We start from the raw sequence: 72089 nt of genomic DNA on the forward strand, positions 1-72089 counted from the left end.
CCTTAAATGCCATCACGTTCAGGAGGCTCCAAGTCAAGGAATGCCATTTGGATACCACACACTGCAGCTCGAGGCCGGACTGGGGAATGAAGCCTTCACGTAGCTATTGCAGGAAGTTTCAAATGAGAGGAACACATACACTTTGTTTTTTCCTTCTTCTTTTTTGGAAAAGAAGTGATAAAAGTTAGTGAAAATCTCCCTGTCTGGAGATCTTCGAAACCCGCTTGGACGCAGTCCTGTGCCACGTGCTCTAGGTGACCCTGCGTGTGCAGGGGGATTGGACGAGATGATCTCTAAAGGTCCCTTCCAACCTTAACGATTCTGTGATTCTATGAAATATAACAGATTGGAAGAGTAAACCAGGGGAAAATGCTATCCTGTGGTACGGAGCAGGGAGTGCTCCGGTGCCAAGGCTGTGCAGCGCTGGGCGCTCGCACCATTCCTGTCTGCAGGCCATGTCCTGCCTGGGCTGCCCAACGTCCTCCTTTGCCTGCAGAAGACATCATGCTCTGCCAGAGAAGTCCCTGAAAGACCCTGGTGTTGTCAGTGCAGCCTGAAGCTACCGCGAGGGCAAGAACATCGCTGGAGGCTGCAGAGCACAGGTGGGAAGCAGGGATTTAGTTTGGTTTGCTCATGGTTTCCTCAGCTCTGTCTCTGAGAGTGTCTCTGGGACATGGTGGAGGGCTCATAGTGTCATTGAGCAGCTGCTGTGGCCTCCAGGCTGCGTGGCAGCTGCGTGGCACCGGGCAGTCCTGTGCTCACCGAATCTGCTGCCGCGGTGCTGAACAAACTACCGGACCTTGTGCCTCGGTTCTCCAAGTGTAGAGGTGTTCTCCACAAAACCAAGGAGTGTTAAAATAAATAGCTCCCGTGACTGTGTGGTACTTGGATGCCATGGTAATGTAATTAGCTGCATAGTGATCTTACTAAAAATGTCTTTGGTGGAGGAGAGGAAGGGGTGGAGGACTTGTTTAGAGAATGGGTGTTAAAGGGGAACAAGTTTCCAGATCTTAAACTTCACCGCTGCTTGACTCAGGAGGCAGGGCCTGTGACAGCAGTGGCTGGCAACGAGATTTGGAGCACGTTTACGTGGTCATTCATGATACAACACAGCACAACATCTGCAGTGTTGAAAGCTTATGTAACAACTTTCCACCCCCAGCAAAGCTTTCTGAAAAATGTACATGGTGTCTTGGGCTAAAAGTCTTGGCTGATGCGTAACTTGCAGGAAACTTCCAAAAATTGTAGCCGTTACCATTAAATTCTCCTTCTTTCCCTCCTTCCCTTGAAAGTTATATACAGGCTCACGAACTTCTGGGCTATTTAATCCAAAGGAGAGAGGCAGAGGATTCCGCACGGGAAGCTGGAAGCCTTGGTGTAGGAAGGCTGTGCTGATGACTAGTTTATTACTCTGCCAAACCCCCAGACTTCTTTGGCAGCATTGCTCTTTTTGCTTTTTAATATCTGTTAGGTCTTTTTACTCCCTACCCTCGGAATGACCCCTGTAGCTGTGGCTGCCAAATGTTACCCGTATTAAATATGAGTATGTGCATCAGCATCCACAAGGCGCACGCGCTTCCAGGTTGTAAAAGCCCTTATATCGTCGCAGCAGCCTGTAAATTGTCCGGAGCTTTTGAAGTTAACAGGATTGCTCTAGTTAGCTGCAAGTTATTGTAGCATCATTTCATCAGATCTTCTCTTAGCTGCTCCACTGAGGAAGAAATTTGTTGTCTGTCATTTATGTTTAACCTTATTATACATTTATACAACAAATGATAAGCTTTTTTTCTTGTTAAATGAAGACTAATAAAAAGTAAGGCTTCACGGCAATATTCAGAGCATTTCTTTTTAAAAAAGAACAGGCAAGAATCTAACAACACAATGAGGGGCTGGCTTGGACTAGGTGGTGTTTTGGCGGATGTTGTTTTCTATATATTTTTGCAAATGTTGTGCCCTTTTATTCAGATTTTCTTGCATGTTAGGACAGGGCACACTCAGCCATATTTTCCATGCTGATGAATGAACAGAGCTCAAGGAGTTTAGCTGAGATTGGCTCCCCCTGCAAGAAAGATTGCTCTTTGCTGCCTGAATCATAATTTTAAAGCATGGAAACTATTCATCAGGAAAGCAGCATTTTAACTCCCTACATCTTGCAGCCTGGTCTTTGCAGAGTAAAAATTCTCATCCTCTGAAGTTGATGGGAGTTTACTATGGGCTGTAATAAGTCTCTAAGGTCACCTTGATTGTTGTGCATCAGTGTGGTACCCTCACTGTATTCTTGATAAGCCAGCCCATTCCATGATTTAATCCAAATCTGTTTAATCATATATAATCCACATAATTCAAATATACTCACCAAGGATCTAGTTTTATAGCAGTACTGAGGGGAGGGAAGTCTTGTGTTGTCACTAGTCATGCTGACATCAGTGGGGTTTCTTATTGATGTAGGACTTAGTGCTGGCACGTGCAATTGCAGCAAAATTTGGGTTTTAACATATTTGCAATCTGATGTATGTTTAGAAGGCAATTGCTTTGAGGTAAGTAAGCAAATGACCTCTGGTCCATGTGTAATAAAATCCCTGATTAAGAGTTGTACCCAGTGCATTATCTGTAATTATTTATTGTGCATTTAAAAAAAAAAATCAGAAACTCTATGTTTCTTGTTTAGGAATTTCACTTTATGCTACATATATCAAAAAGAGCCTGTGCTCCTTCCAGGGCATTCTTTATTCGTTTAGAAATGTTCAACAGAAAATAGGCATTTTTCAGGCTAAGTAATATGCAGACATTTTTGCAACATTATTGGCTACAATCTTCTTGTCCAAGGTATCAGTATCAGATCACAGTCCATTTGTGTAGCCATTTATTAATATGTTGCACATGCAGCTCTGTGGCCTAATGCTTTGCAGCCTCGAATCTAACAGAAGTGCTCAAATTCACAAGTAACTGTAAACATCTGAGTAATCCCATTGAATTCAATCCATGCATCCGTTGACAATACAAAAATACAAACTAATCCTTAAAAAAAATGAAAAGGACAAAAAGAAAATATCATGCTTTTCAAGCCAATAAAACTATGCTTATGCTCCGTGTTAAATACTGGCCTGCATAATAACTGCATGATCTGAAGGACTGAATTCATACCCTCACCATGGTTTATTAGTTATCCAGGGAAAACAGAACATAAGGTGAGCTATTTTTCAGCTTTCATACTATGTCACTTCTGATACGTTTTTGACTTAATGTTAAGTTTTCTTTCTTTTTTTTTTTTGTTCTTTGTGACCATTTTGTAATTTTCTATGGATTTATTTTGATTGTAAGTAGGCATACACATTAGCTAAAGCCACATAATTTCTTCTGGCCAGCTCTGCCAGTAAATCACTGAGCTATGTAATTGGGTTTGTATAAAATTATGCATCGTGATCTTGGGAATAAGTAAAACAGAAACAAAAAGTTCATTTTTAATAGTATTTTTTCTGCAAAGCTTTTGTTTTGAACCTGTTCTTCTACCCCCTAGCACAAATATTTTGATCATTCTTTCAAAGTTGAGCAGAACAGTGAACTACAGAATCGATCTGACTGAAACTGGAAATAATTTCTGATTTGGCTTGTAGGTGATGTTGAATACTATGCCTGCATTTGTGGTTAGCACGAGCAGTGCATTACGAATGATGATGGTATTCAGCCTCATATGCAATAATTTGATTCAGAGTGATTGGATACAAGATTTTGACCAGTGTCTGAAGAACAGGTGAGAACCCTTGAGAATGAAGCTGAACTAATAAGTGTTCTGGTGGTCAGGGAAAATATTTCTCTGTAACACAATAGATCTTCTATTAGAAACCCAAACTACTAATTACAGTCTGCCCAAAGACTTATTATAAATGAAGTGGAGATACAAACATGTTTATGTTATGGGGAGGTTTATTTGCAGATAAGCAGGAAACCAGTCACACATCTTCCCAAACACAATTTTAGCGGCTTTAATTAGCAGGTTTGCTTTGATTCAATCTAATTCAGTGATTCCTTCTATCTTTGCTGACACATGTGCAAATAAAATCTGCTGACCTGACTTTTGACATCCAGTTTCCTTTTCCATTTCTGTTGTTGTTGTTGTTGATTTCTGCACTGTTTACAGTGAAATGATGGGGTCAACACTTCCTAACAGCGTGGCCAACAGATGTAGCGTGGAGTTGACAACTGTACATTTTAGTCTGCTTTTCTTACCTCCACACTGACTGATTGCTGAGGTGCTGGAAGCCGGGATGTCAAAGGCCATCACAAGGCCCTAATAGCCTTTAGATCCCAATTCTATTAAGGGTCAGAATGGCAAAGATCTGCTTTTTTTTTTGTGTAGTTGCATGTAAAAGTGCAGTGAGTTTTTTGCTGGAGAATGAGACCCTAGGAAAAAAAAACCTTAGATGCCTGTAGGAACTTACTGTAGCTTGTGTGTCAACTTTGGGTTGAAAGGCAAGATTCAAAAGTCGTCAGAATTGATATATTTAAAGTTCGGAGATTTTGTGGTTTTATCTGAGAGTAAAACCAGAATAAAAACATTTAGTCTCAAATAAATATAGCACATTAATGTACTTAAAAAAAAGAACAGGCTGACTTTGTTAGAACTTTTTGTTGGGCTCAGTGTTTGCAAAATATTTTTTCTCTGTCAGAAAAGCAATTGCTGATACACCAGGTGTTGTTCTCTCTTCTCTCTCAAACCCTCCCTCTCTCACAGCTGCATGGTAGGTAATTAAAACAATCACTGCAATGTTTCAAAGCTGTTGTAGCCTTTAGTTGACTTTTAAAATCTGTAGTTGAAGAAGAATAGTAAAATTAATTTGTATCTGGTTCAGGAGAGTGCTCTTTACTTGAGCAATGGACTTTACAACGTTGCTAACAAAAAGAATTAAATTAATGTTATACTTGCCTTTATCTGGGGTTATTCTGTTAACTGTTTTATACTGGAAATTAATTTCAATATCATGCACATGTCTGCAAGTCATGAACGCAACAGTTCTAGCAGACAGTGAGATAGCTATTCTGCTTCATAATCTTAGTAAAAATAATAAGGAGTAAACTTGCCGGGACAATTAAATTATCCAGCCTCCTGATAATGGAAGGAGGAAACTCATATTCCTGGGCTATCAAATATGTAAAATTAAAAAGTGTCGTAACACTTATTTTGAAAAGAACCGAAATTTTGCAGGTTTATCTTTCTAGTGAGAAAAATTACTTCAGCAACTATGAGATACAGAGACTTCTGGCTAGGCATATTTTTATGTTGGAATGCTTTTCTGTTTGTCTTCCATGTCTTTCTTTTATGTGTTTCAGTTTCCTGCTTCAGGAGTAGACTTTATAAAACTTGCAATCCATTCATTATGAAAGGCTTAGTCTATGGGGCAATGGTTTATTCTTAAAATAAACTGCTTTGTAATATGTTATTTTTGCTCCTTCAAAAAATAACCATCTTTACAAACAATGTGTTATGTCAGAGCAAAGGGAATCGTGGAAACTAAACAGTGTTAAATGAAGAGCAAACCAAATGAACAGTATGTATAAAACATAAGCAAGGAAAAATACAGTATATAGCCCAGGTATTAGTAGACAAATATTTACAAAAACATGTTTTATTCTCTTAAAGCTTTGTGAGAGTCCCAGAAGTCAACATAATTATTGATAAAAATGTCTGTGTTTGCAGAAAAATAGAGTGTGCTTCAGATATAGAAAAAATATCCCAAGCGACGCAGTGGTGGTTTTAGGCTTCCTTTCTCCATGTGCTGAGTTTGTAGATGCAAATACACAGGCAGGTAGAAGTGTCCATGAGTACCTCACAAAAATCCCCTTTCTTCCTTTTTGCCTTCCCTCCTTCCCTTTTCTGATTTGTGCCACTTTGGAATTTTATACTCCAAATATTCATTTTAAATATTAGTCATGTAAAGAAGGGTATCTAGGATGGTAAATTTTGTGTGTTCTTCATTGCTTTGTGGAGAGCCCTGCCTGGTATGTATTACACGTATGTGGATAGAACAAGTGCTTAGACAAGTATCTCTTTGAAAACCTGAAACGTGCCAGCTAGCAAAGAGTGTAAAACAAAAATATCAGTAGTGACAAATCTAAGCAATGGCTTTTTTCCTATTAATTTTTGTGCTGTTCCTATTGCTGTGTGTACAAATATTTTCTATTGATTAAAGACAGTATAATCTCTTCCTCTTTCTTTGCCTCCCTGTGAATATTTCTGACTACACGCAGGTATTATACAGAAATTTACGAATGTGGATAAAAATAAAAGACTTAAATACTAATCCGCATCTTTGCTTCAACACAACTCAATTTGACAGTATATTTTTGCCAGGTGGAACAAAGAGCAATAAATTAGTTTTGAACATTTATGATCTTACATTATAAAGACTGCAACAGACTGTGTTCAAAATCAATTGTCAGAGTGATGGGGGATTAATAACTCTGGTACTGTAACCTTTTACATATCTGCAGACTGGGTAAGGGCACATTTCAAGATCTGCTGCCATATTTTATTATAGCAACTTATATTTGAAAGACCTTTTTGATGCTTAAAAAAAAAGAAAGATTAGTTTTTAACTAGAACTGGATGAATAACTTATAATTAATAATTCATTCAATGAATTTTGCCTTTTATTCTGTGAGAAGAATAAAAATTACTTGTCAAAATTTTCATGATACCTATTGCCTATTTGGCTTTCTAATCAAAATCAGAAGTCAGAATTCGAGGTTTGTTACTAATTTGTGATTGGTAAATCATGTGGCATTGGCTTAATTCCCCAATTAATTGAGGAAAAATGCTATAATAAATTACACAAATCTTTGAGGAGTTTGTGTTCAAAAATTCCTTTTTCCATGCATGCAACCTTAAAAAGAGTTTTAGCAAGCATTATTACAAATCCAAATATATGACAACGTTGGAAAGGAAATGCAAACAACTCAGTAATACGGCCAAAATGAAATTCATTACAAGACATAAAGGCATTTCTGTGGACTTCTTTTGCAGTATTTTCCAGCTGTAGTGTTTCCTCATTAGCTCAAGCACCCATTTGGAGAAGACCACTAAATAGTGGGAATGAATATGGGTGCAAGGTAAATGAGAGCTGAGGTAATAGGCTCTAATCATTAACAGCTTTATGGTGTTTCCCCAGCTCCCAGCTGGGGTGTGAGTTGTGTTGTGCCCCAGTGAAGTGTTCGTAATAGTGGTTGTCACCTTCTTGGGTTCTTCAGCTCTCCGCTGCTAAGTTTGAATCACACCAGTGAGAGCTTCACTGGGCTAGGAGCACACTTGGATTCTCCTGCACGCACTTTATTTTGGCTTCTTCCTAAAGAAAGAGCAAAACACGGTGAAGTATTTCCCAACAAAATACACATATGTAATCTCAAGGGCCGTGCATACCATCTAACTGTCATTTCCTTTGATTAACCTTCACCTGACCTCACTCCCTAAGGCAGTTTCCAGTCCTTTTGTTCCTCCGTTTCAGTATTGCGCTCTATCAGGTGAGTACATCTGTCATTAAAGAGCTGCCCATTTCACTAGAGCTCAGCACAGACAACGTGGTGAAAACTACAGGCTCTCACCAAAGAGACACCCTAGTCTGGTGCACAGAGCTTGTTTAAATGGCAAAGATAGCTGATATCTGCGGGAGAGGGGGATATTAAGTGTTTTATGAATACATTATTAATATCTAAGTTCAGAAAAGGAGTGGCATTGAGATAAACAGCACTTTCTTGTTGCAACTTCTTCATGTTGTTGGGAAATGCCAGTTTGCGGAGAGTAGAATTATTAACAAGAAAGCATCAGGATTAATGAATTGTGTCCTTCAGAACGGGAGAGTTCTAAAATTGCCAAACTAGGTTTTTGTAGTGTTTTGAAACCCAACAGGCTGGTATTTAATTTCAAATTTGCATCCGTAAGCACTCAAAAAATGAAAATTAAAAACCAGTCATTTCAGAATGTTCCCTATCTGTATATGTCAGATGCTCTAAACTGAACTTATTTGGATGATCAGTTTGCAGAAGACGTTGAAACAACGTAAGCAAAGCTTAGAGTGAATGCACAGTTTCTGTTTATGTTATTATGCTTTTTGTAATAATATCAACGACTTTGCAGTCTCTCTACATCCCAAACCAAGGTGTTCCAGGGGCTCATAGTTGTTCCTAACAGCTGAAACTGAACCTTGCTTCTAGGCTTTGACCTTTCAATCATATATCATTTTCTGCAAGATTAAAAATGTGTTACGAGAACTCAGCATCATATCAGTTCTCACAGATGATGATCAGCTTGTCCCTTACTCCATTTTTTGATGAACTAAATAGGTCAAACTTGCTTAATATTTCATAATCAAGCATATTTTACAGATCTTATATAATCTTTGTAGATACATTCTGCCTCTTTTCCACTTTGTCATTTTTTATTATACAATTTGAAGTTTGATGAACAAACTTGATTTAAGTATGAAAACATTTCATGATTTCTACTCAACCCCCAAGATAATGAGACTCTTCGAAAAAACTAGATTTAAAATGGCACTAAAATTATATTGTAAGATTTCTGTGCAAACAGCGAGCACAGGATCCATTTCTTCTGCAATGAGTGAGTTGATAATCATGCTGGCTGGTGCTTTTTTCCCATTCTAGTTGAGAAGTTACGTACGTTTTTCTGACTTGGATGGTGCTGGATGTTGTCTTGAATGCGACGTGGAGGTTAGTAGTGGCAGGACAGCCAGCATGACACCATAGGTAAGGCTGCACCAGTAGCTACAACGAGACACAAATGCTTAAAAAAAGTCATCCCGTTATTTCTGTGGGGGTTGTAAAATCCCAGTTTTGGAGTGAATGTGACCCGTCAACATCCCTTTTAAGATTTTGCAAATGATTCTCCAGAGCTAGCGTTTCCTATGAAGTCCTCTCCAAAACCAGTCTGCTCTCTGTGCCAGCCGTGTACTCACCTGCTGTACGGAAGAATTTAAACGGAGGAACAAAAAGAAACTGAAATTGCCTTAGGGATTGAGGTCAGGTGAAGGTTAATCGAAGGAAATGACAGTAAAATGGCATTCATGGCTCTTGGTACATTTTTAATCGTTCCTGTCTTTTTTTTTTTTTTTCCTTTCATGAAAGACACAAACTTTTTACCATTACTTTTAGTTAGGAAAGACTTTTATTTTTGTCTTTTTGCTTTCTAAATATACTCGCTTTTGGATTTCTTCTGCAATTTAGCTCCTGAAATGCATATTGCAGTGCTTTGAATGTGAAATGGAGAATGTGTGTGTGTGTGTGTGGGAAGAAGAATGTTAAGAAAAGCAGGTGATTTTCCCTGAAATATCTCCTATTTTATCTTCTCTTTCTAATGTGATATACTGTGAAGGATTTCTAGAAATCATGAGTGCAGCAAATAAATACTCAATAAAACAAAATACATCATATTTTCTTATACAAGTGTCAGGCTAAATGAGATCCATCAATGGAGCTACTGGAAACAAAACCATCTTCTTTCTGATGCTGCTAACCTGAAAGTAATTACTGTCTTTTCAAGTGAAGATATTCTGTGTGTTTTTAAACAAATTCTTAAAATAGCCTTCTTGGTTACAATGAAATTTGGAAACCCTATCTTAGTTTGTGGGCTGTCAGTTACATTCCCATTTTATATATTTGAAAGGGCCCCACTTAGAAACGCTTGTTTTCAAAGTACTGAGTTGTCATTTTATGCTAGTCACCTTAGATAACTTTGGCATAACTACAAGAGGAACAGGAGCAACTTTATATAACTTCGAACTGCCGGAGGCAGCTTTTGAAAAATGTGAGCAATGCATTTCTTTCAAGTATGTTTATAGCTCCCTTCCTCCCCGTAACGCAGAGAATCCTAAAGGGCACATATTAAACCCAAACAACTGTGGTAAGTTGGCTATAGCAGATATGTGCCCTGGCTCTTTGGATCGTGCGCTCCGAAGGGCTGGATGCTGCTGGGAGTGGAGGTTCCACGAGAGCTGGCACCTTCCGAGAGGAGCGGGGAGCTTAAAGAAAACATATTACTGCAAGCTCATGTTATATTATTACCACAGCAAGTTGCAGTTAGAAGTGGTGTTTTATACATATGCTTTCTCCACATCCCGGGGAAAAAATCTGGAAATGGTTTCTTTGTGTGTCATTGTGCCGTTTATTGCCGTGATTGCTACTGGTAATGTGGCACTTTCCTGCCAGCTCCCACATTGCGAGTGCTGTCACATGGGTGCCATATGTGATGTTTGACGTGGAGCTGGGGAAGGAGGGAAAGCAGCGCTCTGCACTACAAACAGCCCGAGAAAAGCCTGCCAGGAAATTATTGGAAAACACAGAATTGGTCAAAAATGAGGAAAAATGTAGCTGACCTCAGTGGGTGGTGGCCGAATCCAGTTTACTTCCTACCCATGTCCTTTTTGTCCAGCTCTGCAGAAGAAGGAAAGGAGGAAGCAGCTCTATTAACTGGTGCATCGCGCTGTGCAGCAACAAGTGGCTGCTTTTGTGGACAGAGATAGATGAGTAACTTGAGTGTTGCCACATTTACAGGATTTGACTCTGTGATTTTATGGTGCTGTGACAATATTGATGTTATTATGCTCAGCAGCAGCTCGAGCAGTGGACTGTCTCACCTTCTTCTCTCTTAACTTCTGTGTTAACTTCTTGTTGAACTTCTGTTAGTAATAGAAATATAAATAATTATGGCGAGTCCTTGGCAAAACAGAAATATCTGTTTAAGGAAAAGAAGACTAAAATGTGAGTGAGACTATTTTAAATGAAATCTGAATACCTCAGCTGAAGACAGCATTAACTGATGCAAACTGGAAAACAGCTGGACTGGGAGAATATGATTTTTTTTAGAAGCAATGAAATGACCTTAGAATGTTTCTGAAGTAAACACTAAGGAATCATATCCTAATCATATGCGTGTATTTTAAAGCATCCAGTAAATATATCCAAACTGTGATATATTTGCCCACCCAAACTCTGCAAATGCAGGGAATATTACATCGGTTTAAGTATCTTAATTCCAGCTTCTCAGGCTGGCATCCAGAACACAACTTTCTTTGCAGATTTATTTTTAAGAGTTGCTGAATTTGTTTAGTATTGTATTTCATTTTCCAAAAGAACGGAGTTGACTGGAAAAAGCACCAAGTCTAATGATCAGTGAAAGAAACTCTGGCTGAAATGAAATCTCCTGGGCGTGTTTCCTGAGTGCATTGAATTGCAGAGCGTTTTCCTGCCTGCCATGCAGCAGTCAGCTCCAAGAGTGGGAGCTGGGAATGTCCCAAGGCCCCGCTCCTCAAGCCGGACCCACGTAGGGACCATCCTGTGCCCACAGAGCTGTGGCAGGGAGGTCTTTGCAGCCTTTGGAGGATCACTGGGATCCTTTTCCAGGCATGAATCAAGTCCCAAATCGGAGCTGATTGTGAGAACAGAAGCTTTGAGATGCATTAATATTTTCAGTCTTTGCCTGTTTTGCAGAAAGACCTCGGAATTAAAAAAGGAGCATTTACAGTTTCCGCTGTAGGTGGAAGGCAGGGTTTTGTGCTCAGTGTTTGCTGAAACCGTGATAATGGGGGTAACGTAGCTGCAGATCAAAGCTGAAGTTCTGCTTGGTGTCTCTCAGTTTTGCAGGCTGCTTTTTGCATCCTGGACCAGCTTAACCATGCACCTATCCTGAGAGTGGGAGATTCCAAGCAAGGAAGCTCATTTGAGCACTAAAGTTATATGATCAAAAATGATAGATTAATGGCAATATCAGATGCTTTTGTCGTTCATTTTCCTCTCTGTCTTTGGAGCTGGAAAGAAACGTTCTGTGGAAGTCTTCCCAGGTGCAGGGATTGTTCTGGGGAGGAGGGAGAAGGAAGCTCAGGATCTGTGAGTGTGACACTGTCAGTAACATCAGCCCTTGTGCCCTGCTCCCAGCACCACCTAATGGAAAAGCTGCCTTGAATTACTGGGAGGGGAGGATGCGCACAGAAGCAGCAGCTGAACCCCAAAGGCAGGTGCTTCTCACTCCAGGTGCCTCTCGGTGGGTGGATTAATGTGCAACTTCAGCTGCTGCTGCTCGTGCATCAGGGCTGTCTCCCCTGCAAGCCAGGGAGGCCCTTCTGCTGGCTCTGCAAACCGAATCATGGTCAGAGGGAGGCCCACAGCAAGAGTCTACCTGTGCCAGGTTTGTTTATATCCACTTAGGTGGAGAAAATGGGGGAATTGTTAATATGATGTCCTTGTTAAACTGATCAAATTAGAAATGGGTTTGGTCATGATCACCCTGGTGGTCTGACAGCTCCTTTGGTTCATAGGATGCAAAAAATTTACGTGCTTTGGGCATTAGGTGGTTTATGTTGGAATAAATTGGTGGCCCACACTCAGTCCTCCAAGTCTGCTGATAAAAATAACACTCTCTTGTACCTTGTTAGCTGCTTTGTCCAGTCCAAAGCCTTAGAAATCTCTGCTGTATTTGAGGGATCGTTCCAGGTCAGATATGATGGACAAAGTGTAGAGGCTTGTTTACCCGTGGTATAGGTGTCCTCGCTGATAAACAGGGGCCTTGTTTGTGCTGTCAGGTTGGCACTTTCATTTTATACTGCTTCACCAAGTTAGGAGTAAATTTATGCTGTCTAATTTTAGACATCCAATTTAGGTTGCTTCTGGCTGTAGCACAAACTCTACCTGCAGCAAGTCCAGAAGTGTTTCTGCAACTGCAGAAGCAGCTTAGGCAGCCCCTTTTGCCCTTCTGTTATACATCCTCCTCCTCTTCGTCCTCCCCTTGCTTTCTGTTCAGTGTGCAGTTACTTGCATAACTGGTGTTGAACTGGACAGGAGAAGCTGTTTTGGCCAAATGAAAAATGTCCTGCCAAAGAAAAAGCAAGATAAATGAATGTTTTAGCTGAAGTTGTTTCCTGAGCCTGGCTCATCACTATGTGGAACGGTTGAGCCAGGTCGGTGCAGAGCGGTGCTGGATGTGAACAAGCAGCCGCGCTGCGAATGGGAGGGATTTGGGCTGCTCCAAAACCACAGCTGGAAACCACGGTTGGAAAACGCAGCAGGCTGGAGCTGGGACGTCTTGGCAAGACCCTTCCTCTGCCAGGGCTTGCGGGGGGAGACTGGTCTCCAATTGCAGCACCTAAATTAGGATCCTCATGTTCACTCTTCCCTGCGTGGAACCAGGCACTTCGGGAGAGTTCATTTTTGCAAGTGTTCGTGTGATAAATTTGCAGAAAGTTCTTGAGAAAGGAATGAACCAGAGTACGTGACAACGTTTGTTAACTGGGCAAAGTTTCACACTCTGTTCAAGGGTGGCAGCTCTGTCCGAAGCCGCAGGCTGCGTCCCGTACGGAGTAGGAACCTGTAGGATACCCTGGTGCCAGGGGCTTCGTTTCTGCTCCCGTGGTGGCTTCTGTGGGCATTTTTCACCATTGGTGCTCCCATACCTAGGAGCAGAATGAGACCAACTCTCTTGCCAAGTTAAGCAATGGAGATGCCTTGTTTGAAGTTATTTCTTGTAGCACATGAAGTTAATTTAGTGTTTAAGCATGCCTAAATGGGGGCTAATTTCTTTTAAGAGATTTTTAACCTGAAAATGAACTTACACAAGTTACTCCCTTGCACTCTGTGCTGCAGCTGAATGGATATTATCTGAAAGAGGACATTAAAAATAATGGCATTTCTTTATGGGGTTCGTTTAGAAATACGTACACAGCAAGACCTGGCTGGCAGGAGATAACTTTGCACTTAAGGATGTTGCCCTTACCAGAATCATCAGAAATTCAGCAGTAATAGCTGCCTGGGCAGCCCTGAGAGACTTTGAACAATTTTCTCTGGCCCCCTGTGGTTATTAGTTTAGAAAATGTGTCACTATTTTACCTTGGCATCTGTTCGAAGTACTAATTCTGGGGATCAGTGTCTTTCAGATGAAAAAAGTGAAATCCCTTTTTGCCCCTGGTGTCTGAGTAAATTGATATTAAATACTCTAAAGAAAAGACAACTGTTGCCAGCAGAGGCAAGCAACAAGAAAATCTGGGACAGTAGCTAACTTTGTGATACCTTCTACATCCTCAGGGACTTTTAGTGCTCTGAGGATTAATTTTCTATTACATCTGTGTGTGGGGCTTTTTTAAATACACTTCCACTAACAACTTAACACTTTTTCAATTACAGTTTCTTAAAATGCTACAAGTTTTTCTCATTCTGCACATAGAAGCCAATGCTTTTGTCATCTCATCGTCCTTATCTCCTTTTTCTTAAATAAAACATCTTTTCTGCTGCCCTGCTGAGGGCATATTTTTCAACAGAGGGGGATATTGTTCACAGTGTTGTGGATACAGCACAGCAGACCCCCCTGAGCACTGCACTTCTGCAGGGTTTCATTAGTGAATTCATATTTCCAGGAGAGCTGGTTTGGTCTCCTACTAGTGTCTTATTTTCTAAAGATGCCTTTACTAGAAATGTCTCCTTTCATAGTTTTTGTTTGGTTCTGGTTCGCACTGGGTTGGTTTGGTTCATATTTGGAAACTCCAAGATCAATTTTACAAAATAATTGACCTTTTTTACAAAATAATTGGCACTTTTTTTTTTCCTGCTAATTTCTCCACGCACTTTACTGAAACGGGAGGTGGTGCGAGAATTTCCTGCAACAACCTTACACCGTACATAAGAACGAGTCATGCAATGTATGGCAGTACACGAGCCAACGTTTTGTAAATAAGCTGGATTTGGATAGCAGTGGGTTGCAGCCTGTTGTAGGAAAGTGATCAGTAGCTCAAATACTCTATTTTTCTTCATCTAGAAGTGTCTTGAGTTGGAGAAGAAAAATATGATGTGGATGTCTGAAAATCACCTGGCACTAAGGCAATGTGAAGTATTTGCGAGGCTGCCTGTACCTTATGTGAGATGGGTCAGCATTGCCACTCACACGGTGTCACTTCTAGTAGAACAGGGCTCTAGAGGGTTTCTTAGCCTGGGGAATTACAGAACCGTTTTGATTTGGTTGGCACCAAAAGAGCAAGGGATGCACTGATTTTACCACACGGCTCCCGGAGATCCTTGCAGAATTCTTTCATTTGGGATATCTTAAACTAGCTGCCCATTTCAAAATGAAATAATTTGTTCTTTATGATCTTATATATATATAAAAAAAAACTCTGTGCATTTTTAAATCCAAAATAAGATGAATAAGGGGGTTAGGGAAAATGTTTATTAGATGGGACAGATACCTGAGCTGCTCCTGGGAGTTCTTGCTTTTTCCCAGGCTAAGGCACAGGCTCCTGGGGAAGGATCAGGGCAGGCTGAAATGGGGCAGGATAAGGATGGATCAGCTGAAGGGTGGGTATCCACAGGGAAATAAGGGCCAGCCTGCATAGCTGCTTTCCCATACATTTCCTAGCCCTCTTCGTTAAGAGAAACCAGGAAAATCCTATCGGAGGCAATGCTGATATGAAATAGAATCATCGTGTGTCAGGATATAGAACATAAACTAATCTGAGTTAATCTTCTCTGTTTCCTTCTGCGCCTCCGTTTTAGAAAATAAAATTGGAAGAAAATTATGGTCACAAACTGATTTTTTGCCTTGGTTCTGTTTTTCAGTACAGAACTACCTGACAATTAATATTTGTGTATACGTTTTGAAATAGCTGACCTTTGGGGAGTTGACAGAGCTCTAATATTAGTCTTTGTATTCTAGCCTGGCTTTTAAACTCCCTGCCTAGTAGATGTAAGTTCAGTGGATACAGATCTGAAACTTGATTTCCTCAGTATAGCTGCATTAGCATTCAGCTGTGGGTATGTAAGATAATAGTATTAAAAGCAACCTTCCATCCTGTTGTCATGGATGCAGCACAGCCCAATCCTGGTAGCACTGTACCACCAGTCTTTGTACAGTCTCGTTTTTATCTACAAATTTTAATTTAATTATAGCAGAAATTCTTTAACTGTGTATAACATGTGATTTTATTTTCTGTTTTAAACATTAAACTGTAAGAATTGAGCAGCTAATGTTCTTTGTCCAGTGCTCCTTTTTTTTTGCATTCCAAATATCTGTCAGTATTAGTTATGAGACTGTGTGAAATAAGTAGCCATGAAAGATGCCTGCTTTTATGACAGAATGAGTGGTTTCATGAATTTTAAAGGAGCACATTTGTATTTTCTGTTCTTGAACTACATGGGCTACTCGCAAATATATGACAGAAGATAATTGTGTGAGGAATTATGATGCCTTTCAAGATTTTGCAGGATATTACTATTTTCATAATCTTTCATTTATCAGGTTATATAGTTTGATTTATTTATGTGTGTAATTTGGAAATTAAAGTACTCCTGTCAGGGCAGGTATATGTTTTCTTTGCGTAACTGGTACCCCCCTTAGCGAGAATAATGAATGTGCTAATTTTTTTGTCAGCTACTGAAGAAATGCAAGAGAAGTGGAGGATAGTCAGGTATTATTCTTGACCACGTGAGACAATATGGACCTGTGCATATTGCCCTGGCTTTGCAGAGGCGCCTGTTCCAATATAGAGCACTGACTGTGTCACCAGGCCGCGCATGGACTGCAGTTCGTTAGGGCTGAAACGAAGGCGCCGGTAGTACCAACTTCAGCGGGGATTTCGTGTGAGTAAAGACTTCGAGCCTTTAATTGACTAGGAAAATCTTTTTAGTTGTGATTACAGGGACAGATACTCAGCTGGTGAGAACTGATGGGGCTCCACGGAATCAATGTTCGTAGCCGGGCTGAAGGCAGTGGAGCAGCGCTCATTTATAACCTGTACCTGCTCCCTTGTTTTAGAAATACGTTTCAAGTCCGATGCTTGAGCGGTAAAATAACCTTCCATTAGGGCGCAGCTTGAATTGTTTGCAAATTTTCATCAAAATCAGTGGTAAAACCCTTGGCTTAATAAATTAAGTGCCTTATGTGATTTTAATTTTGTTATGATTTTGGGTATAGAATTGCATGATTGTATGTTTTTACTTGAAAGTATATTGTGTGTCTTCCATTCTTTTGCATTTACCATACAGTTGTCTTTTAAAGTCTCAAATGAACTGTCTCCATATCTATTCTTCTCTGTTTAGTCCTTAAGTATCTGTATTTTTTCTGCTGGCAATTTAATGGCACTTTCCATCCAGTGATAGCAGAATATTAGGATGTTACTTTATGGTATATACATTTCTAATATCTTTATGTAGAAAGCATGCTTGTAATGTCTGAATCTTCTTACTGGAAATCCCCTCTCAAAATTCTGTGCACACCCATAATTAAACTACTCTGAAGGTGCAGTCAGGAAAGGCAGGCACCAGCATTATGGAGTGAAAATTAAAGAGGCAAAACATCAGAGTGTCTACTGTATGTGCCTGCTGTTAGACACTCAAGCATGGAGAACAGGATACACCTCTATGGATGGATAGCTTTCCTTATTAAAAAAACACAGTAGGATGCACAGTAGGGGAACACACTAAAACAAGGCTTTGTAGTAATTTCCTTGAAAGAAATTTCCCAAGATAGCAACTGGAAAAGCTTTTAATCTTATGACTAGCTATATAGTGGGTTTTACTGTAGGTGGTATAAAAAAGACCATTAGATTACAGCTGAGCTGGTAGAGTTGGTCCAAAGCTTTTTCCTTTCCAGCTCCATGCTGTCCCTCACCCTCAAGAGCAGGATTATTCTTCCCTCACACCAAAATATGGGTAGAAAGGATCCATAGAACTTCTGGAATATTAAAGAACCTCAGAATATTTTTTTTCTGTAAATTTTTCCCAAGTTTGAAATTGCTTTAGAGAATAGAAACCCTGCTTTACTGTCTGAAATACTTGGTCAAACATGCCGTGTTGGGGACATTACGTTCCTTCCTTTGATCAAAGACTTTCTTCTACATACCTGTGTTTGAAACCAAGGTTAGACTTTCTACTGTCGCTCATATTTTGAGCTGGTGTTTTAATTTGAGTCTATGAACAGAGGCTCTTGCTTGTTGGGAGGGAAATAAAAAATACTCCATAAACTGCTGAAGAAATAGCGCGTGCTGTCCTGTGCCGCGTCAGCCCTGTGCACTGGGGTGTACTAGCATCGTTCTCATTGGACTTTGTCTGCTTTGTGTTACCTATTAACAGAATTGCTAAACCTCAAAGAAAAGGAAAATCTGGACAAATTCCCATGCGGATCGGCTGTGAGGTGGATTGCGGCCTTGCGAGCCGGCCGCGGTCACTCGATAGCCCTTAAACCAACACGACGCCGGCTCCGCGGGCCGCTCTGCGTGTGCAGGACCCTGCTCCGGAATCCTGCTGCTTTTCCCCGGGCAGATTCCCCCGCGTCCTGGTGTCAGGACTGGGAATGGGGAGCCCCAGAGGCCATCGGGACGAGCTGAGAGTTTTGGCCGGGTGGGAAAAGGAGGGAGCGGAGGAGTTTGTCACCCATGGGCGCGAGCGGGAGGGAAGAGGACGCAACATCTTGCACCGTTCTCGTGTCAGCCACTAAAAACTGAGAACAGGGAACAAACATGCCTGATAATGCAGTTCACATTGAAATAATTAAAGAGAATTGTTGCTGGAGGGAAATGTGCCTTTAAAAATTAACCCTGACATCTCACTGACAATTTGGTTTATTAAAACAGTTTCTTTTTTTAGTTATACTAAACTTGATATACATTTTTCAGCACCTTAGAAAACAGAAATGTGGTGTCTTTTGGAAACTTCCTTGTATGAATAGTCTATACTTGGGTGAGCAATCCCATATATTTTCCACTGGACTTCTCATAGGACTGGTATTTAAAGGATTGGGTCGGCAGTAAATGACACTTTCTCCTATGTCCCGGAGCCTCTGCTCGTTGTTACTGTCTGACTTCGTCTCTTGATTGCAAATATTGCAGTCTTCTATCACGCTGGATTCCAGATCAGAAATCTGAACGTTGTTTCTCAAGTGTTCATCCACCAGCTTGCATTTTTATTTTGTTTTGTGAGAAAACAAGTCTGTGGAAATGAAGGTAGTAATTTCCATACGCACTAAAAGTTTTTAAAATTCTCCTTTTTAGATGTAGAATATTTGAAAATAATACAGCTTTCAAATGCTTTCATTTATTTCTATAATTCTAGATATGATGATAGTCACATTTTTATGATTTATGGGAAGTTAAATATAGAACCAGAGAATGATGTTCAGGAGGAAGTTTGTTTTCATTATATCATGGCTAAAATGGTTATTTACCAATTCAGCCACTGTGCAGCTCTTGAACTGAGGTGCATTCCAGTTCAGTTCTCAATCTGATCAGAATTTGTTAATCCAGAGTTAGGAAATTTTGAGTTTCTCTCGGCTTCTGTGATCATTTTCTGACCAATTTTAAATTGCAGTTAAATAATGCCAAAAGAGTGTCCAAGGTGGCAGGATTATATGCCCTATATTCAGGCTGCTTTTCATCTATGTGATGTTCTCATGGCCTGGGATAGTGTGTGTTTGTATGTGCACACGTGTGTGTGTGTGTGTTTAAAAAAGCACCTCTTGTTTTGCATCCCTACAGTCAGGGTGAGGAATTCAAATCCATCATTCCAGCCTTAACTGCTTGGAATCCAGCAATTCGCTAACCTGAAAAAAGGCTGAGGGGCTGCTAATGTGTTTTTCAGTTTGAATTCAGTAACTAACAAAATGGACATAGAGATTTTCCTTGATATGATGAAAAGTTTTTTCCTTTAGAATTTCATCCTGATATTCAATACCATGATGTCTGATCTCAGTGTTAGAACATGGTTTAATATATAGAAGCAGGTAAATATTTTATTTTCCCCCCCAGTTTTCAGCGTGCAGGCTCTTGGGGCAGATTCTTGGCTGCAATAATCTGCTTACACTCTGGATACTCCCCAGTCAGTGCAAAGCTATTTACCCGAGCTGCGAATTTGACCCAATCTTGCATTCCTTCCTCAGTCGAAGGGAAGAGATCCAACCTCAAATTTCCTGTCCTATTGAACCGGTGCATTCAGTGATCTTGGGCCCAATCTTTTCGGATGCTGGATACCCCCGAAGGGCACTTAAACCAGGATGGCAGATGGCTTGTGACACTTCTTAGGACTAAAAAGATAAAAAGAAAAAATGAAATACTTCAAAAAAACATTTTTCAGCAATATTTTCCTTAGCTTGGGATGAAATTTTACCCCTTTTGTAAAAACAGCAACTGAAGCAGTGTCTGTTAGTTGCTGTGATATTTACTATAGGCTTAGCTATACACAACATTTCTGATATGTTCTTTTTGGCTATTAAGGGCTCATTAAAAAAATTAAAGTCTCCACAATTTACAGTATTTTCCATTGAAATAGCATGTTAACACATTTCTTTAATCAGTGTGTAACTGTCAAGGGAAAGAACAATTCATCTAGTATATGCATACATTAGAAAAAATTATCAGATTTAATTTTATTTGTTTTATATTCAGGGCTTTTTTGAAGGAATTCCTGCAGGGAAATGGTTAATCTATTTTTAACTAAAGCTTACTTTTGTAATCTATCCAGTGCTTAGAGTTCTGTCATTGATCTATGATTTATGTGATTTAAACCACCTCTTGGCTGTAACATTGGTTTCTATCCAAGATGCTGAGCTGAATACTAATTACGAGATCAAATTTATGCTGTTGGGCTAAGCAGCTGAAGGAGCTTTCCATGCAGGACTCCCTTATACCATGCCACCGTTGAGCATTAATGAAATATTTGGCAGGGGGAGGGGGAAAATACTGAAAAAGAAGAAAATCCTGCAGGAAAATGGCAGTGGCCTTTGCAAGCTTTATTTTTAGTTCTGGTGAATGAATGTGCAGTGCTATATGCAGATAGTCCTGGTGTATGAGTCTAGGAATATGCACGTGGTTATGTATTTACAGCAGAATCACACTAATTCACAAATGGGAAACCCATTGAGAAAAGCCAAATGGCATGAGTGAGCAAACAAATAAATAAGATTGAGGCTATTTTATCCCAAAATGTATATTAGGCCTTTATTTTGACAAGTATCGTATTGTCAAAATGATTTATGGTATTTCGTAGCATAGCAGTAAAAGCACAGTAGTGGGTTTTTTTTTTTTTTTTTTTTTTACAGTAAGAAAGTCTTGGTAACAATAGCTTTGCTTTACCTCTCCTTATTTCTGAGCAGCGATGTTATAGGCTTAGACCAACGTTATAGGAAAAAAAAAGTATTATTTCTTAGTATTTCCTTCATAGCATTTCCTAGCCCTGGTCTGTTTGCCTGCATTACCTTGGGAGAGGAGGTGGGGATGACAGCAGTGCTCTTTAGTAGAGGTAGTGAAAACATTTTCAACGGCTCTGAATTCAAATTCAGCTTTATTAAAGCTGATGTTTTTATGGGAAATTTGTTGATTATTATCAGTTTTGCAAAAAAAAAGTGTTCAAATTAATCACTTTTTCTCTGCTGGTATGGTGTCGAAATGTTTCATCTTAATGATGTTGAAATGTTTTGATTTGTTTGGGCTTCCATTTTGTATTTATAGTATAGTTACCATGTTTACTATAGGTTTCACTTTCTATATTGTTACATCTGGTTGTTTCAGCGTTCTCAGGCTATAAAAACTTTTGCAGAATCTTCTTAAGATGCCGTTTACCTCCTGCACAAAAGCACTTGTCAAAATATTGGAATATCTCACAGAAATTCCAGAATCTGAAAAGCGAGAAATCCCAGTTCTTGACTATTTCTGCTCCCTTTTTCCCTTGGAAGGGGTGTGTTGTTGAGTCCTCGGGGCTCTGGAGATGCTGTCCTGGCCTCTGGATTCCCTCGTAGGACCCTCCTGGTGTCCCTGAGCTCCCAGCAGCTTGCAGCCCAGCCAGGTTGGTGCTGTCCCTTCTGCTTCACGGCCTCCTTATGGTCTTTACGGAGGTCGAGTATGAAATTGCGTGTTGATTTTTAAGTTGCAGCTGCGTTTTTGGAGCCATCCTCAGTGTTTGCCTTCATGTGGAATCATTAGCTGGAACCTGGTTCTCCTGGATGTGAGCGCCCGGGTGCCTGTGCCCTTGCAGGGGTTACTGGAGCCAGCAGGCCGTCGTGCTCGGTCTGTGGGAGGCCCTTGGAGTGTGGAATTAGTTTCCTTTTATCCTCGTTCTTGCTCACTTTAAAAACAAAACCCAAAACAAATAAAAAAACCAGAAACACAACAAACAAAAAACCTTGAAAAAGTTTTTTGCAAGGGCAATTCTAGATTAATGATCTCTAGTTCCATGTATACTCTCTTCCTCATTTCTCATGTTTTCTAATGTGGAGAAACTCACTCAGATTTATAGACTTTTTTATTTAAAAATTACATTTGCTTTTGCTCGTTGTCACATTTGTTTTTCTGTGTGTTATATATAAGCTGCAATATAAATAATATGCTTTGTGCATATTTAGTTAAAGATTTTTGAATATAGAAATGAGAAGTGGCATGTGTTTTGGGAACAGTTTTATTAAGAAGAGCCACAGTTCCACAATTCCATTTGGGTGTATTGTTCTCTGCAAACAAATATGCCAATGATTAAATCCTTACCTGTCTGATCTATAGATACACTAGGATAGATATCTAAATTCTCTTGGTAGTAAATGCAGTGAATTGCCTTAGTGTCTTATATCTGCAAAATGGAGGCGATTAAAAAAATCAGGGTAAGGCTAGACACACTGAAGAAACTGCACATTGTGGCTGTAATTGTAATAAGGTCATTTTGCAAGCTCACTCGAACGGTTGTATTTGACACACATTCTTTTACTGCTTGTGCAGAGAAATAATTTGCACTAGCAATGGTGTTGTTGATCTTGAATAAGAGGAGGTAAAACAACAAAAGTAAAGACAGGTCTTCAATTAACTGCTGTCATGGTCTGAGGGACTTCAAAGAAATTATTTTACTGAGAGCGTCGTTAAATGGATTGAATGTTTTACTACCGTGAGCACCATCACTGTTTTTTATTACAATTGCCTCCTGAATGGGGTGCAAGTGACTCCATGCGTGGGATACCCATCCATAGGCCATGGCATCCGATGTGCTTGTTCCCCCATTGCTCAGCACCTGCTTTTCCATTCGTTCTTTACTTTTCCATTTCTTCATTGCTGGGCCTTGGTGGTCCCCAGAGCTCCAACCCACTCAAGCTGAGCTCCCTGCGCTTGCGATTGAGACTCGTGTCGCTGCTGATGCCACCTCTGTGCACATCTCCATCACTTCTGCTGTTTGGAACACACGGATGCTTCAAACCCTATTTTTGCTGCCCAAGGAGAATGTTTCTTGCAATAGTCACCAGTGTTAACAAGTTGAAAATGAATCACAGGAGGTGCGATAGCAAGGGATGTTCGTGCTGTAAACATCTCCACAGACGTGGGTAGAAAAGATCATTAAAGCGCTACAAAGGGAAGTGTTTGGCATCCCCTACCACCTCCAGCTTTCCCCAGGAAGAAGCTAACAAGGCAGCAGGAAGAAACAGCTCCAGGAGTCACGAGGACGTGCCAAGGGGTAGCGCATCCCTGAGCCAGGCGGGATTGCGGGCTCGGCAGGACACGGGCCACCTCCAAGGAGTCCCTCCCAGGAGCGTGTGCTTAGGGACAGCAGAGGGGCCTGTGGAATCCAGGAGGGCACGGTCTGGGCACCGGTGCATTTTGGATCCCTGTCACAGAGGGAGGGCTGTGGGTAAAGCTGGGAGAGCAACACTTTGTGTTTGGCCCTTGCCAGAACGCTCTGCAAAGACACGGGTGCCGGGATCGCCTTCATCCCTCCCGTTGGAACGAAAGGTGCAGCAGCCCCCGTGGAAATGCAGCCCCAGAGCTGCTGTTCGGAGCGGGTGCTTCCTCTGCACTGATTTTGTTGTCCCTTTGAAGCGTGGGCTGCTGTGGCTGGTCCTGTGTTTGCCACATGTGCCCATGGGGCTGGTGTGGCTGTGCTGCGGCTGGGTGCAATTAGAGCCCTTCTTCCATACGACAGCATTTGCTCCAGTTCACACTTGGCTTCTTTTTACTCTTTTTCTATAGTGTAAAACACACTGAGGGAGAAAAATCCTATTTATAATCTATTAAATAACATTCTAAAGGAAATTATACAATGATTATATATATATATGCACCCACACCCACATATATACACACACAATATTCATTCTCTCTTTTTTCTGGTAGAAGAAATGCTAAATAAACAATTGCACCTTTGCCAGCAATATGCGGGACTGTGTTCAAAGTGCAAAAAGTAAAAGTACAGTGATTTAACATATATAGACTCATGTGTGTATATTTTACATGCAGTTGTATTGTATGCATGCTATATAAATTATTTTTTGTATAAGCATCTAAACTGTATGTGAACTAAATTATGGGAAGGGAGGACATTTTGGAAAGCTGTTGTGGTTAGCAGTTAATTAGTCATGCCTGTTGTCTTAATGATGTGAGGAAGTTTCTATGTCCCCTCAGGAGAGCCACGTGAGATCCATAATAAAGCCACTTTTCTTTGGCTGAGGAGGATACGGCTGCAGCCCTTTTGGGGGTCCTTCTGGATCAGGTTTGGAGTGCACTGAACACATCCTATGAAAACTCACATGCTATTTGGTGTCCAAAAGTCCTGGGATGATATCAAACATCTCATGGCTCCATCCTTTCCCTAAAACTTTAGCCTGTTTCTTTCAGAAGTCTTGTGTATTTGAGCAAGGTCTCTATGGAGCATCTGTTCATCTGCACAGAACTGTGGTGTTCGTGGCAGTAGTTACTTTTAAACCTGTGTTGAACTGTCACCACACTCTGTTAGAACATGGTAATTTCCTCTACCTGCATTTAGGTATTATTGCATGGGAAGTGCATTGGAGTGAAATTCCTGTGCCTGGGAACATGGTGTTTTCTGCTTCACCACACCCTTAAAGATCCAGCTTGGATAGTCCATGAAAGTGCTGGTTTGATTGTCGCTTCCTATGGTACCCACCTTGATCAGCTCTTCTTTATATTTTTTTTCTTTTAAGTAAGAAGGAGCATAATGTGCCTGAGCTGCTATGAGCTGATGATAGCCATATGCTGGCCACCTTCTCCTCCTCTCTTGTGACAAAAGAAGTTCAGATGTTTGGAATGTTATCTGTGATGAGTAGGGATGCTGACTGATCCCACAGATGTAAAACTGTTTGGCTTCAGAACTTTTAAACTTCAATCTGGACTACTGGACATCCACAAAGAAAGACCTACTGTACAAGCCAGTTGTTTGCCCTTGGGAATGCAGTTGTCAACAAGAAGATGCATTTCCTTGAGTATAAACAGCAAACAAGACCAGTGGAGAAATCGCAAGCTACAAGCAGCAATGGAAAATTCACAGTGCCCTTTTTATGGAAGTACAAGAAAGACTATCACGCATTTGAAGCACTACTTTATGTTCATGGAAAATGGATGTAATTTAGGATGTAATACAAACATAGAGCTCTATAATTTCTGCAAAACAGTGAAAATTAATAAAACCTAGGGCTAGCTATTTGATAAAACTGAGCAGACAAGCGTGTGTAACTATCCGTAGACTGGCTGACATGATGAATGAGGATGGATCCAAACTCATCTGAAGTTCTCTGGAATAATAACAGCAGCAGAAAGGAATTCCTGTAGGGTGTTTAAAACACAGCAGTGTATCGAAGGTTGCCTATTATGCTAAACATGACAAGTATTTATGTTTGAAAGGTCTCCATGTTAGGTTTATGAGCTTTTGTTTAACTTTTCCCAGTTCTTTGATCTTTTACTTAAAAACTTACTTGCCCATATATATATATATATATATAAAGCCATTTACTGAATTGTTTTATTAGAGAGATGATAAATAATCTCTTACCATACAAAAATGAGCTCTGCCTGTTATGGCAGAGGTGTTTTGCTTCTGAAGCAGGTACCTCCCGCCTGGTTGAAGAACAGCAGATGAGGTGGGTGCAGATGTAAGCCAGCCACGTTCTCCTCCATCCACCGTGGCAGGCTGAAGAACGCGATGTTGCTCAGCTCCTTCCTTTGAATGCAAGAAGGAAAAAGAAGCCTGTCGTGTAGCGCCAATTGCATCTGGTGAATTTTACGTCAATGCAATTGCAGATGTAGTTGAGAAAATTAAAAGGTGCTTTTAATTCACAGTTGCAGTACTTTTGACTAAATGTAACAGCTGAATGGAGGTATGGGTTTAACTATACCAAGTTGTCAGGATGCTGGAAAGTTGTGTAATCATAAGGGTGCTGAAGTGGAGAGCTAGAAGTGAAATACTTGTTCTGTTCTATAGAACTTCTCCCAGTTGTCTCTGTATTTCTAGAGTATTGTTAATTTGTACAGCGAGGGAAATGCAGGAGTCTAAAGCATAGTCCATCTGGGATACGTGTTCCTGTGCTTACTGCTTCCATTGGGGTTTCTATCAGCACATACCTGAGATTTCCCCTAAACCAATTTCTAAAAGTATGAGGAATGCAATCTACACTTGTCTCAAGTATGAAAGAGGGGGAACTTTTGCAAAACATACAGATTGGTTTGCAAGAATGTAAGTATTTCAGTTTTCTTAGCCCTCCCTAACGTACTGCGGCAATCTGTTTTTTGAATGCTAGAACATGTCACTACTCTTAAGTCTACAAGAGTTCTTGAGACACAGTTAACTTTTTTAGCGCTGACTGTAGAGGCTTATGATTGTAGATCTGAATGTCCCTTTTTCAACCCCGCTAGCAGTGACCCGCTGCATAATGAGTGTCCTGCGGTATAAAGTGGTTATTCACGCAGGGTTTCGGGCACTGCTATCTGGAGGGTGTGAGACGCTTTCCTGGCAACGCGATGTGAACGTGATGGGGCAGATCTTCAGCCAGCCCCGAGCCTTGGTGGTTGCGGAAGCTCAATGGAGTTCTGTTCTTTCCTGTGGAAAATTCGGAGCCCCGGAGAGATCACAAAGTGCAGTGTTCTCCGCTAAGTGGAATACTTGTCTAGATGGAAATATCTTTCTTTTTCCAACTCTCTTGAATTTAGATTGCTTCGTGCATCCTCTCAGATGTTTCACACTGAGAGATGTAATATTCCACATGAAAACTTTGAGGATATTCTGCATGTTCTTTCTTTTTTATTGGGCTCGTTTTCCTCTGAATAGGAATTCCAAGCCCCGAAAGCTCACCTGGATCTGTTGCTTATATGCTCATGTTTATTTTGTGCAGATTAAACTCCACTGATTTTGGTATGCCCGCTATTACTAAGCAGCCATTTAGGACTTTATTTATTCTTGAAGAGTTTCAAGCTTTTAATTTGGTTATATCAAAATTGTAGGGAAACTCCTTTAGCTAAAGCAGTGTAGCCACATTTGTAGGACAGACCAGAGTGCTGCTTTGCCTGTGCTGCCTGCCAAGACCTTGTGCTTTGCATTTTTCTCCTGTTTTTTGGTGGTAAATTAAACGATGAATTTCTTTCTGCTTGGAAAAAGCACCATGAGCGGGGATTGCAGCGCTGCTGTGCAGCCATGCGCTCTCCAGGTGGTGCAGCTTTCCTCAACCCTGGTGAATGCAGCAGGGTTATTTGGAAAGATGAATTGTCCATGCACAGATTTGTGTTTACTGTTGTGGCGTATTTTCGGGGCCTCAGCTTGAAATATATATATATTAAAAAAACAAAAAAGGCTGGCCCTTGGGTGCTGCAAACAAGTTTTGCATTTACGTTCTTATTTCTTTTGCGTTTTCCTTACCCTTGTTACTTTGAACAAGTCATATGAAAAAGGGAATGGAGGGTTCGGGAGGAAATGTGGGAACAGGAGGTACCCAAAATGCTGTCAAATGCATACAGCAAAAAACTGAAATAGTTTTAACATTTTGTGGCTGCCCCAACCCCACTTACATTCTCTTATGGTAACATCAGCCTTTCTTATTACTTAGAACAGTAGCAGATATAGAAAATAGCAGAAACGCTTGGCTTTATCAGCTTGACTTTCCAGTCAATGCATGTGAACTTTGCCTTTAAGAAGTTCTGGCACTTTTCATGCAAAGTTCTGGCATCTACAGTCTGTCTATAGGTATCTGCTGATGTTAAATTTGCTGCGCTGTGTGCAAGCAGTCATGTGCAGTGTGTGTTATATGGCCATAAGTGATATCCATGAAAGGACTCTCGGGTGGCTGTTTATAGAAAGCCTGTCACTCCATTGGACTCTGGAAAACAGAGAATTTAAAAAATGGTTTCTATTTTCCCAGAGCCCAACAGCACAATTGGTCTCAGCTGGCAGGACGCTGCTCCGCAGTGCTCCGGGATTCCCGGTTTCAGGCTCCCGTATCCCGAAGGCTGTGATGAGAATTACCTCCCGCAGCCGGCGGGACGCGTGTCACCGGGACGGGCTCTGCCGGGTGTCCGTGGCTGTTGGCAGGTGAAAAGTCCTGGCCGTGGTCAGGAGCAGTGGCCCTCGCCTTGCCCTGTCATCGCAGTGAGTGACACAGGACACCTGGAGAGCCCCTTCCTTCCCCACGGCTGATGGACGCGGGAGCAGCCTGACCACGAGCCCCCAGGCACAGCTTGCCAGATAGACAGGTCTTTTCTGGAAAAAAAAGGAAGATTGAGTGATGCTGTTGAAAATAAACTGCAACCATGGAGTCCTCGCTTCCACGAGAGGGGGCTCAGTGTTGCATTTCGTTGTATTTATTGTCTAGAAAAAACTGAGAGGCAAATGCTCTCCAGCTAGGCAGCAGTCCAGTGATCTGAGCTGCCCAGATCTCACCCTCGAGTCCCTGCTCTGGGTCAGATCAAGAAGCTGAAAATTGAGATCTGTTCCTAGTGGTAGACAGTCAAGTATAAAACCCTTTGCTGCTTTGAGAGCCACGTGTGCCATTAGCAGAATACATAGAGCCAAGAACTTTAGCTGTAGACTCGTAATTACCCTTTTCCCAAGCAGGACTCCAGAGCATGTGTTCTACATAGTGATGCACTTAGGTCTTTCAATTTTTCACAAGGAAGTAGCCTTATCTTCAAGCCAAAGTCATCTCTGTCTCCTTAGCTTACCTTGTGCTATGTGTTCCCTCCTGGCAGTGCTATTTTGACCTTCTCCAGCAGAAGGTGTGGTAGCCCTTTAGTGGAGCACCTTGCTCACTGATGAGCATCCCGCACAAGCTCCACACTTTTCTCTTGGCCTAAAAATACGAATTATATTGCTCTATTGTAGCCACGGCTCTTGGTCAGTGAATAGAGCTGCTTGAAACCAGCAGGCCATCATGTATATTCCAGCTTCCTAGATTCCATTAACATTTTGTTAATGAAATAGTGCTTTGTCAAAGAGTCTTGAAAACTTAAAAGGGTATTTAAGCTTCTTCCATGAGTCAATACCATGTAATGTCAACATTACCACGAAGGGATAATTCAGAGATGTCACACAAAGCATGTGTTATGCCATTTGCAGTCTAGCAAAACAGCTCAGCATTTATGTTGTTTAATCCATCTTCAAAAATCTTTTGTTCTGAAAAAGTTTGAGATCAATCTTGTCAGTATTTACTGACACAAAGCTGATGCAAGTCACTGTGCTTCTGTTGACTTCATCGGAGTTGTAATGATTTACCCTAGCTTTGAATTACACCCAAATTAGACAAATGAAGAACTCGAAATCAAACTTTTAAGGAATATAGTGATGAATGATACATATCACGCGAAGGAAATATGGTCAAAAGTGGAGTGCAGTAAATAGTCTGGAATGATCTGGGATAGTACAGAAACAATTTCAACAAACTTTTAGAAAAGCAACTTTGCTCTAAATTCTCACATTTAGGAAACATTAGGAAATAACATTTTTTCCCCTGATTAGAAATAAATATGAAATACAGAAATATCAGCTTAAGAACTGGGATATAAGAATTGAGTAGGTCAGGTAGACTTGGGTATTAGGCTGCTTTCTAAAGATGTATGTGCAGCATACAGTGTCCTGGGGTTAAAGTCATTGTCCTGGGGACTCTAATCAATCACTGTGACATCCCTCTTTCCATTCCTCCTTCCTTCCTGTCTTCCTCTTTTTAGTATTTCTGTGATTTTGCCTAACAAAAGGAAGTAGTTTCATCCTGCTGGACTTATAATGATGCCGTGTGTTCTTACCCGCGTACTTCTTAATTCTTTTCCACAGTAAACCTGTGCTTAATTAATGTAGTTGTATATAAGGGAAGGTTGCCTCAACTTTCATTAATGAAACACAAATAGCTTTACATCTTACTTAACTGAACGTGGAGCACTTCCTTGTGATTATTTCTTAGCTGTGTTTCAGCTTTAGACTTCCCAAATATATCGGGCCACTTCTGAAACATGTAAAATGATGCCAAAAAATAGAAGTATTTTAGTGGCAAAGGTTCGTGTTTCATTCACATCCAGGATTTTGTTTCCAAGCAGGCACCATGGAGAAAGACAACGTTACAGAGCTGCCGGAGGAGCGCAGCAGGAGCAGAGAGGCAGCCCGGCACCCGCAACGTGAGTGAGGAGGAGAAAATAGTCCTAATGCTGTATTAGAGTTGGTGGCCCAAATATACAGAGGTAATTCATAGCAGTTCTCTGAGTAAGGGGTACTTTTTGGCTTCATTGCACACAGCAGGAAGAAAAATAGCATGAGGCTCTTCATTTGTACTTTTATGTTGTTTCACGTAATGGGAAACATGGGGCATAAACCAATTGCTCTTTCTGGGAAGAGCCATGGAAGGCTTCACAGTCTCATTGCTGCAGCTAAGGTCACTGCAAGAACAACCAAAGTGAGAATAAAATATGGAAAAATGCATGCGCTGTGCTGCAAATATCTATTTTTAAAACAATCTGAAAGTGCATTATACAGCATCGTGTGTTCCAGCAAACTTAAAACCCTTAAAAAGGGTCTCAATGTGATTACTTTTTAGTGAAAGCTGCCTCATAGCAAATTAAACTGTACATGACAACAGAATATATGTATTACATGCATTATATTACAAGTGTATTAAGCTTTTTGAAAATATTTGATTGGTATATTTGATCAAGTATTTTAAAGCAATATTACATGTATAGTGCGTAGAAATGAAAATTCGAAGAAAGAAAGAAAAAAAACATGCTATATAAGCAGAGGAATCAGACATAAAGCTTATGATCCATCTTTGCCTGCTTTTATAAACTCAACATGAAGTATCTGTGTTGAACCTGAAATACGACAGTCAGCATTGGAGTACAGTGAAGCATGTGGCAATAAGGCAATATTTAAGTTTTTTTTTTTTTTAAACTACTTCTAATAAAAAAAAGCTACAGGGAGTAATGTAACTGTATATGTGCAGTGCCATTCAGACAAAGACTGTCCCAAAGGCTTTGCAGATTCTAATGATACACCTGCAGTGTAAATAAGTGGAATACGGGAATGGAGTCTACACATCAGGATCTACTATGCTGCCCATTTTAGAATAGTATTAAAAAAAAAAGTGTCCTTAAAGAGATTAGATACTGAAAAACTAGTGCAGATGGGGGACAGTGTGTACAAGGGTTTTGTTTGATGGTTTTGATACCTGCAGCAGTTATGCTTTGAAGGAATGGGGGGTGGTAGGGCTAGCAGTGTGGTGGTGGGGAAACGTGGGTTGAGTCCTCGTGCTCAGGACAACAGGAGTGAACTCCTAAAATGCAAATGTTCTCTAAAGTGAGTAGCAAATATGAGACTCCTTTGCAGCTGTAGGAGTTGAGAAGATTCCGTCTACCTAGTCTACTACTTCTGTCTACTCCCTTTACCTCAAGGGAGGCAGTGAGGGGGATGGTGCTGGTCTCTTTTCAGTGGTGGCCACTGACAGAACTAGAGGTAATGGCCACAAACTGAAGCACCAAAAGTTCCACAGGAACTTAAGGAAAAATTTCTTCCCAGTGAGGGTGCCAGAGCACTGGAACAGGCTGCCCAGAGAGGTTGTGGAGTCTCCTTCTCTGGAGATCTTCAAACCCGCTTGGACGCAGTCCTGTGCCACGTGCTCTAGGTGACCCTGTGTGTGCAGGGGTTGGACTAGATGATCTCTAGAGGTCCCTTCCGACCTTAATCATTCTATGATTCTATATAAAAAAGTTACTAAATCTCATTTCTTTGTCTCAGTTGCTTAAACAACATAAATCTTTGACGCTTCAGCTTATTGGAAACTTTTATGCTGAAGTCAAGATGTTGCTGTAGATGGTGCTAATCTGTGAGTAAGTTTTCCGGAGGCCTTTATGTCACCTACAGTTTTGCTTTTTTTTCTCTTTTTCCCCAAGAAAGCCAGTGCTCTGTGTGTGTCTATGTGTGAGGGAGAGAGAGAAAGAATATTGCCTAGAGGGTTTCGGTTACCACACTGTCTAAATATCCCTTATTTTTAGTTGGAGTCTTTTGAATACGAGAGCCCACTACAGGTAGGTGAAGTGACCTCTTCGTTTTTGAATCTGCTCTTCTTTGGCAGATGCAAAGCTGCAACTTTGAACAGGAACCCCCTCCTGCTCTGTGTAAAGCTCTTTGAATTGCCCCTGATACGCTTCTAAGGCTCCCTGGTTGTGTGTGAGGCGCTTTGAAGATGAATGCCCCAGCATAAGGAAAACATGAAACAAAACTTACTCCCTTATGTCAGAGAGTGCTGCACATTTCTCAAAGATCTTCAGTACAATGGTCGCGCTTTGGTGGGTGAGAGGAAACGGGCTGGTTCCCCAGCTTGCAAAAGCAGAACAAAATTGCATGGGGCCATCCATTGGGTAGTAGATCGGGCAAAAGAAATGTATGTGGGGGTCTCCAAACTACTCAAGTCTGGCAAGGGTTATTTGAAGTTGACTTTAGTGTTTCTTATATAATGAACACAGACCTACATTTTGTTCTTTTCCTTCCTCCAAAGCCTGTTATATTCTCCAGTGTCACGGCACCAAATCCTGCCTCTGTAGGTACTGGCTGGGTAAGTGTGGCTACCGGCTGTGGCTACTTGTCCTTGTGAGACAGGACCAGTTGGCTGAACCCTCCACTGGCCGGTGCCTCTCCGCATAAAGCAGCATGACTAAACTTTGCAAAGTGCTTTGCATCTGTACGATTTCAGAAAGCACCTCCAGAACGAGCCGACAGGCTCTCCGTGCCCTGTTGAAGGGGAACACTTTTCTCTTTCTCCATAGAAGCCCGGCTCCTTAGGGTGTATGGTACCATCAGAAGTTTCTCATACATTTTTGACATTACCTAGAAACTGAAGGGCTGTTGTATGTGAGGTCAGGGGGTAGGAATTTTTGCCTATTCAGTTCCAAATAGTTTCATGACAATTGTCAGAGAAATATCAGTTGTTACCAAAATCTGATGTTCTTCTGGCCTAGGTGAACAATGATGATCAAAAAAATTCCATTGCCATCAGATTAATGTCAATTTTATTGATTAATGGGCTTATAATATGAAAAAATAACTGATACTTCAGGAGGGACTCGGTGAAGAAACAAAAGGGAAGAACAGTGAAGGATAAAAAGATAAAGATACTCATTAATAGTCAGTGATGTCCTAGAAAGCCTTCTCACCTACCGTTGGATGACTACAGTGAAGACATTTGAACTCCCTGTAAAGTAAATAGAGAAATGCAGCACCTTCTGGGTCACAGTTTCTTTCCTTATGTAAGAGATTCCGCTTACTTCCAGTCAGTTAATTGCATCCTAAAAGCGTCTATTTCTCATCATTGACTTTAGAGTAATTTTAGATGACTAGCTCGAATACAGCTGTCTATACCCAAAGTGATTAAAGTTGGTTCAATGAGCTGGCAATCTTTATGTGGATTTTTTTCTTCCTTCACACACCCTTGCATCAAAAGGCATTTCATACGACTGTTATAAAATACAGCCATCGGAGGGGTAGTCTCCTTCTATATTTCAGCATATGAAGGAAGACACGTTCCTTTTAATTGGGAAGGAGATTTCACCTTTCTCTGTTTAGAAATCCTGTCCATTTTGGAAAATTCAGGCATCTATGAGATTTGCTTAGTAGAGGCAGGTCCTGGCATGTGTGTTTCCGATTGTGTTTATGATGCTCTAGTAAAAGCAGAACAAAAGGCTGTTTTATTTATTTATTTTTTCTTTTATTATATTATCTGGTGGCTTTTCAGCATGTACCTAGAGAGGCAGCTACAGTCTATGTGATGGTATAAAGTGAACTCATTAATAGATTTCTCCCTGTAACTGCAAAATATGGGAAAGCTGCAGGCGTTTATTAATAAAAAACCTCCTAGATAAGTGTGTACCAATCCATCAGAAAGAAATTCTTGCCGAAAGAAAAAGGTGAGGGGGAAAAAAGAAAGCAAGTTGTGCACAGTGGTTTATTGTTCATTTGTTTGCTTGCTTGTTGTTCTCTTTCTAAACAGGTAGAATTGTAAGTGATAGAAGCAAGACCTACAAGTGTCTAGTAATTGGTGAATATTTCCCATGGATTTTAAAAGCTGACAAACTTGATGTATATTCTACACTTTTTAAAATTAAAGCTCAGTATGGATTTGAAGCATTAGTGAGAGCAAAGCAAAGGCTGACTTATTTTAGTTTGAAATCTTAAGAGGCTTCATTATGAAACAGTGTATGTATTTATTTCCTCTAATGTTCTCTGATAGCCAAGATGAGCTTCCAGAACATTAGCTGCCTGAAAACATTCACATCTTAAAATGAGGGTTAATTTCTTGACATGATGGATAAGTATCAAATAAAGCAAGTGTTGCTTTTGCTATCTGGAAGCATAGCTCTTCTGCCAAACGATAGGCATGATAGTGTTTTTTCCTAATCAAATCTGCATATCTTGTCCTCTGATAGATAGTCCACTGCAGAATATTGATGGCTGAAATAATTGGCTTTTTATTGGTACGTTGTGTTTTCTCTGGGATGTTTCAACTTTTTTGCAGTAAATCCCTTTCAGTGTTACTTTTGCTATGGCCTGGTGCTTAGAAGAGTTGCTAATTCTGGTAGAGTAGTAAGACTGAATAAAGGTCAGTATTTTGATTTGTTGTGCAAGTCATGTATTGGTATCTGGTATCACTCTATTTATCTTTTCTAGCAGAAATACCTTGGATGTTACTGGCTATATCTAGCAAGTGAGCTCAATCTTTCTCCTCTATCTGTTATTTTCTGTCTGTCCCTAGCTTCAAGGGTTGGTGGCACTCTACAGTGGATAAATGCAAGAAAATCTAATAATGCCTTTCTAATATACCCATCTATCTAGTATAATATTTTATTTTAACTCTTAATGCAACTCTATAGTCATTGCTCCATTGTTATAATTGGATTTGGAAGTATATTTGTGCAATTTAATTAAATCTATAGCATTTCTATAAACTTATTCAGAGTAATTAGTAATCTCATTTTTTATTGGAATCATATTTTATATCCACTAGACTCATTTTTTTCTCTTCCAGTTCTTCATATTTGCTCCAGTTCTTCTTTTTACAGCGGATTTTCTAGCATAAATAATCGTTAAGATCTTTTTCTCCACTGTGAATGTGAACAGTGTAATCCAGCTCTCCTTGAAGTCAATGGTAATCTTTTCATTTACTTCAGTGGAAACTGGATCAAGCTAATAGGTTGCAAATTGCATTCAAGGCAAAGCCACATCTTATCATTGAAATCATTGTGTAACAAAGCACTGTATATTGATGGAAGATATAAAATAGCTGATTGTTTCAGATTTTCTTGCCAGATAGTTTATAGATTCTCTTATCCAACTTTATTACTTTTTTTAGCTCATAAGTTATAGCATTGCACTGTTTTTTCAAAGATTAATTTTAACTTCATCTTTCCATTTAGATTTTTGTAAAAAGTACTAGGACTTCCCTTTTCAGACACTGAGTTAGCTATCCTGATTGGAATTGCTTCACTTTGGGCATTTATTTTAGTATTTTTTTTCGTAATTTATAATTGAAAAGCAAATATATATGTGTGTGTAGGTATACATATGTATTTTACTAGTTTTGTGTCACTTTAGAGCTATATCAACCTGTTAACACAAACGATCATCCACTTATTGCTGAATACCAAAACCTCGAAATGCTTCTATGTAGATACCATAATTCTACAAATAATATCGCCAGGTATTCACAAAGTCATCATGTTTACTATTTCCAATAGATTAATGTTGCAAGTGCAAGATATTAACTATATCTTCTTTCTTTCTTAAAAAGAAGAGGAAGAAAAAAAAGCTATTGCACCTTGCTTGTTAAGGAATTATTTTTCTCTTCTGCGCTGCTACCACTCTGTTGATTAGAGGTTTGTTGCTTTCACAGTGTGTATCTCTCCTTCAGGCAATTAATGATTACAGACAACTCTCTAACCTACAATTTTGGGGGAAGGTTATTGAGAAGGTGATTTGACAACAATTGTAATTGTTTTTTCAGCCTAGAAACGTCCTTGGTCTTTGTTGGCTGGACATCAGGTACTGGGAGTGGAAGTGATGCTGATGAAAGGCCGTTTCCTGTGTTACTTGCAGACAAATTTTGCCAGTTTGTAAGAGTCAGAGAACTTTGTGAAAGGTGCCGAACTACTATTGAATTCTTAATAAAATATAATTGTGAATTGCACATTTCCTACCATGGGCAGAGACTGACCTTTGTAGGCTTGAGAGCGGAGTCCCTTGGGTGTCCATGGGGAGCATCGTGGCCGGCACTGGAGCAGCCCATGACTCCTGAAATCATTTTAGAAGCTTTGGAGCCCTCGTGAGCCAGGGAGTCTTGGGTTTCAGATGGCAAGAGAACACATGCTCGTTGATCCAGACATTTGACTGAAAACAGATAAGTCGAACAATTTGTGTTGCAGATTGCGTGTTATCTTTCAGTGTGGGGAAGCGTTGTTCATGAGTCTTGAATGGAAAAATTTAAATTTAGTTACTTCATTAATAATAATTCGAGGGAAGCACGGTGAGCACCCATGCACCTGAAATAAAAATCCAAAGTACAGCAATTATTTGCATAATGTAAGTGATTTGCCATTACATTAATGGCAGCTGTGTTCCCACATCAAGGGGACACTCCTCATCAGAAGTTGGATGCCAGTGGATGTGTATGAGCAATTTGTACTGAAATTTTGTCAAAAAATAACTCATGTTTTGCCAATTTAAAACCATGGAAACATCACAATGTTCTTTTAGCAATGACTCCATGAATTAATTGCAAATTACTTATTAATGAAACAAATATTCAGCTGTCACTTGAACTAAACTACAGGATATGCTTAAGGATTATTTTTTGAAAAAACACTTTTGTGTGTGTTTGATCTGCATGGTGTTAACAGCAGTGAAAAAAGAGGAAAGTATTTGGTGTTTGGAATGGAAACTTGAAACTGGCAGAAAGAAGAATATGAGGAAAACATCAGCAAATAACTGCAAAATGGGTGAAAAGCCCAAAGAAATAGCAGATTGCTAACAATGAGGCTGGAAATCTACCCACCTTGCCTTCAACCATAGTTGGGCTATGAATAGAGGGTGAAAAACGGCAATACGGGTCAGGAAATGGAGAGGGCTTCACAGTGGTATTAATCTGCATTCCCTGTCAAATGAGCATGAAATGATTGACCTCATACAGGGTGGGTAAATGTTTGCAAATGACCCAGATTCTCAAATAAAGGCAAAACACGTAGTTAAAAAGCAAAAATAGGAAGAATACGCTCAGAATTGGCAGCGTTTGCTCTTGTTGCAGTGGATTCCTCCAATCCCCGGACTTGGTGTGCGATGAGACCACTGCAGTGCTGAACGGCCCCGTCTCAGAGCCCGGCCTTGGGCTTTCCCAAGGATAAATGCCTTCCCGCTTTCCCAGTGGATAAATGGTTGAGCCCTGCCAGCCCGATGGAGCCTCCCTGGGTGGCTGGGGACAGCGGTGGGATTTGTGCACCAGCGCTGAAGCTCCGCGTTTCTTCTATTTGCTCTCCGTTGCAAGGGGCAGATATAAATAGATAACAAAAAGCCTTTACTCTCTTTGCTGCACTACTGATGCTGTTTACAAGCCCAGAAACACGGGCCTGTATATGAATGAGGCGGATATGCCTGCATTTTAAATAAATCTCAGGTGTCCTTGTGCTGTTGCTGCTAAATTATTTACCATTCAGCGAGCGTGTGCCTGCATGAGATGTTTAAAGGAGGGTATTTGAGGTGAAACCCTATCAGTTTTTGCAGAACTGACACAGGAATATTCATTATCATGTAAAATCTAACCAAAATGAAAATGAAGACTTCAATTGATCATGTGCTAGCATAAAAGACTTCTTTGGTGGCAGCCCTATGCGACAGAGATCTGAATATAACATCTAGTAAGTAGAAACTGTTCTCTTTAGGGTAAATTTTGCTTTCTTGGAAATGATCAGAATTGGCAGATTTAATTCTGTGGTGGATTAGATAACTTTCTAAATAGCCATAAGCGATACTAGATTAGCACACATCACAGGTGCTCAGCCTCAGCTGTAGGCTCGGCTCAGAATTCCTCATAAAACCAGAAGTGCAGACTTGATTTCCAGAGCGTGACGTGTGTTTCGCTCAGTATAATCCTAGTTTTTGTGTCCTCTTAGAGGTCGGTAATTTATGACATCACCAGGTGAGTGTAATAAAAGTTTATATCAGAAAAAAACACTCATGATTGGAATTCTTCACCTTTAATTATCGTGTCTCTTTTCTGAGCTATGTGGAAGGTTAAGTGCTGTGAGTGGGGCCCGGCAGCGCTCCGGGCACAGGGGCTGTGCATGGATGCAGGGGGCACTTGTGAAGCTTTTGCCCCATCTCGCTGAGGGATTTCACAGGGCTGGTTCAGAGGGGCCCTTTTTTCAACTGCTGATGCAAACAGAGGCCAGGCTGTGCATTTCTGCAGTTTTTCTCCCACTTCCTCTCAAGATTTTGTACAGGTGGAATGAGCGATGTATCTTGAGGTCTATCCAGGTCTGCCAACAAGCATTGCCTTCACGTTGTGCTGCCCCGAAGGCTCCTGTGTAGCAGGGGTGTCCAAGAAGGTCTTGCATTTACAGAATTGCCCAGTGAAGGTCAGTGGTATTAGACCATAAGGAGAGAAAAAGTCTTCCCTGCCTTTCTCTCTCCCTATCTCTCTCCTTCCCTCTCTCTCATGTGGATTCTGTTGAATTGAAGAGTTCAATTAAACCTTCAACTTGGAGGGGCAGAGGAAGTAATAGAAATGCCTAGACGAAACATTTTGAAATGCCACCTCTTGAGCAGGCTGTTCCCTCAGGAAACAGGAGGGCTGTTTGCTCTGTTCTACTTGCGTTCGGTAAATGAGCGTCAAACCAAAATGAAAGCAAGATTTGATGGAGACCAGCATGTACCAAAAAGGTAGAATAAATCTGTTTCTCTTAATGTTAAAAATGGTGGGTGAATCACAATTAATAATTTATTAAAATATGCGACTGATTGCATCAGCACAAAGAATTTAACAGAAAATATTTAAGTTCCCCAATCCTGTAATACTTGCAGTAGACTTTCTACTCTGGCAAGTGGCATGTAAGTAACATGATGTGATCTAAAGCTAGGCTTGCTTCGTCATAAATGAATCGATAAATCTTGATTTGGAGCTGGGTTGCAATGAAATGTTAATCTTCCTGAATAACATGAACTTTTTTTCACAGAATGCTAAAGATGCTTTATGACATGTTCTTCTCTTTATGCCTCCTGTTTTCATCTTCTGTTGTAAATGTCCTTAGTGAGGAAGAATAAAACATAAACATACTGTAGATATGAATGTGCTGAGCACCTTCAGCTCTCACTGATGCTTGCAAAGAGGATAGACAGAAGTGAAATATCTGTAACTATAACTGAGAGACAAAAAAACAATTTATGTTTAATCAACATTTAAAGGGGGAATTACATGTGTCACAAATCCCCTTTTATACTGCACTTAAAATCCCCTTACCTGCCCTTTAGTTTTCATGGTTTGTCTTATCTTCAGTGTCACTTAATCATATTTCAGCAGGATTTGCTTCCTCATTGCCCATCTGCTCTTCCTTTCTAGTTCTGCATTAATGCCAGAACACCGTCCCAGTAGTTTCCTTCTACCACACTTTGATGTCAGACATCCAGGGATCCAGATTTTTTTTTGTCATTCAGGTTCAAAGAGTAAAGAAAAACTACCTGGTTTGTGGGAGTGACAGGTTTTGTTTTCAAATGTAAATGGCTGTTTACCAGAGCAAGAGCTGCAGGACTCGGTGGTGTTGAAGGCTGTGTGGGCATTGCCATGAGCGGGCAGCATTGATGGGGCCCCGGTGGCAACGCTCCTCTTGGTGCCCAGGGGAGCAGCTTCCTATCACATCTGCGCCAACGGGAGGTTCTTCCTGCAAACAGATTATGAAATTCTTAATCAGTGAGTTAAGAAGGGAAGACAAATGTATTTCTGTTATTTTCAGAGTTAAGGAAACCCATGTATATCGTGTCTTACTAGTTTAGGAGATTAATGATGTGAGTAGTCTCTTTGAAAGAGGAATTTTTGGATGTTCTTTCAGTGTTGACAGGAACTGTCCCAAAGCAGTTATGTTCTGCCTTCAGTGCTTATGAACTTAAAAAACAAAAACAAACAAACAAACAAACAAAAGTTTCTTTTTGATATAACTCCCTTTTAGGTTTTTATGTAACCACATTTGTTCATGGATCACGGAGCTGTGTAGGTCTGCGAGTATAGCTGGGAATATCATCCTCTCTCACGTCACTCACTTTGCTGGGAATTAGGCTCTCATGATAATTCTTACATAAATGTGAATTCTAGAGATAATGAATGTTGGCAGTGGCCAATATTTGAACCTTGATTCTTGGATGATTTTTAATTACACGTAAACTGTTTTTTATAGAACAGCCCTGAAGCTCAGCTGATGCACATTGAGGAGCAGCAGCAGAGCTGTGTCAGCAGAAGTCGTAGTCATTCTTTCTATTCCCAAATAATATTTGTATCAGGTCTTATGAAGCAGAGCACAGAGTTGCTTTGTTACAGAAATCCAGCGTATCCTCTGTACAGTGGTTAGGGTTAGAAGCTCAGATGCCCATTCCTGCTCAGTGCTGTAATGGCAAAATGCAGCAGAGATGAGTTGTTCTGCTAACACAGTGCTTCATGGTTGGGTCACCAACCACCAGACCTTAGCTTTCCCCGCACCAAAAAATGACTCTGGGATTTCTCAACAAGAAAGCCTAAAAAGGGGTGTGATGAGGTCAAATTCTGCAGTTCTCAAATGGAAAACTTTGCTTGACAATTTCAGCATTGAATTGAAAGCCTCCAGGCTGCTGTTGGGTGAACTGGCTTTGACGTAGACCCAGCAAACCAAAAGGAGACTGGTACTACCAGAACACAAGTAAAGAAAGAAGCCTAGGTAACAAGTGGAGACCAGGACTGTGGGATTCCTGGGACAGATTCTTAAAGGACTAGTTTAGAAAGGGAAATGGTTGCTTGGAGAAAGGTTAAAGAGGTGGTGTTGAAGACAGATGTGACAGCAAGAGAGAAGACGTGAGGGAAGACTAGCGAGAAAGCAGGAGCAGGGGGAGATGAAGCCAAAGTTATATCTGAGGCTGACAATGAGCCTGTGCCATGAGAGGAAAGAGATTGCTGGACTTGGATTTGGTTAATGAATATGTGTGATGAAGTTAGAAATGCACAGGTTGAGGGGGAAGATGGCTTTAAGAGAAAGTGCAGGGCAGATGTCTGGAGAAGGTGAGAAGCCACCATATGGCTGCCCCTGAGATCCATGAAGATGAAGGAGCTAGAGAGGAAAAAATGGTTTTAGAAGTGTAAACAGTGTAGTGAGAAATAAAAAATAATGAGAACTGTACAAAGAACATTATTTACTAAAGACCAGCATGTTTTGTGTCTTTTAAATGGCTTCTATCATAAAAAGTAGAAGATGCATTTTAAAAGTAGGTTTTACCTTTTCTTTTGTTACTTAGAACAAAAACCATTAGTTTTATTTTAGTACTATCTCATAAGGGGAAAAAATCAATATGATAGAAATATATGATTAACCATTAAAATTTTGTTCCGCATTCAGCACACAAGAAATTAGAAAAGGATGGCAGTTAATACATTATTTTGCACTTGAAAGTACATGATTTTAGGTCTTGATCTTACAATGCTTGGCACATACGCAGAGAGCTAGGAAGTCAGGCAGGCTTCCCAAGGGTCCCCGAGTCTTCCTGCTTGCAATGCATGTTGAGATTATGGCATTAAATAGTAGAACTGCTCCCTTGATCAGATAGTATCTCATTTATTATCTGTGCGTGCTCCCTTACATAGTGGCACCTTGATCATGGATTAGGGATGTAGCATTACCCTTGAAAAGCACAGTAATAATAGCAACAACACTAATAGCTAGTAACAATGATACCATATCATTTAAGGTCAATTTTGTAGATGAGAGATGGTTTATTTTTGGCCCAAAGCAATAGACACAAACATGCAAACAGGGAAAGATTTTTTAACAGAAGAGAAATATTCAGTTGTGAGCTGAAAAAGGAAGTTGAGCTGAATATTGAGAAAAATTCAAAAAGATAAAAATGATTTCAGTTTGGTAGTTCTTCACTGGCTTTGCAGTTTGGCAGCTGTCAACATCTCAAAATATCATCTCACCCAAACTGTTGAAAGAAAGAAACCCTTTGATTTTTCCCTCGAGACTCTGAGGCTGAAAATGGACTCTTTGTAGTCTCAGCCTCATTTCAGACTTTTTTTTTTTTTTTAACATTCTTGCTGGCAGGAACAACTAATTCATAAATAGAGTCTCTGTTAATTAAATAAGTTTTATCATTTTAACTTGCCTTTTAAAATGAAAAACAAAGTAAATCTCTAACATATTTTCCTCTTTATTACAAATCTTAAGAGACTGAGCATCACATTTCTTGCGTCATTAATAATGCAAATGAGGTTTTGTTTGGATCTCACATAAGTTTATAGTTAGAAGTAAATATTTAATGCACAGATCAGGAAATCAAATCATATATAGCATAAATTTTACTTTCTAGTTATTGAAAGTTAATGTAAGAGATTGGAAGCACTCTTGCTTCTGTTTGTTTAACCTTTCTTACTCTTGCTTTTCTTTCACTAGAACTCTTTGTAACTTGTCATTAAACACTGTTATATTCCTACAGTATCTGTTTTTACTATCTTTACAGTAGCCACAGCATTCAGCATTTAATACCGTTTTAAAGTAGAGGTTAAACATATATATCATGCTTAAGCTATAAGGACTGTATTTTTGATCCTGATTATTGGCAGCAAAACCAGGTGATTATTTAGAATAATATCTAAAAATTTGTTGACTTAGCATCAATTTTTCTTAGTTTGCTTAATGAATAAAGTCAGATAGCCAAATAAGATTAAACTTCACTCAAGGTTGTATATTATGCACAGTAATACCTTGTGAGGGTGAGTGCAAAATACTGTGACTCGATTCCTTGTGAGCACAGGGTTAGTCTGCAATTGGTTTACACATTCTGTAATAGGATATTCAGCTCTTTGTTTTTACACGTTAATTGTAGAAATATTGGACCTTTTTCATATGAAAAGTCTGTCGGAATTATATGATTGAAGTTTTGTGGGACAACCATATTGTCAAAACTGAAATATATGGTAATAATGGAACTGTGCAATTTAACTGAGCAATGATATGTCTCTATTCTAAATTAATGTTGAATATAAACTATATCCTACCCCTATAAATGAGAAACCTTTCCTACATTCACATGCACGTCCTCAGACAAATTACAGACATTTCACAGTGACATCTGTGCTTTCTGTCGTGACTCAAATTCTTTTTTCGTGTGTGTGGTGGATAACAAGAAATAACAAGTATTCTGCATTTTGTGCTTGAAATCTGATAGTCAAAAAGACACAACAGAGAGAATTCTCCAGTGATAAAAAATTAAATAGATCCATTTATCAATATGACAGAGATCTGACCTGAAAGTTAAAGTGTTTGAAAGTTAAGTGGGGTTCTTTGAAGGAAGTTGAAGCTGTACTACAGATAGACTGTCATTTCTGTGAGTTATTAAATCAAAATAAAGCACTGGCAAAACAATAAATTGCCCATATCATCCCATCTAATAGCTTCTGGGAGTATTAAATACATTATCCACACTCGAGATGTGTGAAGCTTTCTCCTTTCTTAGACTTTGTTCTTCTGCTTGAAAACACTTACAGCGTGCTTGGTTTTATATAGCCGCCTTGGTACAAAACTGCACACATGAATATTCTGACAGATAACTTATTTGGACGAGGGTCGTGGAGGAAGAGGAGTGACGCATTGCTAAGATCGGCTTTGTTAGTTGAACTTTGCAGGTGGGGTCTTGTGCCTCTAATCACTCCCTTGGGGATTTGGGGGGAAAAAAAAGGAAGAAAAAGCAGTACGTTGTTTACAGCAAGAAGGGAGAGAACACTGCGATGCTCTTTGCTCTCCTCAGGAGTCCGCAGAAATATTTCCGTGCTGCGAGTCTGCGGGATCCGGAGGGGAGCGCGGAGCGGCGGGGAACGGCGCCGGGAAGCAGCTGCTCTTGGGGCCGTTGGCTCTGGCGGAGCCGGGAGCCGCGCGGTGCTCGAGGCCGCGAGGGCTCCGCGCGGGCCCTGCTCCGCCATGGCCGCCTTCCCTGGCGACGGGGCCCGTGCGGAGGCCGAGGCCGCGGGCCCCGCGTGCGGCGGGAGCTGGGACGCGCCTCGGGCTTCGGCGGGTCGCAGGGGCATCCCCCCTGCCCGCAGCTTCCCCTCCGAGCGGGGAATGAGCCTGGTTCTCTTTGGCTTGCGAACGACACACGTTGGAGACTATTTTCCCTCCTGCAGGTTTTTCCACGGAGAGAAGCATGGAAGACATTACTATTTATAGTGCGCAGCGTGTGTGCCCAGCACGACACCCGCTGGCTTTTCAGCAAACATCCTACCAGCCGGGGGGGCCTTTCCATGCAGTGTCTGCATCCGACTCTGGCCTCTCGGCCATCGTCCTGGAGCCCCCTTGGCCCATCCTGCAGCACAGGGGACATGTGGCAGACACACGGGTACCAACCACCTTCCTTGAGGGCCTCCAGGGTTTTCCTCCTCTTTAGATTAATATTCCTCCCCCTCGGCCATAAAGCTGATCAGAAAGCCCAAGGTCAAAGACAGTTACATTTTTTTACAGGCAGTTGTTAGGTGCTAGGTGCTACCTGTAGGTACAGCCCAGTTGAGGCATTTGTGGGTGAACAGGCAGGAAAGCCAAAGGGCTGAGGAGAAATCAGGACAGAGAGAAGTGCCTTGGTTTAGTTGAGCCTTTTAGGAGGTTTGTAGGCAGACAAGGACCGGTGATAGGCCCCAGGTCTCCTTATTGCCTGGTTGCTAGGTCCCACTACGTCTTGTTTATGGATTAAAAAAATCAGAACTTCATCTAAGCTTGATTCTTGATATGAAAAAGATAGCTGACAATGGTAATAAAAATAACAGTAAGCAGTTGGAAAGGCCCAGCTCAAATCGTGCTCTGTCAACAGCTTTGCAATCTGTATAAATATGAGAGGAAAGACAAACAACTCTGATTTCTCTTTAAGGATGTGAGTATCCATTGTCATAGATTTAAATTGGGATGTTTTACTTGTACTGTATGTAAATTCATTCTTGGCAAATAACCCATGTCCACTAATGCATGTGTATTTTGGGTCTGTATAGTTTTGGTCTCTGCTAAATACAATGAAATTTGATAGCACACAGAAATACTTGCATGGAATGTCAAATTTTTTGTATGTGCTTCTCACATATCCATAAAAGAGTTTACACATTTCTAATTACTCATTCAAAAAGAGACTTTGCAGCACTTTTAAAAGAGAGCCAATTTTTTCCCTACTGTGTTCTGTTTTTACAGCTTGTGGAAAGCTTATTTAACGAAAGTTTAAGTAATCAGCGAAAGTCATTTCTGAGAAAAGACTGACAGATATGAAGCCTCTTTTCACACTTCATAGGAGGTGGAGATAGTAGTCATAAAATTTACAACTGAATAGTACTCTGTTTAGCTTAAGTTATAGAATTATTAGTGTTTCAGGCAGTATATTCTAGAGAGGTTAAGTATTTTAAATGACTATATATACTTTTTCAGCTGAACTACAAGTGTGCAATAGTAGGAATAACCTACCCCTCCAAACCTAACAACCTGTGTGCTCCCATGGGGCTGATGCTGCTCTAAAAATATGTGATTGGAGCTGACTTGGCTTCATGGTATATTGAAAAAATCCTAAGGATGTGTGTTCCACTTTGGAGAGGCTTACCTCTGGTTGTGAAAGTCTGAACTCCATGAAAATGGACAGAGAGGCCATGTCGGATGTGAGATGAGTCACCAGGAGGTTGGCTGGGTCGTCATGCCTGTCCCAGCTCCTGCAGAGCGCACAGGTTTATGGAGGTCAATGGTAATTTTACCAAATTTTGCTCAGCAAGAGTAGAGCTCTCAGTGCAACCATGTCCTCAGGGCTGCGGGTGCTGGTGGGGCCAGCCGAGCCATGGAGAGCCCATGGGATCTGCCGAAGGGACGGCCGAGGTGCGCAGTGGCAGCACCAGCCATGAGCGACCCAGCTATCGAGTACCTGAGAATAAGTGTGTCTTTCCTCAGGAAATGTTTTAAAATGCTGAAAAGGGCAAGAACTTGGCTGTACTATAAGGCTGAGCCGTTTGTGAAAAACTTCTATTTTGGTGCATTTAAGCGTGCGTGCCTTTTAGAGCTAGCAATATGCATTTGAGTGCGAATCTTGCTAAATATGATGAGATGTCCAGATGTTGTGGCACCGAATAACACATACAAATACCTATCACAACATATAAATAAGCAAACAAAAGCAATTACTAAAGGCACTTAAATGTTATGTGCTCTGTATCATCTTCTCATCGCTGCTTTTTTTGTAGTGCTTTAGGTATTACTGCTCATCCAGGAACAGCAGAAAGATATTAATAGTTCTTTAAAGTAACATAAATTCTGTGAGCTGGAGTCTAGTCCCAGTGAAATTACTTTGAGTTTTGCCATCGGTTTGAATAGAATGAGGTTAGGACTTTGTATTTTCCAAATCAGGGAGGTATCATTCATCCTCATTGTGGCAGACCTGATATAACATTAACACAATGAAGGGACTCACCATACACCTTACATCAATATGCAGTTCAAATATGTTTAGCGTAACATTTATATTTTTTTATTCACTTTTATGCGAGCCTAATACAGCCAGCCTCATAAAGCTCACTCTTGCACCAGATTAAAGTGGTGTCTCTGTAACGTTTACTGGTTGCTCATAAATCATGGTGGCACTTTGTTACTGTCCACAAGCAGTTTTTTATGCTAAAGGTTTCAATCATTAAGATGTACAGTATTATCTCAGGCATAGTTTTAGTCCTGGAGAAATTATGCTGAGAGGTGCTTTTCTATGTCTATGGCATTTGTAGAAAATAGTGTGCGTACATTTAAAAGCTGATGCATATGATACCATTAGCTGCTGCATTAACAAGCACTTTAACTAAATATACAGAAAACTCTCTTGTGTATTTATGCCATGCAGTAAAATTACTTATCGCACCAGTTTGCAAATACCCAGTGTTTACTTTAGATGTCTATTTTATCTCAATTTAAGGTTTTCTGGGCTTTGAACACTTAGATTTCAGGTACCAATCTCAATTACTCCAGAAGTGCCCTGATTTGTCAAACCCTACAGGTTTTCAGCTCTGGTTGTAATACCAGCAATTCCCAAATCCTGTTCGGTTCCCTCTAAAGTGTATTGTGTACGCATTCAGCGATCTTGCATTCAAATGGTTAATTTGCACTATGTTCTGTTAAAGAAAAGGAAAACTGTCACCCTGTCATTTTAGAGTCTGACACTAAGCTTGTCAAAAGAGACAGCTGTTAAACTGAATTACTGTTGACATGCAGAGAAACGGCCCTTGCCAGATGTAAAGGACATCTGCGGCAATGAAGTGGTACAGGGTGGCTTTTAAAATGTGGTCATACTGGTATTTGAATAGAGCGTCTATGGCATTAAAACGTGGCCTTGACTCAGACAGTTTAAGGCAGCGAACCAGAGCCAATGAGAATCACAAAGAAGTGCTGATCTGTTGCTATATCCATAACTTATGCATGAATATGAAAACAGTGCAGTGTCAAAGCTATTAAGCTCTTATCTTGTATCCAGGAGGATGTGGGTTTAAAACACAGTAGGAAATATTTTGTATTTCCAGGTCCTTGAATGTGCGGATAGGTGAGGTAAATTCATAAGGTGGATTATGCAGGGACTGAATAGAAATAAGTCTTCTTGTCTTCAGCTAACAACTACTCAGACAAGAATTGCAAAGAGCATTAAGCTTATGAAGTGAGTGCGGGATGTGCCTAGCCAACGATTCCGATAAGGCTGCCGGCGCGTGGAGCGGGCGGCGGGAAAGCCGTCCTTTGGAGAGCACAGCAAATAAAAATGGAAATAGCTACATGGAGATGCCTGTAAAATTTTGTCCATATATCTTAACGTGATGTACATAAAAAAAGTCGGGCTACCAAATTCATTTTGTAAAAAAATGTAGATATTATGAATATTTTATGATTTAGTGATTGACCTGACAGTAGGGAATTCTGCACATTATGTAAGTGTGTGAGTCTTTGATTTGCATGTTTTTAGGGTAGAAATAACGCTGTTTTGGAAAAAAAAAAAGTATCAGTTAAGCAATTTTGCTAAATGTATGAAAAATGAAATGTTATGAGATGAAGCATGTATTCATTATGAAATGAAATTGATGTTTGAAGCTAAAAAAAATTGAGGCCAAACATCATTTTGAATATGTTAGCAGATCATATCTTGATGATTTATTTGTATGCTTAGTGGTGGCAGAAACCAAAGAGTTTGCCATCTGTAGGGAAGGAGGCAAATTATGATATTTCTAAATCATTTGGGCTAAATATTCCCTTCTGCAGGAAAACAGCAACAACAATTTGTTCCTCGTGTCAAAAATGCCAGAAGTGGCAGGTGAGAAGTGAGGGCCCTTTCTTGCTTTGTAGGAAGAAAGTGGTGCTTCCAAAGCACCTTGGTTTTGAAGGCGCAAGGGATCCTCTATCCCAAAACCATGAGTTTAGCCAAGGGAAACTGCTTCCCCTAAGGTTTGAGTGGTGGAGAGGGCCGCTCTTGGGCCATGCTGCCCCTCCAGGAGCCAGGGGACTCCTCACCCTGTTTGCCCCGAGGGCCTCCAGACTGTGCAAAGAGCTCGATGGCAGCCAGGAGACAGTGGTGGGACAAGGTGTGCGCTATCTGTGGCCATTGCCAGCACGGAGCACGTGGCCCTTGCGTGTGGCTTGGGTGGTGTTCTCTCCAGTTGGGATGGCCATGACTGCCTTGATCGTGGCAGGAGGCAGCTTTACAACTACGGGTATCTGAGGTCTAACGTAGGCCACGCTGCGACCGCGTTCCTCAGGGCGCTGGGCAGGGCAGCGCGTGACCAGCACGACGCTGCGCAACGAGCAGGCCACCCTGCGGCCTCTGCGAGCCGGTGGCTCCTGTGGTTTGTCCCCATCTCTGCTCACACCTCCTGTGAAGAGCACTCGGTGTGACTGTGCTCCCTGAGGCCGGGCAAGCGGCTGCGCTTTGGCTTCAGAACGCTCAAATGGCGGTTCCTCGAGTGCAGCCTGTGCCTTGTGGCGGCGCAGCTGCTTGACCGCCATTCCAAGGCCAACTAATCAACCCTGGCTAGTTTTGTCCAAAATGTGCCACAAACTGAACATTTCTTACACACTAGGCTTGAGAAGATCTCGGTGGCAACTATAGGAGAGTAAGCGTAAATAATAATGTTAAATTAAGAAAGTTTTGAGTGTGTTTTAGTTCCTGGAGGACCCAAGGAAGGTGGCTGCCTCACAGGAATGCCACCGTCCCACAGCGCCCTTGTGCACGTCCCAGGGCTGGCGGGAAGAGCAGGACCTGGGTGTGAATTTCCCGCCTGGAAGGAGGGAGACGCGGAGCTGGGAGGGAGTTCCCGTGCTGGAATTCTGTGCCGTGGCACTCGGCTCCGGCGCGTGCCGGGCTGGCAGCATCGCTCCGAGCAGCATTTCCAAGGCGACGCTGCGAGGGATTTTAGGGTACTTGCTCTATTCTGCCAATTTTAGGAGAGCATTTTTTTACGAAAATCTTAAATATCTCTTTCTCAGGATGTTATTTTATGCTGTAATAAAAAAGGCTTTGAATATACACTCTGAGGGGACCAGGCTGACCTGCAGCTCAGTGTGGGGGTTTTAACCAGTGCAGACTTGTTTGTTTACACGAGTTTAACTATGTTATAATTATGAACTTTTTTTACAAATAAGAACAAGATGGAATATTCAAACAAACAGGTACAATTGAATTACTACATGACAGATTTTTCTATGATAGGTCATGTAATATCATCATTAATTTATTAGAGATTATCATGAAAAATCTGTATCTCCTAAACTCACTCATAGAGCTTCAAATTTTGATTGATGTCAAAATAAAATAACCAACCTATAAATTATAATGCATGATTTAAATGATGTATAGATGTGTTATTTGTAATTCATTGCAAGGATCAGCAGTGCAAAATATACAGTTTAAAAGAATTTTTAAATATTTTACTAATGCAATATTAAGACATTATGTAGCTCTTTTTGTGAATGTTTTCACCACACGCTAATCTTAGTTGTAGCACTCAAACTAAGAAAAAACCTGTATGACATCAACCATTTGAGCTTATTCATATTATCAGTCCCAAGTCAAAAATTAAAATACATGCATTAATCACAGAAATACACCTATGGTTAAACAAGCAAATTCATGTCCTTGAAGTCATCCCAAAATTTGTATTTGTAGATATGTTCCTACTTACCTGTTTGCTGGTGTTGCAAAGGGATCATGCTTTCTGTTTTTATTTAAATGGAGAAATGAAACTTAATTTGTAACATCTTTCAGGCTAGATTTGACTGGCTAATTGACTTTATGTATTTAGCATCTTCCCCTGCTTCTAACTATTGTGATTTCTGGGAATGTTTTGCTATATAAAGCTTTCTTCTTACTTTTTAAAGCGTTCTTCTTTCTGTATGATGTGAATGAAGAGAATGTGAGAAATGATGTGAAGTGAGAAATACGTATTTGCAAACTGAAGTGGTTGGATATTTTTCCTGATTGGATGTTTTTGATGTATTTCTAGAAAAAAAAATCTGTTTTCAAGGACATCAACATAAAAGTGCATGTCTCTTAGGGATAACATGTGACTATTGCAATTAAATACCCTTAGGGCATCTTATATCCTTATCACATACGGATGAGCATGGCAGGAACTCCTCCCAGTGCCAAAAACCACTAAAGGAACTGAATAAACCTGTGTGCCATATCTACGGGCACGGGCAAAACATGAGGTAATATTTTCTCTGAATTTCTGCAATTCAGTCAGTGCGAGGAGGTTGGGTCTTCATAAAATACGATTCTACTTCCTATGATTCCACCTCCTGGATGCTTCTAGTGATGGTTTTCTGTGGTCCAAGATAAATTTCAAGGTGATTAGTCTTAATGCGAGCTCACGGGTAGTCACCTGGTTTATTTAAAGTAGCAGCTCTCCAAGACCTGCTGCCAACTTACTCGTTGCTAACTGAACTGAACCGAGTTCTTAAACCTGCTGGTATATTTACGTGTCACTGCAGTTGATGAAGAGCCAGGGATGTGCGGAGGAGGAGAGCGGCTCCTTTTTCATCCCTGCTTGCACTGAGTATCTTCCGTGTTTTGATGTCTCTTTCATTAGAATTTAATCTTTTTCTAAGTGCTATGAGAAGCCAGGTAATGTCTTGAGATACGTTCCATGGTTATAAAAGCATTTTAACGTTAATTCCTGGCTACAACCAGCTTTTCCAGACACCAGCCTTTTCTGTTTAACCATAAACCTAGGTTTTCTACCCTTTCTGCTTTGCATTCATACTAGAAATGCCATTCGTTACAGTGAACCAATTGACCATGCTCTGCATCGAAGTTTTCTGTAAATTGAATGGAAAACCCATTTACTGGGTTCTCAGATAATTAGCTATCATGTTGTGGTAACTTCCTTTGTAAGAAAGGATTAGAGTCTTGATTATTTTTGCTTTTTCGATTTGAATTTTTCAGTTTATAAAAGCTTGTAGGCATAAGTAAAGGTGAGGAGAGGGAAGTGCAGGTATTGGTAGTGCTCCCTGGAGTAGCTGGGTTACAGAAATGGGAATCTCCTGGGGCTGCCTTTCAGCCAGATGACCAACACACTTAGCATTTTATTTATCTATCTGCTTAGCCCTTCTTACTGTTTCTCTTGTATAATTTGCTCTGTAAAGCAGCCCTTGCAATAATCAATGAGTCATTGCATTAAAAACGTGCAGAAAAGATTAACAGAATGAGAAGCACGTGAGAAGTATTTTTGACTTTGTATTTCTAGCAGCCTAGGTATTTAGTGCTTGCTTTATGCTGAGTTCTCATAAGTTACAGGAAAGATTTTTACTTTGAACCACAGGGAGTTCAGTTGGCTTAGAGTGTGCAGATATTTCCTAGACATAGCAAATCCAGTGCATTTTTCATCAGTATCCACAGGAAATAATAATCTGTTTATACATCACATTTCTCTGAGCTCTACAAGATTCTTGTTATGAATTCTTTCCAGCTGCTTTTCTCATTCCCACGGAAGAATTGCATGAGAAGGGTTGCTGCTTATCCATCAGTTATTCTAACAATTATTGACTGATAACCACCAGTAATTCCAACTCTGTGACAGTCTTTGATAAGGATTTGGTGTAGTTATTAGGCTCTAAAATATTGCTTCATCCATAAGGGGCTTGAACTTCAGGTTGGGTCGCTGACACAGGCACCTTTTCGGGATCCTTGAATAGAAAGAAGATAATAATATGGAGCACTGAGCTTTTACATTTATAGAAATGCAGTGTAAAATGGGAAGTCAGTTCAAACCTCCTGCTTTCTGTCACATGGGAGTGATTTCATCCTGTTGCCTTTTTGTACCTGTTGTCTTCCAGTGAGATGCAGTTCAGGAGACCAGGAACAGCAGGAAGAAACATCAGACCCCTCAAGGTTTCTCTTATTCTGTCTAATGATTTCGGGAGAAGGTAAGTTAAGTAAAGCCATAAAGGTAAGCAATTAGAACAAGGTAAAAGGAGGTTATTGCCCAGCTCATTTCCTCCACATTCTCTGCACTACTGGTTTTGGACTCCACTGGCTTCCAGTCCCCTCACCCCCTAATCACTGCTCACCTCTCTTCATTTCCTTTTATCTGCAGTAGAGTTATGTTTTCTTTAACATCAGCGTGGAACGGTTAGACTCACCCCATGTAGCAAAGGGGATGAGCTGCTTAGCAGGTGACCAAACTAAAGTCGTTGGGATTTCCCATCCTGGGAAGCTTCAGACCAGGACCTGGAAGCCTCCAACAGCTGCCCCAGGCCTGTGCTTTCCTGCTCATGAAACTCCTGCTCTTGTACACTTAAGTGAGCAACAAAACCCTCTGAAGAGCAGTAATTACTTTGCTTTGAAAGTAATACAGGAAACAAGGGAAAAATAAACTGAAAGGAAATGAATTTTCTATTCATTTTAAGGCAGCAAGAATTTCAGTAGATTTACCACATTAAACAATTAATATGTCCAAAGAACTGTAAAGCGTGACGCTTTAGAGAATGACTTCTTTACACTGCAGGGGGCCAGCAGGAATCTGAGGAAATGCACATGCTGCCTCTTCCTTCGGGTGTCAGCTAATGCCTGGCATTAAAAGTGGTGGAGATGCATTAAGGATCTTTGTAATACTGAGTGTCCACGTAAACATCTGTAATTGCCGTAGAGAGGTTATCCTGTGCTGTAGGGAAGGGAAGACGTGGTGTAAGTGTATGCTGGGACAGATGTTGATCTGAAAGGGATCAAACCTGAGCCATAAATGTGTGTCTTATCCCCCAGCTATGAGCTTTGTGGGGAAAAACAAACTACATGCTGTTAGTGCTGCATTGAATTGTTCTGTGAATCAAATACTGAATATTTTCCTTATCCCTATGTAATTTTACTGAAATGAAGGTATAGAAGGCCTTTGCTGTAATGTTTTTGTCCAGTCTTTTCAGGGGATCAATGTAAGTTACCCAGTTGGCTTTTACTTTTGTTTCTCCTTCATCAGGCTTTGCAAATCAACGAGACTGATGGATTATAGTACCATGGAGATGGGGCCCTAAATTTAGGTGCCTACAAAACACAGAAGAGGTCGAATTGTGGATATTTTTCCCTCAAATTACATCATATTCTTTGAAGATGCCAGAAAAAAATCATGTCAAATTGGCTTTTTATGCAAAGGTACTTTAAAATCAGAGACTTGCTTCCAGCTAAGAAAGCATTTGTTACAGAGCTGAGCATGCTCAATGTTATATTGTATTAGGTAAACTTTGTTAATGGTACATTGCTGATAATTTAAGAGCTCTTGGGATTTTCAGTAGCAGAGGGTCTGCAGCCAGTGATAGCTTCAATGGGAAAGGGCAATACCTAAATTTATGGTAATAGGAAACGACTGTGGGCAGGAGCAGTCCCACAGTTCATACCGAATTGTGGGAGCCCCAAACCACTGTTCAAGGATGTTGAAGAAGTAGAAGTGAACAGATGAGGATATTTTGGGCCATAAATATACGGCTGTACATTGTAATTGTTAGGAGAAGTGATCCCCAGAGATTTCAGAGATGATTGAGAAAGACACAGGCAAAAAGAATGGCCAAGGCTGATGGATAAACTGCTTTTGTGTGATGAGATGAAGAATATCAGATTGCAGAGTAAAACTGATGCTTAAGGTGCAGAGTGGCTGCGTCCAAAGTCCTCCAGCCCTGGATGATTTCAGAAGTGACTGCAAAGTTGAACCTGGGAACAGCCCTAGAAAGAGAACATCAAAGCCACCCCTGAAAGGCAGCAGAGGAATTTGACAACGAACTCTAGAAAGCAAATTTGGTGACACAAGGGGTAGGGGATGCTTGGACACCTGTTGTGGCAGCTGTGACTAAGCATGCAATGACCAGATCAGAGTGAATAATGAGAGAATCTGCTCATTTAAGAGTGTATATACAAACTCAGCAGGGACATGGAACTGTTTTGCTTTGTTTTACTGATAATGTGTTATTGGAGTCATGTCTCTGGCTGTGTCCTAGAGTGGGTTCAAAACAATTACTTATATAACACAGGATATGTTTAAGTCAGGGAGGAATGGGGAGAAATGCATGTATCTCAATTTCTGGTTAAGAAGCAAAATGAAATTATGTTTTTCTGAATAGATTTATTGATTTCCATTTATATAACACGGGGATATCCATCTCAAGGTCTGGATGCCCCTTGCAAAATTTGAACTGCAGGGTAATCAGTGAGTCGGACTGAACCACATAAACATCCTGCCAGCTGCTGCTTCATATCCAAACCTGGACCCTGAAATAAACTCACTGCAAATCAGTCAGTCCCATTTCCAACTCTATGTGCCCATCTCTGAATGGCTCCAACTCAGGAGCATCTCTTGGTTAATCATGATCCCATTGCCCACTCTAGTTGTTCCAGATCCCTGGAAAGCCTTGGATTCTCCAAGCCCCCCTCTTTCAGGGCTTTCCTCCATCTGAATAAATTATTTATATTTAAATTTCTCCCAGAATGGGTTAGATTTTCTTCCCATAATTTCTGCAGGGCTTGTAGAACACAGCAGCACCTGTGTGTAGTTATGGTATGTGGTACACTGCGACGGCAGTCTATAAAGCACCTAGCTGCAATTGCAGCTGGAAAAAGTACCATGGGATCATGTGTATATTGTTTCAGTTCAGTTTGGCTTTAAATCAGTGGCATTTACTTCCTATTTTTATGTGAGAATCCTTAAAAATGCTTTTTAAAATAACAGTCACTTGTTGGTTTCTTACCTTGGAATTGAAAACTGCATCTTCACAGAAAACCATGCACTAAACAGGGTATATATTAATGCATGCTTGTTACAGATAAGTACGGTTTTGTGAGTAGCGCCTAGAAGTTGTAATTAATTTCAGATAAACCCTATTTTTGTCCACATATGCAGATTTCAAATCTGTGCGTTTGTGGATTTTGACACGGTGTGATGATGTATCGGAGCTTTCAGATGTCTGGCTCTTAGAGCTGTGAAATGCTAAAACAAACAAAACCAGCAGTTTCGGTGGTGTCAATCTAACTTCTCAGCAGACAGGTGCCCTGCTGCTAGAAAAGTGTCAGCCCGTGCAATACCTCTTGGCTCTGTCTTGGGAAAAAGCTCGGGATATTCCGAGGTAAACCAAGGTTAAACTGGCATCGTATCTCCAATCCAGGTCTGCTTTGTGGCCGTGCCGCAGCCCGTGGGTGAAGCTGCGTGGGGCAACTTGTGCTGCCTCTGCCTGCCTGGCCCTGCTCCGTGCATGAGTAAGTGATTCCCATCTCCCGGATAATCAATCCGACCGGCTCCTGGAGCACGTCGCCTCGGACAGTGATGGATTAACGGGCAAAGAGTAGGTCCAGGTTGGTGCGCTGCAGTTGCTGGAATGAGCTGAGTTGATTGCTGCAGGTTTTGGAGTGCGTAATTAACAAATTAAATGGTATTGTTAATTACAGGTGTAAATATTTTATTGGTTGCTTATGCAGTAGGAATTGAGAAATCAGGAGGTTTTTGGGCTCCACTGGCATGTCGGTGGGGATGGCCCTGACTGGATGTGGCTGCCACATGTGAGCCTGGCTCCCACTGGGCTTCCCTGTGAGAGAGCAGCACTGGGAATGCCAGGAATGGGATGAGCTCGGAGGCTGCTCCCTTCCCGCGCTGTCCAGCCAGGGCCAGGTCGGGAGCATCGGGAACACCAGGATGTCCACGGGGACAGAGTCTTGTGCCTTGGCAGGGTTGAGCTCCACTTGGGAACATCCTGCCTGCCCTTCAGAAACACAGGATTGTAATAGAAGTCCTGCCGTGGGATTTGCAGACATGCAACCCCCCGAGTCCGTTCTGCACAATCCTGGCTGTGACTAAGGAAGAAGCCGTTGTACCCTAATTGTTTGGGTACGAATTGGATCTTCTTTTGGCTGATGATTTGTTTCTAGTGTCACACATGGTATCATGAGAAGTTGCATCATTGGGGCCTTTTTAATGAATTCCTCTTGCTCGCATATTAGCAGGAATATTTTCACTGCGGCAAACACCATAAACAGTTTCCACACCGGGGTATGTTATAGTGCCACCAGAATTGGTTCTTCTGACGGTTCATTTCTTTTATGCTGAGAATTCAGGACCGATTCAGCTTGGTTTTATGCATCATTAGAGATTTACAATTACTTTGCTATAGTTTCTTTCTGGAAGCCTCTCTCTCCTGGCTAATGCTGCAGGAGCCCTGTTGTGTAGAGGCTGGTATTAGCCATCTCCAAGCAGTAAAGGGTTTGAGAAGGATTTAGAATTATGACTGGCTAAATTCTCCATGCAGTGTCTGTAATGCTGTGATCCTGTGCTCAGCTCGGGCTGCAATATTTTTTTTCTCCAGGGCAAATTAGAAAAAAAAGGCTGTTTCCTCCTCAAGAGGTTTTAATCTTTTGCTTGTCATTTTTTTTTGTTTTGTTGAGCTGCTGCAGTCAGAGATGACAAATCGTGAGAAATTCCGTTTGGATTTTGTGACATTTAAAATACCTTGATATAGCATTAGTATACTACGCAAAGGAGGACTCCCCTTTTCTATCTCATGTTTTAGAAGTGCAAGCATTACTTGGGACGGTTTCTTTGGTTTGTAGATTTTACATGTGTTGCTAAACTCAGTTAATTTCACAAAGTTAGTCTTTGCAAAGACAGAGATCTGTATAGTTTATAATACACATAATTCATGGTTTAGTTAAATGCAGTATTGCACAGAAACAAACATGATATGCAGAGAATAATATGGACCTGATCTAAAGCCCATTAAAATCAATGAAAAGATTTCAAATTGACTTTTATAGCCTTTAGATCAGGCTCTAAATGGGCAAATTACAGTTGTGGAGCCTCCCATTTACATACCTGTGTGGTGCATTTAATATATTTTATGGAATTGAAATTACTTGGTGCTCTTTTTCATGCTTTTTTAGGATAAGAATTTGCCAAGGGCATCAACAGCAGTTTTCCCAGGCTTCAGAACGCGGATTATGTAGTCAATCCACAGATGACTTAAATCTTTGAAGAAACGGCCGTGGTTATCAGAGGAGCTTTGACAACAGCAAGGACAGGAGCGCTATCTGCCAGAGCCCATCGGAGATTCCCCTTCAGCCTAATTAACATAGCGAGGACATCAGTGCGGGCCATCAGTCCCAGAGGAGCCACAAAAACTTTTAAGGGGAATATGCACGAGATCTCACCCCTGTATTAGTTTAAATAGATCAAATCATGAAAATAAAAAAGGCGATTTGTCTTGTATAAGGTTAGAAGAAAGACTATTGCACAGTAGCATTAGGGAAGAGACTCAAAGGTTGCAGAGAATTGTCAAATACATTGTTGTAACCTCGTAATCTTTCTTCTTTTACAGAGTTTCTTGAATCCCACTGAGAATGAACAGAGCTGATCTCTAAGCCTGTGATATCTGCTGCCTCCGTAAGTGTGAAAAAGAGATGCCTCTACCTGCTCTGAGTGTCCTATAATTAAAAACCCTTTTGGAGCAATGCTAAAAATAAGCCATCACAATATCTGATTAAACCTCTTAGGAACCTGTCACTAATCACCTTCTCTGGCCTTGATGGAATGTGTTTATGCATTATAAATATACTTATTATACTCATCCTCCCCAAATCATATTTAGCACTTGTATATAACGTATAAGCATATTCTATAGAATATACACAAATACAGATGCCAGACTCCCACAGAGTTCATCACTGGAAAGGTTTGAAGGATTTGATCCTTAATATTTAATGAGAAAGATGCTATTTCCTTCCTTGGCTTTTATCTTGGGTTTGGCATAGTCATTAAATTTGTTGTTTTCCTTGCAAGGTTATATAATTTATGACCTAATTTTAGACTTTTGAGTAACTGTGCTAAAATACTCAAGGAATATCTTGATTTCTTGGTATGGAGTGAAAAACAACAGGTAGAACATGACCATTTAACTATGAACTATCCATCAGTAAGTAGTTACAACCATTAAAGGAAAACTGCACCACAAAATTCAGATAGGATTATGGGATTATATTGTGGGTATTTTTCCCTGTAAGAATACGATTTTCCAGCATTTCCAAAGCCCGCCTTGTGCACGGGTTGGCAGGAATCCCCGGGTGATACAGTAATCACCCAAGAACCGCTATCGCTTAAAATATTTTCACGTAGCAGCCTCTGACTTTGAGGCTGCTCTGGGACAAATTCATGCAGCGGTAAATGCAGGGCCAGTTGCACGGAGCCAGGGAAGCAGGTGAAGACTGACAGTTAATGCTTTAAAGTGGCTATCAGCCTCCTCATCCTCTGCAGATCCAGTTTCTAATGATTTGAGGGGCAGAAACAGGGGCTGTCCAGGTGCCCCTGGCTTCGGCACTGCCGAGGGGGAAGGTCTCTCAGGCCCTCTGCTCTCAACGTAATTACTCAGAGACAAGAAACTCCCAGTTCGTGCCCTGGCTTTTGGGTTTGTTCAAGGCTTTGGGCTGAAGTGTTTGTGCTGCAGTGCCCACCTGGCTGTGGTGCTGTTTTGCTGTGTGGGGTATTGCCAGGTAACTCCCAGATGAATCCTGCTAAAGCAGCGGGCACGTTTTTGTGGGGCTTCCCGTGCGTCCAGGCTAATTCATCCATGTCGTAAATAGCGCCGTGAGTTTCAGTTATTTTGTCAATTCAAACCATCTTGTTTGGACCATCCCATTTAATATATCATCTATTGCATTAACACGTTTTGAGAGCACTTTATTTTGGTGTTTGGGAGGGAAGTGGTGCGCAGCGGAGAGCTGGGTTAGGTGCTGGTTTGGTGCCCCCGGGGCAGCGTTCAGAGCCTTTGCAGGGGCATCTCCTGCCCACCTTCCTTGCAGGGCTCTCACCCCGGCGCAGCGCTGGGTGCTCTGCAGGCAGAGCAGGGCCTGCTGGCTGGGGGCTCAGCTCTGCCATCGTAACCTCGTGCAGGGTGCGGGATGAGGTCGATGCCTGTGCGGATGAAAGGAAAATAATCCCTATGAAAAGGTGACGTTATTTCTGGAATAAGAAAGATTGGAGCGCGTATCTGTCTGGCTTTAATGGAGCAGTTCCAGGAAAGCAGCAGTGACCAAAGTGTTTTCAGTATCACATAATTCAAGACTAAAATCATAATTCCAATTACAATTTCAGCCATTTCTGGCCTTGGGAAACCTATGTTAATATTTATTATTATATGATTGACCTACGATTTCTTCATCATTTACATTAGCAACTATGATATTCATAGTAACATCCTTTAAATCATATAAGCAGATGTCAACAGTGCATGATGAAGTCACATCCTGCAGATTTTTTATTTACTTAGTCCATTTTTTTCCTGATAAAATAACATTGTGCGATGCATAATCTCACCTCCACAAGGCCTCTAGGGGCATATATAATCACAGAATGCATTTTCTATAATCTTACGAAATGAGTCAATTCTATCTGAGGTACAAACAGTTACATAAAGTCAGTGTTTCACTTCCATCACTGCCTGACATCATCTTCTACAAAGTGCAAGAAAATATTTGCTTAGCTCTTTGACATGAATTGTCGCAAAACCTTTAGAACAAAGAAAAAGTGAGGAATTAATACCTCTTTTCTAGGTACAGATTTAGGTTTTTAAATTTGTTGGATGCCTTCTTACAACACATGAACTTATAGAGGTGCCTCTAATCTCTACTCTTCCTTCCACAGCTGCACAGAAGAGGGTGTTGCTGGACTTGTCTTGTTTAAGACTGGCATTTTTGCAGCGTGGCACCAATGTGGTCTGACAACAGCAGCGTTCTGCGGAGGACAGAAGGTCCTTGACGGACAGGTGAGGTGCCAAAATGAGCTTGAGGCTTGTCATTAACTTGAGCTGTAGCTGATCTAGTTGGATTTGTCTTTGAAGGGATGGTAGAGATTTTTTCGCAGGTTAGGTTGTGCTGGGGACTCGTCAGAGAGTTTCAGTTCTTCATTTGTCTCCCATGTTGGTCCTCGTGCGGTTCCTCCTCATGTTCCTCAGCAGCACAGCCCATATCTTCCAGCATTCCTGCTGGAAATCTGCCTCCTCTGCAGGGTTCAGGGAAGTGGGACCCCTCAGTGCCCTCCGGAGAGGGCGGCTTTTCGCTGTCTTTGTCTTCCATCCATTGCTTTGCTGTTAAGTTAAATTCTGCTGTGTTTATATTATCTTAAATAATTTGTCCAACTTGAAGGGCCCAGGTTTAGGATATATTAGGTAATTTTTGGAACAGGAGAGGACAAATTCCTGAAGTTAGATGGCCTAACAAAACCTGGGAGGCAGACAGACTCTTCTGTATGATCTGGGCACAGAGTCCTGAAAACGCTCGCATTTCTAGACGGAAGGAAAGGTATAAAGGTCAGAGTGCTCCTATATCATCTTTCTGAAGATTGCTGTTGTATAATAATTATTAACAGCTTCTGTAATGATGCACATTACAAACACGGAATCAAATACCTGCAGTGAACCTCCTCAGGCAAAATCCTCATTGACTCGATAATCGTTTTTCCTGAGAAGGGACTGCAGGAAGGCACTCAGAGCATTAAACATATTCCTGACTTAAGAGGCACTTATAATCTACCAGTAAGAGATTGTTAGCAATGTAAAAATGAATCTTAAACAAGAAAAGTATTCTTCCTAGAAGAAATATTCTTTTTGCAAATTAATTTTGCTGACAGAAGAATTTGGACTTTGACTTCTTATGACTCTGGATGTTACTTCTTAATCCTTATTATTATCAAAACGGCAGATGCCACCTACTTGGAATTTTGTAAATAGCTGTTCCCAAAGTGATTTTGTTTCCTATAAAATCTTTGGTGAAAAGCTGCCTTCTAATTCTTTCTCTTCCAAAGCTTTTGCAGCTCAGATTTTTTCCCCTCTCTTGGTATTTTTTTATTTTCCCACTTCGGGTTTTAATGTTTTGTAGAGAGATATTATAGAAGTCTGCCCTAAGGGTAAATCTTGAACTTTTACTCTGATTTGAAAAGCCATTCTTAAAGCTTTAATAAACTGAAAAGAGAGAGAAAAAATAGAACTTTATTCCTAGCTGCCATGCATCCTGGCATCACAGCGTGGAAATGAGTGTCAGCGAGCGAGGTAAGTTAACCGGACTTTGTCAGCATGTCAGCATCTGGAAAAGCTTCTGCCTGAATGTACACCCAAGAGGAAGAGAAGGAGGTGAGAGACTGCGAGTGCCTGACCAGTATCCAGAGCTGGAGTCCTTGCCATCAATCCTGCTTTTTCCCCTGGTCTGGCTGGGTGGCTGGTTCAGGCGGCTGCAAAGCATCAGCCCTTCCCCTATTGCCGCTTCTCTGCATCGAGACTGAGGTGCGAGCGGCTCTGGGGCCAGACCCCAGCCCTACCTGTGCTAGGGAGCTCTGCCGCCCTGCGGAGCCGCAAGGAGGCTGGTTTTCTCCCAGATATCATTTTTGTTTGTTTTGTTTTATTTTTGTAACCACAGCAACAAACACTAACCCGCGAACAGGACAGAAAACTCTCCCGGTAGGTGCATCATTAAGGCGTTGTCAGAGGCTTGAATAAAATCCACATTCATTTGCACAAAAACAAGCAAGATTGCCAAATGTGGAAAAAATGAAATGCTGAAAAATAATAAGACGTAATAATGCCCTGACTTGCTGCACTGTCCTGGAAGGATGACCACAACTGTTTTTACTTCTTTTTATCTGTCTATCTAGGTGTTTATTGGGCAGAAATCAGGAGAACTGCAATGCGTGCCCGTGACCAGCACAGTCACTGTGCCGTGAGACAGCCGGGCCAGCGCGCTGCCCTCCGGAGCCGCAGTGACGTGTGTGATACAGGCAGACAGGTATACATGTAGAACAACGTGGCAGGCAGCCTTGCTCTTATTTCCAGTGGCATTTAAGAAGTTAGAAGGCTAAGAAGCAGATCCTGGGCATCAGCAGGAGACCTTCTGAGTCCTAGAGGCTTTAGATCAGGTCCCAACCGAATGTTCCTTCCAGGGAACTTCCAGCACTGCCCTTCCCTTGCTCCTCTCCTGCAAGGCAGCAGCTCCTGTTTCCGGACACTGCCCGCAGCTCCCGACGCACTTCCCTGGCACTTGCTCTCCAACCCATCTTGGCATGGATTAAGGCACTTGGAGAGCCAAAGAATTTTATATTTCCAATATTTTAAAAAAGATTATGATTTTAAACAGCTTCAGCAAGTTTTTTTCTGGCATTGGCAAGTTCTTTGCATTTGAGGGGGTAGTTTCTGCCACGCTGCTCGCTCTGGGGGCAGGAGGAGCCGGCAGGACCCTGGCTCAGCTCATGCCCTTGGGCTCCTCTCCGTTACCTTGCACAGAACGTGTCAGGTTTTACACCCACGGAGGGGCAAACAGGGAATGGAAATGCAGATTATAGAGAGATCATCTCCCAGGATCACTTTGTTTTCCTCTGCTATAAAATCATCTTCCATCTTCCTGCAGCTCCTATAAAGCCAGAAGAGCTCTCGCTATCTGCTTCCCGGATGCTTTTTTTCTCCTCTGCTTATAACTATAAAAGCAGCTTTTCATGCTGCAAATCGGAGATAAGTTGGAATCACTGCTGAAGAAATAAAACACAAGGCTAATCAAATCGTAGCGCAGGAAGCAGCCTTCAGCCAGTGCATTTTTCGAAAGCTATTTTTAGAATATATTTTTATTTTGTCACTCCATATGGGAAGTTGGACCCATATGGTTTGGAAGAATGGAAGGTTGTGCTTTTATAGAGATCGAGCAAACCATCCCTGTTCAGCCACGTACTTAAACATGTGCTTAAATCCTCCCGTCTGCGCTGGGAGTTCGGCGTGGAAAGTCCTTGCTGCCTGGGGCCTCAGGCCCTGTCTGAGGTTGTAGCAGTATTGCTCCCTCCTGAGATGTAAAACTATTCTATATTCCTTAAGCCAGTCTCCAGTTAACATGGCTCTTCTTAATTATGACATCTCTAATTCATACACTTTCTTCCCTTTTTTTTTTTTTTTCTCCATTTCTTCTCCATCATTTAGATGCCCTTAGATGCCTTTAGATGTCTTTGGTTGAGTACAAGCCAGGATGTAAGGTTAAACGTCACTCTATGCAAATTGTTACTACCCTTGAAATGTCAAGATGAACGTGGTAGTGGGAGATCAGTCTGCCCATAACACCATGGAACCCACTGGCTGTGGGGATGGAACAAAAATTGTTGAGAAAAGGTATCACCAAAGTGATAATTCCAATTTTATATGTTTAGTTTATACCTCCACCTGATTGTAGAGAAATAATGCCCTTTTTACTTCCATTTTAGATGTATCCATAGAATGTAATGGAGAAATAGGTTCCATTTCTTTTATGGAATTTTGTGGGATAGTTAAAATCACCCGTGGAAAATTTCTAGCCCCTGTAAATTGTAGAGGGTTGTTTTATGGATTTTTTCTATTGCAATTCAGGATTTCATCCCTATAAAATCCTACGTAATTTCTCAGAAGGTGAAGTTCAAAGCAACAAATTTAAAATACGTGATGTTTATTAAAATTTCAAAGGCGACATTTACCTGAGCCTGTAATCCTCGTGCTTCCAAATCTATTGCTCACTGTGGTGCTCAGGTATCATTTTTTTACAAGCAAACAGAGATGCCCCATAATAGGAGAATATGTGATAACCTTCAGAAAACGACCGAGTTTTTCAGTCTTACTAAGTCCTTGTAAATTGTAGTGGAATCGATGCCTTCACTCAACCAAGAGAAGACCTCCCAGCCCCTGTGAAGTGCAGTGCAGCACTCGAGCTCCTTACGATAGGTCTGAATTTTACACAAGTAAATAAATGAGGATGGCTAATCTTATTTCCTCATTTCAGTTTGATGCGACCAATTCCATTTTTCACGTGTGTTCGTGATGTCACGGAAACAAATTGACTTAGTGCGTTGCAACTGCTAATGCCGAAGTGGAGCAGCCACCACCTCGGTGTCTCAGGGTAACGGGGTAACGGGCTCCCGGGTCGCTGCTTGAACCTCTTCCCCAGCGGTTCGTGGTTTCCAAACTGGCCTGGCAGTCGCTGGCTTTAACACTGAGGAGCAGCCCTTAGGAAATGTGCCCAAAAGCCTGTGTGGAACAGCCGATTCCAGGCAAAGGAGTGACTTTTAGGAGGGAACTTGCTTATAAATGGTGCTCTCTGGTTATCATTTTCGCTCCCGGTGCTTTAAGTGCTGAATCACTGACTCTGTAATTAAAAATCATCTTTAAAAGGCAAACAGCTCCTTGGCTCTGTCCTGCCGTTCACCCCAGCTGCAGGCACAGAAAGCCCAGCAACATCTTGTGGCAGGCAGAGACAAAACGAGGTTGCACAGCAGTTATAGCATGAAATACTTGCAGAACTGCTCTGCTGTGCCCGAGAGCCTCGCTGCCTTTGTGTGTGTCTACAAGAGCTCTGCAGGGCTTGATAGAAGCCCATGCGCCTGGATGGATGTTTCCAGATCCAGTGTGATCCAGAAGAGGCTCAGAAATGTGGGTGAAGCAGCTTGCACATGTTGAGCGCAGCAAACCCCGAGCCGAGCTCCTTGCTAGCCGAAGGAGAAGGCAGTTTGTGCATTGCTCTTGATTCAAGAGTTCTGCTTGGCCTGCGCACGGGGGCAGAGCAGAGGGGAGCGCCCGGTGGCGCCGGCAGCAGAGGCTCTGTCCCCGCGGCTGGGCACGCAGACGGGCTGCGAGGAAGTGGAGCTGCGAGGAGCCCGTCACCTCCTGAGGGACAGGGCCGCGAGGAGCCCGTCACCACCTGAAGGACAGGGCCATGAGGAGCCCGTCACCTCCTTAGGGACAGGGCCGCGAGGAGCCTGTCACCTCCTTAGGGACAGAGCCGCGAGGAGCCTGTCACTTCCTGAAGGACAGGGCTGCGAGGAGCCCGTCACCGCCTGAGGGACAGAGCCACGAGGAGCCCGTCACCTCCTGAGGGACAGGGCCGCGAGGAGCCCGTCACCACCTGAAGGACAGGGCCGCGAGGAGCCCGTCACCTCCTGAGGGACAGAGCCAGAAGGAGCCCGTCTCCTCCTTACAGACAGGGCCAGAAGGAGCCCGTCACCTCCTGAGGGACAGGGCCAGAAGGAGCCCGTCACCTCCTGGGGGACAGAGCCATGAGGATCCCATCACCTCCTGAGGGACAGAGCCGCAAGGAGCCCATCACCACCTGAAGGACAGGGCCATGAGGAGCCCGTCACCTCCTGAGGGACAGGGCCGCGAGGAGCCCGTCACCTCCTGAGGGACAGGGCTGCAAGGAGCCCATCACCTCCTGAGGCACCAGCCGCTCCTTAGCACTCGGTGACGAGCGGGTGCGGAGACCCCGGCTGGGCTGGAGGAGCCAGGGCTGGAGGCCGCAGCCTTCCTGCTCCGCCGCCCTCCCGCGCGGCCCTTCGCGGAGCTGCTGCTGCGATGGTGACCGGTTGCATCAGCACTCGGAGAGCAGGAGGAGCAGCGCAGCAGGGAAACCCTCCCGCCTTTGCAGGAGCTCAACTGCAATATGAAAACACACGGTGATTTGTTGTCTATCTGTTGCCACTTCATATTTTTGTGTTTCTATTTTTCTGTAGGAAACAAATCTCCATCCTTCTAAGGATCGTGTGCAATAGGAACGGAATTGCACAGCGAGGAGTTCGGCATGGGAAGGGCAGAGGTTTCTGATCCGGTTTTGATACTGCTGCCACCAGCAGAAGAGCTGTCACAGCGAGATTATTGATCAGAGCTGTGAACATGTATGGATCAATTTATTGGAAAGTCAAGAAAACAATTATACTTTTTCATAAATACAACACAGAGACTTTGGTAAGAGGAGAAAATGTTAAAATAGCCAAGCACCCGAAAGAGTTAAAAAAGAGTGATGTTAGAGAAAAAAAGAAGTGTCAACACTTTGAGAGAAGTTTCATGAGGTGGAGATATTTGCATTCAGAATCTGTGTCAGTTTTGAAATCAGATTAATCTGTGTTTGCTTATTTGCTCAAAGCAGCTTTATAGTCAGGAAAAGCCTCATAACTTGTATTCCACTTCTTAAAATATATTCAATTTCATTCTGAAATTCTGAAAGACAATAAAAGATACCTGGGTGTTTTATGTTTGGTGTACTAGCAATAGATAGAAGTTACTAGGTCTTTCCAGAAATTTTTATTTCAGAATATTTGAGTAACACAAGTTTGTACCAAGTGCTAAACAGCTCCTGTACTTTGGGATCCTGGGAGGATTTGGATACTTTTCTCGTAGCCAGAACAACTCTTGGTTGTTTCTGGGAGTGCAGTTCATTTCAGTTTGGATTTTCTACTGCTTCCATTTGCATTGCAACTATATAATGTGTTGAGGCATTGTTTTTAAGATAAGAAATATTTATTTTTTTAAGAGATGAGCGATTTGTAGAAGACATTTATGTAATCTTGTAACGTGATTTATTTTTGTAAATAAATTTGCATAAAATCTCCAGCCCTAGATGTCATAGTTCTATTTTATCTTTAATTCAGATGCTCAAGAAATGTAAATTATTTTTACAGCTAAATAAAAGCTATCCAGAGCTGCCAGGAAAGAATAATGAGATGCACGTCGTGCCATGCAGCCATGATAAATCCAGCAGCACCATGGTTACAGGGAAAGCGCTGGGGAATATCGGTGCGTATAGATCCCTCGGACTAGATGTAGCAAAATAATCTTAACTGGGGACGCTCATGACACTAGGTCAGCGAGAGAAAGTGTTTGCCTAAAAGATAGGCAGGCACCTGGTGCGAGGAGGAGCCGTTGGTATACGGGAAGGTTTTACTACGGAATAGAAACACCCATGGGTTGGCCGTGAATGAAGATCCCGGCGTTCCTGTAACAGGCGGGCGTTGATGGTTCCTGTAACAGCAACCACGGCACAATCACAACGGCGCCGGCGCGGAGCTGCAGTCGCACCGCTTGCTCCGTGTGGTGGGAAGTTCTCCTTGCGCCAAGGAGAAGGGTCACAGCCACCGTGGAGCGGCTGGGGACACCGGCCCTCACCCCTGTCCATGGGGTCGGCTGCCTCCTCCAGCCCGGATCCTGCCCGGGATGAGGGAAGGGCTTCTCCTCAGCAGGGACTAGCAGAGATGTGGAGCTAATTATGCAAATATGGAGTGATGAGCCTCAGCTAACGCTAACGAATGTAAATAAAAGGTGCCTGGAGGGCCCAGGCTGCTCCTGCTGAGCAGGCTCAGGGGAGGAGCTGTCCCTGTGTGTGACCACGTTGCTGCAGGTAGGGGCTGGGCTTTCCTGGCCATGTTCCCCCTGCCCGTACGGGTCTAATCTGTGCTGCTCTCTACAGTCTAAATAAATGAGCTGAGCCTGATGTGCCCAGCACTGCTGTGTGGTTCCTGTTCCCCCTTTGCTGAGTTACAGGGGCTTTGCTTTAATTAAAGGCAATATTCAGATCAAGCAGCTCCAACACTCTGGCTCCCCAGAGCCCAGGAGCTACACACTTTTCCCCAAAAATCTTTCCAGGAGGGGAGTGCAGAGGAAAACTGTTAGTTGTTAATTGGTGTGTTTGCTGTTTGGGAGCGTGACACCGTGCCGGGTGTTGTGAGGATCCCTCCTGTACATGCCCTGTGATGGGGCGTCAGCGCCTGTAGCACCTACAGTTTGTAGGGGCTGTTTCTGCCAGGTTTGTTGCTCCCAAATGCTCTGTTCTGAGGCACTTTTGCTGCCTCCTACTACAGTCACCAGGTGCTCATGGCTGTGCTTGTTAGCCCTGTATAGTAAAAGGGTTCAACCAACAGAGTGTATGAGGGGTAAGATGAAACAAAAAGACTGCAAATGTCAAATCCAAAATCCACCTTCCTGTTATTGCGTTATAGCTGTTCGGGGCTGCGATGCCCCTCTGAGAATGGAAATGGACCTGTTGCTTCCACAGAACCCCTCGTGCGCCTGCCCTGAGTACATCCATGAGTGAGGGGGCACCGGCACCAACGTCCTGGCGTGCCAGGCTCCTCTGTGTCCCCTCTGTAGGGCCAGTGCCCTTTGGGCATTAAAACCTGCTTCTGCTCTTTGCCTCTTCCAGTTTTGTTTAAAAAGGTGAATGTCTTCACTATAAGACTTTGGGGGTTGGACTAGATGATCTCTAGAGGTCCCTTCCAACCCTAAGCTTTCTATGATAAAATAAAATTTTACCTTTTGCAGCACCTCTAAAATAGGGACATAAACGTCGTGCCTGTTAGTATAAGACTTTAAAACGTCCAATAACTTAACGGATGCATGTAATAGTGTTTCGAAACACTTAAAAATAAAAAACAAGCTCAGCAGACCGCTCGTATGACAAGACTCTACCCAGCGTGAATTTTTATGCTTGAGTTATAAACCCTTGAAAAATGGGGACCCTAATGCAAAAGCTGACGCAGCTTTAACTAAAGCAGCTCTAGTAAGTGCTGCTATAATTATTTGCTCATTAATTACAAATTTTGCAAGACACGAGAGTAACACAAATTGGAAAATAGGAATAATTATCAGTAATAATGCCACTGAAGCCGGACACATTGAAAGTATCTTCCTCTTTAAATTTAATAATAGCAAGACAGCTAGCAAACTAATAAGAAATACATAATTGAAAATTAACCTTGCAAATCTGCTGTTAATAAACCATGGTACTCTTCCATTACAATAATTTTACAGAGCCTTTAATTTGCATTTGAATTGTTATCCCAGGTAACACTTTGCATGTTCACAACAATTAGTATGTTTTTGGATTAAAGCAAAAACTCCTAGGTAGGATTTAGTACAGTTGAGGAACCCAGAAATATATTTATATACATATATATATACACACACACACACTGCAGTTCTTAGCAGCTTGGAGCTGGAGTGGTTGGAGACTGGAGCACAATGGTGGTTCTTGTGCCTGTTGTTATGGCTCAATGATGTGTTGTTGTTGTTGTTGAATTAGTGTCTTGTGGTGTTTGGGGCTTTCATCCTTGGCTTGTTTCACATGGGTGTAAAAACACCAGTTCTGCCTCCGTTATTCCGATTCCCCTAGGTGTAAGATGGGGTTATTTAGGGACACTCGAGGACATTCAGCGAGTCTGTACCAGGTTGCTTGTGGTCTCTGAGGTGCTTGGCTGCAGTATGTGCTTTAACCGGTCTGCTTGAGGCACTGTGGATTGCTGGACAGAAATGGGACTTGGGGGCCTCTTAGCCTTGGGGTGGAAACAAGCCATTTCTGTGGAGATGGACACATTAGGTCCAAGTCTGCCAATGGTTCTCCATTCTCAAGGAAAATAGTAGCTTTTACCTGCCTTTTCTGTTGCCAATCAACAAATTAGTCTGTAAAAATCTATAATAAATACTTACATAAATACATAAAAATCAATTTCTCTATTTCAAAACCCAAGTGAAGTCAACTTATAGCTAAATATCTTCCATTTTTGTAGTAAATCTGATGCATGTTGCTGCCTGTCTTTTTCTTTTGTAGGTCACCCAACACTTGCATGTTGGTCAGCAAGAAGTGTGTGGTCATTTGGGTGTTTAGTGCTATGTGTGTTCAGGCAAAACAGGATGGGCTGTAACCGAGATGAACTTCCCTGACACTGAACTTGCACTAATATCACAGTGTTAATGGCAAGCGTGATATATGCAGGGTTTCAAAGCTGTGGATTACCAAGCAGCTTAAAAAAAAAATAATAACCCGGAGGCCTACAGTGTTTGGCACCCGAGAGGAGGAACATCGTACACAAACAACTGGGTTACGAGCGCGCGCCGCAGACAGCGGCGCTGCACAATTCCAAACTCCATCAAGGGCTGCATGTAAAATGTTGGCTTCTTTGTGCACACCCGCAAATCCTAGGGAAAAGGCCGTCGGGGTCAGCAATTCAGCTGTTTGTCTGCTCCCTTTATGTAAGGGGTTAGCAGCAGTGTGCTTTTTGTCCACGGCCAGCAATAGCAGGAACAGCTTGTTTCTCAAAGGGCTGTGGATCCCCTAGCAGTGATAGAGGAAGGGGTCCTGAAATAAACCTTGAATGTGGATAGTCTTCGAGTTGACCTTTTATTTGGCTATATGTGTATGCTTAGCACAGCAGTTGACTCTGTCACTTGCTTCTCTAATGTCGCATGCAGCTCAAATGTCACCAGTGCAGACTTTTTTTCCATATTAATGTGTTGCAAGGGCCTGAGGAAGGATTGCAGCGCGGGCTGGTAGGATGCTCTCATTGCCCAGGCTCTTCCTCAGAGGAGCTCAGGGTGTTGCAAAGGCAAAACATCCATCCCATAGCAGCCTGTGGGTTAAGTCCTGATAGCACCGAACTGTTTCAGTTCACAGGAGGGAAGGAGGGTGTTCTGCTTCCCACCTCCACCCTGAATGCTTTAGAAATTGCTTTTTATTTTGCATTGCTTTTGGATATAATTTGAATTTCAAGTCTCTTCTGCTCTAGAGGAAATCCGTTGAAACCTCTAAAACTCAAGGAATAATTTCCTTTGTGTCAGTGTGGCTGTGTCCAACTTGTGATGTGTGTTCATGGGCGCAGAGCTTCATTTGACTCAGTCTTGCCTATCAGGGATGCGTGTTCCCAAGCTCATCCCGGTCAGGATGTCAATGGTTGTATTTGTGGTGGAGCTGCCTGGCCGGGAGTCGGTTGCTTTTCTTTTTTGTGCCCCAAATCACCCTGCGAGCCCAGGAGTCCGGCCAGGCTCCCGGCCTGCACGAAGGTGCAACCAGGTTCCTTTGGGTGGAAAGGAGCAGCTGCTGCTCTAACCTCGAGAAAGGAGATGGGAAAATGCTCCCTGCCTGAAGAGCAGGAGCCTTTGGGAGAAATAGACCTCGTAATGGTGCTCGAGGCACCCTCTGTTAGTGGCTTCCTATCAGTGCTCTGTTCATCACTACTTTCTCAAGGAAAGACATGAAGGAATAGTTTTGCTTTAAAAAAAAAAAAAGATATTTTTAGAAGACTGCGATGATTTTTCTAACCATTCTGCTGTTATTTATGCTGCACAATTCTTGAGTTATTTATTCCACTGAGGGTTGTGCGAAGTAGGACGGTTCTTAATGCGTGGAGCGGGTGAAATCCAGCCTACAGCTGCCCTGGCTTCTTTGGGGACTGGTCCTGACGGCCCCTCCAGCCTCAGTGGTGACACTTTGGTCATTCCCCAAGTGTGGTGGCTTGTGGGGTGTCCCTCATAGCCTGTTCC

General features: G+C 41.8%; 1 long non-coding RNA gene across 1 annotated transcript; it reads left to right on the plus strand.

The window, feature by feature from the left end:
- Nucleotides 1-32045: 32045 nt before the first annotated feature.
- LOC148590823 (uncharacterized) lies at nucleotides 32046-58485 on the plus strand. Its single transcript, XR_015914240.1, has 2 exons — nucleotides 32046-32086; nucleotides 58341-58485. It is a non-coding gene; the product is annotated as an uncharacterized LOC148590823 (long non-coding RNA).
- Nucleotides 58486-72089: the final 13604 nt, after the last annotated feature.

This window comes from Tinamus guttatus, unplaced genomic scaffold, assembly GCF_059628265.1.
Source record: "Tinamus guttatus ecotype Peru unplaced genomic scaffold, ASM5962826v1 Tinamus_guttatus_pri_ptg001087l, whole genome shotgun sequence".
NCBI lineage: Eukaryota > Metazoa > Chordata > Aves > Tinamiformes > Tinamidae > Tinamus > Tinamus guttatus.